This window comes from Phasianus colchicus, chromosome Z (genome assembly GCF_987193195.1).
Source record: "Phasianus colchicus chromosome Z, bPhaCol1.hap1.1, whole genome shotgun sequence".
Lineage (NCBI taxonomy): Eukaryota > Metazoa > Chordata > Aves > Galliformes > Phasianidae > Phasianus > Phasianus colchicus.
The window spans coordinates 81,851,232-81,923,320 of NC_143476.1; the positions used below are offsets into that span (position 1 = coordinate 81,851,232).

The 72,089-nt window shown below is 40.6% G+C and overlaps 1 protein-coding gene across 2 annotated transcripts; it reads left to right on the forward strand.

Moving 5' to 3' along the window:
• The first annotated feature begins 2,782 nt into the window (after window positions 1-2,782).
• Window positions 2,783-49,516, forward strand: NPR3 (natriuretic peptide receptor 3). Of its 2 annotated transcripts, none has more exons than XM_031608416.2 (8): window positions 2,783-3,726; window positions 9,416-9,538; window positions 14,498-14,664; window positions 29,058-29,193; window positions 33,495-33,589; window positions 37,430-37,565; window positions 39,304-39,391; window positions 41,932-49,516. In XM_031608416.2, the coding sequence occupies exons 1-8, from the start codon at window positions 3,012-3,014 to the stop codon at window positions 42,041-42,043; spliced, it is 1,572 nt and encodes a 523-aa protein (XP_031464276.1). In that variant the 5' UTR covers window positions 2,783-3,011; the 3' UTR covers window positions 42,044-49,516. The 2 variants fall into 2 exon arrangements, with proteins under 2 accessions (XP_031464276.1, XP_031464277.1); XM_031608417.2 differs by having other exon boundaries at window positions 39,307-39,391.
• Window positions 49,517-72,089: the final 22,573 nt, after the last annotated feature.

A 72,089-nucleotide genomic window follows, 5' to 3' on the forward strand; every position in this document is an offset into this window, starting at 1 on the left:
TTTCCATGCTACAACATTTTTTACCTAAAGGTATAACCATGCAAAAGTGAGACAGTAAAATGCAAGAAGAGACACCCAGATTCAACACATACCAATAAGAAATCTCTTATGGGTGTTCCAGATTCCTTGAAATAGTGAGGATAGATTTCTAGCGGAAAGAAAAGAAAAAAATAAAGAATCTGAAAGTCTGAAGCACGATGTACTTGCAGTGTGGCTTATTCTAAAATATTTCATCCTTTTAGCCTCTAGGGGGGACTATGTTTTCAGCGAATCTGTCTGTGAAGAATTTTCTTAATCTCTAGCAGGCAGTTCGGACTGTTGCTAATGCTAGCTGCAGTGAGTCAAGTGATTCTTGATTTGTGTATGAGTTATTTCTGTGGGTAAAATAGCCTATGTCTGTAATGACCTTAGTCCTAAAGGGCCGGTCTGAGGCATTTGCTCTTGCTGCAGTCCATGGGCGTTCTGCCTGCTACTGATTCACAACTTCAGGATTTGTTCCTATTAAAAAAGCATTTATGTAGCTGAAAAAAATGTCGGTGGAGAAATGCTGGATTTATAGCTATGGAAAATACTGGAGGTGAACGAATGGCGAGGTGGATTAAGTGACATTTTGAATTGGGATTAACAAGTAAATTCTCATACATAACTGTCTGGCTCAGAAAAATAAATAAATCACCAGGATTTACCTTTATAAATTGCTTAAGGTGAAGGGAAACCACTGAAACGTTTGTGACACACTGGGCCTGCAGAAATACTGTGAGTAAGGCTGAATGCAATTGCTCATGCAAGGACCACAAACTGTGGGCCACATTTTTTCCAAAAGCATCAAAACCAATTTACAATGCTGCTAAATAGCACTGGTTCAATGCCTTTCTCCCCCCACCCCCCAGACTGGCTGTGCTTCTCCCTCTTCTCTTATTCATTCCCAGCAGTGCTTTAGCTCTCAAGGAGTAGCTGGAGTGAAGGACAGCAACCCTGTGATTTATGGGCTTAGTATCTCTTCCATCGTGTTTACACAGCTTACACTCAAAGAGGACAGCAAGGAGAGTATGGAGCTCACACGTAAAATGAAGAAGATATTCTGCTGGGGAAGGGGGAATCAAAAGAGATCCTTCCAGATTTTGGTGCTGTAAACACATCTGTAGGTTCAGCATAAAGCAGTGACTACAAAGGTCAGCATTTCAAAATGTGTCTTAAGAAAATGTTTTTGCAGGCTTTGTGGTGTAGATGGCTGGCATGTTGTACACTGTAACATTCAGCTTAATCTCCAGTGTGTCATATAGAGTCATTTACAACAGAAAATGCCTGACATAACTTACAGTACAGGAAGACACAAAACAAGCTTCACCATGGTGGGTGTTTATGTAAATTTCAAGAACACTCTGATGTCCAATTCAGTAATCAAATAAAACTACATTAGAGGCACATTTCTCAGAAAAGCTACACACATCTTTGCATTCTTGAGACTTTTCATTTCACCACAGATAAAAGGTCCTAAATAAATAAATAAATAAACAAACAAACATTTTTGGATGGTTATTTCTGCATGTTACATTACCTGTTTTTTCACTGCACTTCCCAGCTGCGGTTGCACAAACACTTGCAGCTTTCTTTTCTTTGTTATCAAGGAACCTTCAAGGTGAGGTGGTGGTGACCCCCAGGGCCCCACCTTCCCATTCATGGACTGCACAGTGAAGGCAGTAACAACTCTGAGTTCACACACTTCCCTGAAAACAATCTCCGTGATAAACTAAACAAATCCTTCCTGTAAAGTGAGGAGCACTTCACTCACCTTTGTAATAAACCTGGTGCTGAGTAATCACAAAACATCAAACCGCGCAGCCCTGCTCTGGGTTTGAGGATGCATACATAGAAAAATCCACAGCAAGCATCCTGCAGGATTTTGTTGTTGAAAAGCATCAGGTGTCCAAAAGCCTCTGTCACAAAACATTCTGCATGTCTCACACTGACACCATTCCTTCTTCCAAAACCGTAGTGCCCGTTTTAAATGGATTGTAACAAAGCATTAAGCATCACAGCTTTATGAGCAGCAAAGAGAGGTGCACAGGGCTGCATTTAACACGCTCTGATCGGGCAGTGCTCGTAAGAGAATTTAAAAAATAGGTTTTCTTTTTTTTTTCCCCCTAAGAAAATAATCTCAGAGCAACACTTGTCTCTTCTTCATTGGGGAAATCTCAACTCCTTGCGGCATGAAATCGTGCCTCAGAGCCACAGTGGATGGGAAGGGACAAAAAACCACGCCTGGGCACCCCAGGGGTCCCAGAAGGACTCCAGCAGAGTACAGGGTAGCAGCCTGCGGGGCTTTGCTGACACGGGCATCTCTCGGGCGAGGAGATGCGAGCCCTGCGCAGTCCACCTCGCTTTGGTGTGCTGTCTTCACCCCCAGTGCCGGCGCTGCCCTCCTCCCCTCTCCGCACATCCCCCAGCACCGAGCCCTGCCCCACTCCAGCCTGCGGGGTGCTCAAACCCCCGCACAACCGAAAAGAATTAAAGCGCAGCGGAATCCTTTACTTCCAGCCCCGGCTGCCAGAGCAGACACCTTGGCCATCGCCCGGGCGCTCGGCGCTCAACCCCGCGCTGCAGCTCCGCGCGGCCCGGCCCGTGGGCGAGGTGTGGGGCGCGGGGGGGCCGCCGGAGGGCGGGGGCGGGCGGGAACGGCGGGGCCGGCTCCTCCCTGCGCACAAACCCGGCGGCGCGGCGCCGGGCGTGCGGAGAAGCCGCTGCCGCTCCCGCGTTACTTAAGCGGGGAGGGAGCGTGCCGGCAGCCCCGCGGGGGGGGCGGGTGGGGGGAACCGAGGGAGAAAGGCAAACCCAAAGCATTCCGAGCTAAGCCGAGATGCGCCGTCCGTAACCCGCAGGCTAGGGCAGGTTGTTCGTTTGGCCAAACACCTGAGCAATAAAGCACGACCGAACAATTGAGAGCGGGAGGGCGGGCAGACGGGGCAGCGCAAACTTCGCCGGAGTTGGGGTCTGCCGGGGGGGCGGGCGCGATGCCGCCCTGGCTGCTCGGCAGCCTCTGCTGCGTGCTGGCGGCGCGGGCGGCGCTGGGCGGCGGCCCCGCGGGCGCGGAGGCGGCGGCGGCCGAGGAGGAGGAGAAGCTGATCCGGGTGCTGGTGCTGTTGCCGCAGGACGACGCCTACCTCTTCTCGCTGGGGCGGGTGCGGCCGGCCATCGAGTACGCGGTGCGGAGCCTGCGGGAGAGCGGCGCCGGCCTGCCGCCCGGCTACGCCTTCCAGCTCACCTACGAGGACTCGGCGTGCGGCAACCGCGCCCTCTTCAGCCTGGTGGACATGGTGGCCCTGCAGCGCCGCCGGCCCGACCTGCTGCTGGGGCCCGTCTGCGAGTACGCGGCGGCGCCGGTGGCGCGGCTGGCGGCGCACTGGGACGTGCCCATGCTGTCGGCGGGGGCGCTGGCCGCCGGCTTCGGGGCCAAGGGCGGCGAGTACTCTCACCTCACCCGCGTGGCCCCCGCCTACGCCAAGATGGGCGAGATGCTGCTGGCCCTGTTCCGCCACCACCAGTGGAGCCGCGCCACGCTGCTCTACAGCGACAGCAACCCCGAGCGCAGCTGCTACTTCGCCATGGAAGGCGTCCATGTGGTCTTCCAGGATGAGGCCTTCCACATGGCTGTGCACAGCTTCGACGAGACCAGCCGCCACCTCGACATCGACGATGTCGTTCGCGCCCTTCAGACTGGCGAGAGGGGTGAGTGGGGCCGTGCGGGGCGGGACGCGGTGTAGAGGCGTGCTGGTGATGGGTTGGCGGTTGGACTGGATGACCTAAGGGGCCTTGGGCTGGATGATCTAAGTGGGTCCGTGATGGCACAGTGGGGCTGCCCAGTGCCTCACTGGCCCATTTAGTGGGGACTGGGGCTGGAGGTGTGATGCTTGGAGCAGAAAGTTGGGTAGGGATGTCCTCTGGGATAGGTGGGAAAAGGACTGCATGAGTATCCCTGGGCCAGGTGTGCAGCAGCTCCCAGCTGACTGGGACTGCCCTGGGCAAAGTTTTGCCTGCTAGAGTTCCTTAGAGCTTCACCTGCTGCATCAGGACTGCCATTGGGACTGCGTTGGGATGGTGTTGTGGCACAGGAAGAAATTGGCTTTCTGCTGGTGGTATGTGCTCATCCACAGCTGAAATTGCTCCCTTCTGCTCATACGTGCAGAGCAGTGCATCTGTTGCTTGTTCTATGAGACTTTTTTTAACCATCTCTGTTCAAGTTGAAAGGCTGAGCAAAGGTAGCTCTTTCTTCACCCTGCTGTGTCCTGCCACGGGGATCCTTTTCCTTCTCCTTCTGTTAGAAACCCTGTGGAGTAGTTCATAAACAAAAAATACATTTGGTGTTAGTGGTCATTTCGAGGCACGTTTGAATGCACAACCCATGAGCTGTTACAAAAACACATGCAGATAAATCATGGAATCATAGAATGGATTAGGTTGAAAAGGACCACAGAGATCATCTAGTTTCAGCCCCCCTGCTATGTGCAGGGTCGTCAACCACCAGACCAGGTCTTGAATGCCTCCATGGATGGGGCATCCACAGACTCCTTGGGCAACCTGTTCCAGTGCCTCACCACCCTCTGTGTGGAAGAACTTCCTCCTAATATCTCACCTAAACCTCCCCTGTCTTAGTTTAAAACCATTCCCCCTTGTCCTATCACTATCCATCCTTATAAACAGTTGTTTTCCCTCCTGTTTATAAGTGGCTTGTAAAGCATGCTGGAAAGTCACCCATGAGCTGGCTGAGCTGGCTTGGCATCATGAAGTAGTAAAAGTGTGTCTGAATGTGCATGGAAGCATGACTGATGGCTAAGGGCAAACCCACTGAACCATACTTACACTCAACGAAAAGAGGCTTAGTTTCAGCTCAGACTTAAATGCTTTGTTGAACTGAGACTTGTGATCCAGCCTTATTCTATTATGTGCAAGAGACATGAATAAATGCAACCCTCTGTGCTTTTTCTCTACACCTCTGTGCTGTGCTGGAGGAGAGGGGTTTCTCCCTCCATCTCAGCTCGTAACTCGTTTTCTGGTCCGTGCTGCTACTGAGAGATGCAACACATGAGGCCATTCTGCCTCTGCTTGTCCATTCCTGTCTTTAGGTACTGACTGCACAGCTTGCCTTGCATGTTCCTCTGGGTCTGAGGGGTGGTCTTGTTGCTTACCACATTTTCCAGACTGTCATGGCACTTTAAAAGTTCTGTATCTTGTGATGGATACACCATGTGCCTTTGCTTACTGAGTTAGGTCTTCATTTTTTCTTGGGACTTCTAGGAGGTCACCCCGTAGGGCAGTGGGACTGGTGGATGATGTGGCACTGTTCAAAGCATGTAATTTTTGTTTAGGTTTTAAGGGCTCCACTATCACATCTATTGTGATACTATCCTGTGCACTTACCCAGCATTCTCTACCTTCTTGGAGAACACTGCTGGTGGTGGTTGTAACTTGAGTGATGGGGCTTTTCTGAACAGTTTTTAAGCAGTACAGGATATGTGCTCCTAGACCCTCCCAGGGTTGAAAAAGAAGTCATCCCACCAGGTGCCCCTTGGGGACCCAGGCCTTTCTCCTTACCTGTAGGGCAAAGGCTGGCCCCATGGGTTGGGTTGCAGCTGTCTGGGGACTGGTGTTGGATTCTTGGGGGCCCACAGGCACACTTGGCCACCAACTTGGTCAAGCCATGCTCTGGAGCCACTTGAAAAGATCTGGAGATGCAAGAAGATCATGATAAAAATACAATTATAAAAGTTAACTACATGTCTTTATTGCATTAACAGTTAAAGCTGTCTCCTAAGCTCAGTTCACTGAGCTGATATTGTAGGCTCAAGTTAGCCACAATAGTCAAGAACTCAGTACTGTGCATAGGCATGTTCTAGGTAAGGCCATAGTCTGAGGTAAGTGCTTGGCAAAGAGAGCGCTCCTTTAACTGGAATTAAGTTAAGTATTTGCAGGATTAGGCAATAAACACAGAATACTAGTATTAGAATTACCATCTTCTGTGTGTATTGTCCTGAAGGGAGAACACTGTGCCTGTGTGCACGTGCATAGTTTTGTGTATATAATTATAAGGTACAGATGTAGATCAAATAGGCGTAATTTACATTTTTGGAAGATTGTGAGACTTGCCTGTAGCTTATTTGCCTCAAAATCTTGAAATACGTACTCTTTGCTCTCCTGCTGGGTTAAAAATTACATCCAAATTGTTAATATCACTTCCTTTACATTCCTTTAGAGGTTTACAAAATATGACTTAACATATTTTAAAGTGGTCTTTTTTTTTGCTCTGCTCTTTTTTTTTTATTTTTCCACTTGCTCAAAATCTTTCACTGATGATATGGTGATATGGAAATCTCTTTGATTCCATTTGCAGCTTACAGTTCTGTGATAGACGTGAATTACATGGGCAAAGTCAAAGGAGAGTTGGGTGAGCAGCAAGGAAACATTACAAAAGGAAATCTCTCACCTATCCTGAAATTAGGAACAGTGAGACAAATTTGTTCCTGATGTTCATCTGGAAAAGATTTGGTCCAAATTTCATTGCAAGAAATTCTTCTTTTAGTTTGTGCTAATACTGCTCACAGTACTCGTGAAATATGCCTTGCTCTGCTGCTCTGGAAATTGTTACGTTACTCGGCTGTGATGATCAGTAGGACAGAACTTTGCATGGTATTGCTTTCCTGATATGTGGGGATATACCAAACGTGTTTCACCCCAGTGGTGCTTCTGAAACTTTATGCCTGTGAAGGCATCCAACCAGAGAAGTGATGTACGAAGATTAATTGGCTAAGTAAAAAGGCCAAATAGGCCAAATCTTTCTTAAAATAGCAAACGCTTATAACCAGAAAAGTTGAATATCATTCTGATTCATATTTATCATGGGAGTGAAAATATTTGCATTTATTATTGCAATTTTTGAGCCCTGCCATGCCTGACAGAATTCTTGGAAACATGCATGTAGTCATCCCAACATCTTACAACCTTAATATAGGATGTAGCCACAAAGCATGCAATGACAAAACATTTTGCAGCAGTCTCTTGTCACTAGCTTCATACTGATAGTCCCATAAATGCGTATAAAAGTTTATGTGTAATGTGCTCCATGCAAAAGATGTTTTTTTCCCTGTTGCTGAATTCCTGCTCTCTGTTTGCACGGGCATGGGGTGGCAAGGAGCATAGTTTCCCCTATGATTGGGAAAGTGACTTTTCAGTCATCATAGTTATTCTAAAGAGGAAAACACATTAGACATATAGAATCATAGAATTATTAGAGTTGGAAGGGACCTTTAAAGGCCATTGAGTCCAACTCCCCTGCAGTGAACAGGAACATGCACGTCAGGTTGCTCAGGGCCTTATCCAGCCACACCTGGAATGTCTCCAGGGACAGGGCATCATTTGCATCTCTTGGCAATCCAGTGCCTCACCACCTTCGCTCTAAAAGACTTTTCCTTATATCCAACCTAAATCTGCCCTATTTAAGTTGAGGCCTTTTTCCTTTGTTCTATCACCACCAACCCTGCTAAAGAGGGTCACCTTTTTTCCTGTAACTCCCCTTTAGATGCTGAAAAGCTGCTATCAGATCTCCTTGGAGCCTTCTCTTTTCCAGGCTGAACAGCCCCAGCTATTTAAGTCTGTCCTTGTAGTAGAGGTGTACCATTCCATAGATCATTTTTGTGGCCCTCCTCTGGATGCACTCCAACAGATCTGTGTCTCTCCTGTACTGAGGACTCCACAACTGGATGCAGTACTCCAGGTGAGTACTCACCAGTGCAGGTGAGGCCTCACCAGTGCAGAGTAGAGGAGCAGGACCTCCCTCACCCTGTTTGCCATGCTTCTTTTGATGCAGCCCGGAATACTTTTGGCTTTCTAGGATGCAAGAGCACATTGCTGGCTCGTGTCTAGCCTTCTATCCATCGCTACTTCCAAGTCTTCTTTGGCAGAGGAGCACTACTGCAAAATCTTTCAGGGTGAGACGCTGTAGATTTTGCTTGCACACTCAGGTTCTAGGCAGGGTTGCCTGAAGGTGATCAGAGGGCTGGAGCACCTCTCCTATGAAGAAAGGTTGACGGAACAGGGCGTGTTTAGTTTAGAGAAGAGAAGGCTCCGGGAAGACCTCATTGTGGCCTTCCAGTACTTGAAGGGAGCATATGAACAGGAGAGGGAATGGCTGTTTACAAGTGTGAGTAATGATAGGACAAGGGCGAATGGTTTTAAACTGAGACAAGGGAGGTTTAGGTTAGGTATTAGGAGGAAGTTCTTCTCACAGAGGGTGGTGAGGCGCTGGAACAGGTTGCCCAAGGAGTCTGTGGATGCCCCATCCCTGCAGGCATTCAAAGCCAGGCTGGATGTGACTCTGGGCAACCTGGTCTGGTGATTGGTGACCCTACACATAGCAGGGGGGTTGAAAGTAGATGATCATTGTGGTCCTTTTAAACCCAGGCCATTCTATGATTCTACAAGGTCTTTTTTATTGCTGAAGATCAATGGTGACTGAATATTCAAAAACTCCATGTGCTGCCTCCATTCCTGGCCCCTGCAGGAAGAAAGAAAGCTGGGTTGCAGGGCTGAGGGCTGATGGTCAAGTCCCAGAGGGTTGTCTTTCATCCCACTGGGTTGTCATAGCACCTGTATGGAGCACAGCTTTTGGGACTTGTAGGCACAAAGCCCCTGTTTAGCTTCTAGTCCATCATAAATGAGGCTCTGTTGCATTTAATTTCTTATCCACATTTAGTCTTCCAAGCCTAAAAATGGCACTCATTTAACATGAACACTGTCCCATCAAAGGTGGCTGACTATAATTATCATGTAGTTGTTGAAGATAAAATCATATCTTGATCAGATTTGTACCCAGAATCCCTAGAATCTGTCAAGGGATGGAGTGAAACAGCTGCAGAAGTGTTGCCTCTCTACTACCATCATAGAGCAATAAATTCTAGACTAGGTACCTAAATGTTAGATAACATGAGAGTAGGTAAAAATCTACGCCAAACAACTCAATAGAATTGAAATGGTAGTGTCACTGTATCTTACTACTTCAGATTGTCTTATGCACACTTTGAAATAATAACCAAGGCTTATGGTTGCAATCAATTCTACAAATAGATATAATTGAAGAAATTTGAAGGCAGAACTTATCATATGCTGCAGGAGTAAGAAAAGAGGATAATGTAGGGCTCTACTTAATTATTTTCAGAGAAGATGCAAGTAAAATGTCAATCTGCATTTGATGCCTGTCTTCTGTCAGCAGTTTGGGTAATAAACTTTGTTCTTTACGTTGTCATGTTTGTTGCAACACTGGGAGGACAGCTCAGGTCACTGTCTCTGGCAGCATTCATGCTAAAGAATCTGTTCCATAAAGTTCTTGAACTCTTTCTTATCTGTGTTTTCTGTTTTCTTCCACCAGTTGTAATCATGTGTGCCAGCGGTGACACAATCAGGAACATCATGTTGGCTGCTCATCGGCAAGGAATGACCAATGGGGACTATGCTTTCTTCAATATTGAACTCTTCAACAGCTCATCATATGGTAATGTTTTTCCTGCCCGAGTATCTTGCAAAGCCTTTTGTAAGCCTGGTAATATTTTTATATTTGTTATTCTCAAAACGTGCTGTATTGAATGCACCACCATTTCTCCCTGTATTCTACTTAGGTTATGACACTGCAGAAATTGCAGCTGAATGGATTACAGGATACTGATGAATGGTTTTTAACTAAAAGAAAGTAGATTTAGATGAGATGTGAGGAAGAAATTCTTTACCCAGAAGGCCCTGGCACAGGCTGCCAGAGAAGCTATAAATGCCCCATCCTTGGAGATGTGAACATGGCTGGGTTGGATAAGGCTTTGGGTAGCCTAGTGTAGTGAAAGGTGTCCTTGCCTTCAAGAGGGATTCAGAACTAAAAGGTCATTAAGGTCTTTTCAGAACCCAAGCCTTTCTACGATTCTAAGGAATACACTATGGGTATTATTTATTTGGTTACTTTTAGGGGAGACAGCACCAAAAAGACGCATTGAGCAGCCAAATGTTGGCACCCCACACTGCAGTGTGCTATTTCAGCACAGGGCTGCTTGTGCCATCCCCAGCCTTGTGACTGCCAGATGTCAGAGCAGGGGCTCTCCTGGCACTCTGGTGTGCCCTGGTCCATGTGGCCAGTTGAGAGGAGGCATGAGGGCTGGCAGTGGGAATGTATGGCTGCAGGTCCAACGTCTCCAGAAGTCACTTCTATGCTAGGAGTTCCATACATCCTGTTTACTTTTGATCACAAACTGTATGTGCAGAACTACCCAGCTCTGTTGTGTTGAACAGAAAGCACTGGCAAGCAAAAGCACAGACTGTCCAAATGTGCTAGGTTCTCTTAGATAAGAGCAAATTACTTCATTCCAAATAAATATGACAAGATGTGTCAAGTTAAATTATCTGAAAAATTAAATACTTTTCTTTTTGAAATACATCCTTGTTCAGTTACATCTGTTGTTATGGTAGTACATAATAGAGACTAAACCTGTTCTCAGCTGCCTCAGTTAAGTGGAAGGCAATACTGAAACAACGTGTTTACTGACAACTTTAAAAAATGTCATATGGCTGAAGCTGAAGGAAGTTTCTGTCTAGAAAAGTTTCTGTCTAGAATTAGATTTTGTTGAAGTGTCAAAGTGGCTTTTGAACAGAGCAGCTTCTTTTGCAGGTGCAGAGAAAATATTTTTCCCCCTGCAGCCTGCCTCAGCTAATCCATTACAATAACAGATTCATTTTGAACTGAGAACCAGGAGGAGTCATGAAAGAAGGAAAACTTGTTTTCTTTCAATCCTTGAAAAGCTAATAAACAGGGGAAAAAAAGAAAAAAACATTCACAAAAAGATGATGTATTTTGTTTAATGAATCAATTAATTGCAAGTTAAATTCTCTTACGTAAACTTCATTATCCATCTACCACCTCTGAGATCATTTAAAAAAAAAAAAAAAAAACAGTGCTGCTTGTTGAAAAGCTCTATAATGAACATGTGTAACTGTTTAAATTCAGAGTTGTAGATATGTAAAGGAGCAAAGATAACACTACATGTGCCTTCTAAGTTAGCTAAGGAAGTGCCAAGTTCTACCAGCCAATAAGGAAATTACTTCTGTAACTAAAAGATAAATTTGCAGAGCAAGATCAAAGCCAATGATTCAAGTCAAGGTGGTCTGTTAGCTGACTGAATTTCAGAGTGACTTCATCCCTTGTGTCATAAGTGAACCATTTGTCATTGCAGCTTCAATCAGGACCAGTCTAAAAAGGTAAAGGTTTACTCGTATCAATAGTCAAAAAGCTCTGAAGTTTCAAGCCTTCAGTAGACTATGGGAGCTTTGCAGACTTGATTTTACTTGTGCCTAGAAACCACTGATCGTATAACCCCTTTGCTGCTGCTAGTGCTTCTTTCTGCTATGCTACTGCTCTATTTCATCTCAGAGAGAAAAATTTCATTAGAAGCAATTCATCTGGCCCCAAGTACAAGCCTGTGTGTGAGCTGGGCTCCTTTTGGAGTCACAGGAGAAACTTAGGCACCCCTGGATGGTGATTCACCTCATTCTGAAGTGTCTGAAATGGCCTAGATGAATTGTGCCTTAAAACTGGTGATTTTGTTACCTTGGATGAAGTGAGCAGAGTGACTGGCTGGGTTGTAGAGGTCCTCATGGAGCAGGAGTTGCTCATGTAAGAGCAGCAGCTGCAGGAGACATGCTGCTGTGTTTTGTAATGTGTTTTGCATTTCAGGGTGGTATTTACTAGAAGGCAGTGTTGCAAAAGCCCCCAACAGGGATGTGCCCATTTGTGTTGGAGGTCTCAGCATCCTCTTCATTTTGCATTAGTTAGTTCAGTCTACTTGTGGCTTTTCCAAGGGATAAATTACAAATATCTACCTCCTGTTTGTGTTGTCAGAAATTCCTTGATGCTTCTATGGAATAATTCTTTTAATCATTTTTTCTGTTTCTTTGTGAGTTTTTCCAATGAGGAGCAAAATATGTGTTGGAAACTGACTTGAGGTGGTCATTGCATGCAGGAAGCAAATGTGGTAGGGAAATGTAGGGACATTTTCTGTGAATTCCTTGTTCCCAGTGGCAGGAGGTGCTGGAATTTTCAGAGGCACATGATTTAAGAGTGGATGTGACAGACGATTGGCATTTTCCCTTTAGGCTCAGATGACTGTATTGCAGTTTGTTGTTGCCCTTTGTTCTGAATATTTTTAATTTTTCATAAGAGCAGATGCATTTAATGCCAAGACAGCAATAATTGCAGATAAGTACTGTGGCAAGATTACATCCCACAAAACAATCCATGAAGGAATTTAAATATGGAAATTATTTTAGGAACTCTGTTATGCAAGTGCAACTTTTTATTCCCAGTGTCAGTATTTTTAAAAATGAATATGTACAATGTCCAAGACAGAAATTTTTTCACATTCCAACAGCACTATCATTTTTTTAATGTGAACCCACTCTTCTTAGTAGTCTGCCTTTGTAAGTGCAAAGCCGTAGGAAGCCCCTCCACGTTACAGTCTCTGTCATACTTTTTAAGTGCAGCACTTCCAAAATGCAGGTACCCAACTGGGACAGAGGTTTTTCAAGCTTTAAGGCTCCAGCAAGGTTTGTTCGCCTTTTTGCATCTTCCTATGTATTTCTTTTTTGAAAGCAGTGAAAAGGACTGGGTACTGGCAAGGAAGGAAGCAGTGCTGCCTCTCAGGGCAAAATTGTTCTGCAGGATGATAGCTGCTGTCCAATGTTTCCACCCAGTCTGACAAATGGAGTCCTGATGTACATAATTTTGACCCTAAACAAGTCAAGTTTCTTGAGTTTCTTTGTAAGAGAATGAAAGAGCTGGAAAAAATAGCTGGTGGGAAAAAAAATAATTACTGCTCATGACCAATTTTTGCTGATGCTGAGCTGTGATAAGAAAGGCTTTTCCTGGTGTGAAAGAGAGGCAAAAGAGTTTCCATTTAATGAGAGTGTTTTTCAGGGCTTGGTCCCCTTGCCGTGTGCTCTGTAACAGAAGCTGCCTTTGATCCAAAATCACCATGAGGAAAGAGTTTTTATCCTGAGAGATGCAAGTCCTTTATTGCTTTTTCCACACTCTTTGAGGAAGCAGAGCAATTTTTCCAATGCCTTTATTGCTTGTTGGTTTTTTTGTTTGTTCATTTTTGTTCAATAAAACAAAATCCCAGCAGCAGTATCTGGGATACTGGAGGAAGAGCACAACTCAGTATTCACCTGCTTTAGGGGAGGCTTGATAGGTCTTATATATGAATTTGCTGTCCCACAGACTCTACTTGCAGGCTGCAGTGCCATGTAAACATCAGTGAGGGTTTGACACCTGCACTCTGTTGACACTATGCTATTAGCATCTTCCTTAAAAAAAAAAAAGAAGAAAAAAAAAGTTGTTTATTTATTTTTAAGCACAAAGTTCCACAAGCATTCACTTATTTTGGTTCAGACAGCATCATGGTCCTCTAACCAAGCACATCCACTCTTATCTCAAGGTCACGTGTGTTCTTTGATCACCTTTGGGAACTTAGTCTTCATCATTGCTCATTTAGCCATGACAGGGAGTTTCTCACAGTTGTTCCAAAAATAAAAAGATTGTCTAGCTTTTAGTTATTTCTTTTAAGTATTTAAAGGCACACTGCTTAGGGCTATTACTATTCTCTCTTTTATTTATTTTTTATGCAAAAATAGTACAGAATCTGACCTAGGGCAACCTTTTCACTGACACCGTGAAGCTTTAGATCGGGGTTCCAGGACTTCTTAGCATCAGTGCTCATTAGACAGAAGAATTTTTCTGTTATGTAGCAGCTAGTCAACTGACCTGCTTTTAAAATTATGGTTAATTTACTGGTATTCTGAGTTAAATTATTTCCTTTCTGTGACTAAAAACAGACTAAAAAGCAGCACAGAGACAGAATCCTAATTATTTGTAAGTATTTTTTTCCATTAAGAAAAATGATGCACTGGCAGCTGCTGCATACGTGGTTTCCTCCTTGACCGCAGTAGGAGAGCTGTCAGAGAAATAGATACAGCATCTACCTCCCATTGAGGGTGTTGATCATACTATTGACTTTATTGGAGCCTTTCTGGCTGCTCAGGACTGAATAGTGTTGCCAGTGAGGTGACATGAAATAAGAACTTTGTAGTCAAATCCACCCTCACTTGTAACTTAGATCTCTGTTCAAAATCTGGCTTGTTCTTTGCTTTGAGATGTATTCTCATCATATTTAGACTTCAGCCCACCCTTTAAAAATAAGCAAGCACAGCATGGGAGTAAAGCTGTCTTTCCATTTGCACGTTTACTTCCCATCAGCCATTCCTCACTGCCTGATTTCCAGCTCTTGGAGGAGGTTCAGTTTTCCCTTGTACTCTGCCATCCGCCGAAAGTATGGGAAAGGGGACATTTGGATGGAAAAAGGAAGGTGGTCCTGTAGTGGAACCTACTTTGAAGCTGAAAATGTGCCTGTTTTTCTCTTAGGAAATGGCTCTTGGAGGAGAGGAGATAAGCATGACCTTGAAGCAAAGAAGGCATACTCATACCTCCAAACAATCACTCTGCTGAGGACCGTAAAGCCTGAGTTTGAGAAATTTTCCCTAGAAGTGAAAAGTTCTGTTCAGAAGCAAGGTCTGCATGAGGATGACTATGTAAGTACTTGGTGACACACTTCAGGTGTTAGCATCTCTTTCAAGTAACTTAAAGCTCTCTTAAAGCAAAAGTAGCAGTAAGCCTCCTCAGAACAGAACAGCTGTGTTCAGTTCTAAAAAACCTGTTGTTGCCTATACAATGTTTTTTTCTCTTTCTTCCCTGAGGATAAAGCAAGTGGCAGCTAGAATAGATGTGTTTAGGTCTGCACACCATTGTCTATGGCCACTTCTGTGCACATCCTAAACATTTATGTTAAGAAAGAATTGATGCTTGAAGAGAGTTTGATCAGTCTTCATTTGTAGTAAGGGAGGGCTGTAATACAAACAGCTCACTAGGAATAATGGCTGTTGGGGAAAAAGCTTGAATATCCTGCAGTTAAGAGTGTGAAACAAAGCTTTTCTTGCTATTATACATGCCTACAAAGAGAGTAATAATGAACCTATGAAGTCAGGTGAAATTTTGACTTCATAAACTAAAGCAGTATATTATGCTGTTTTTCAAGCAAATTCAAATGTTGCTGGGAAGTAGACTATGAAATTAATATTCTGCAGAAAGGCTGAATTTGCTTGAAAGCTGTCATCTTGGCTTAAAGAGAGAGACATCCAGAGTGTTCCTAAAGGAAGACTTGAGGGAATTTATGCTCTAAATTCAAGAAAGTAACACAAAACTCCCATTCACTAGCTTCCGCGTAGATACCTACCTCAGCTCTTTAAGAATTGTGTCTCTCTCCCCTGTGGTTCAGAGCAAAAGTGTGGATTTACTTTATTGAAACATATTAATTTAAATGTTATGTTGAGTCACGTCAGTGGCTTGTATTGTAAAAATGGAGCTTTCACAGTGTAGGAAAATAATCTTTTGTTAGCATTCTTTGCCTCACATTACTAGAGAAATCCCAGCTGGCAAGTTCAAGGTGCTACTTACTGAAGAACCTACTAAATGTGTTTTGAACAATGCATGGAACTAATCTGTGCTGTTCCTCCCTTTTCCCTCTACATGCCTTTTTGCAGATGTCACTTAGCAAGACATGTATCTTGAAAAATTGCCATTTGTTCTTGGTTGTGGTTGGTGAGAAATGCAAATTCGAATATTAAAGATCCAGTCACCCTTGAAGAGTCTCAGTCATAATGTTTTCTGGCATTTCTAATGCAAGCAGTGTGACGTTTTCCCAGATGAAAGAAAGCTTAAAATGCTGTGAGCTCAGGATGCTGTCTGCCCAGCTTGTGGATGACAGGCTCTGTTAGGGAAAACAATTTGGATCAGGAAGCTTTGCTGTTCTGTAGGATGGGAGCCCACTGCAAACCTCAAGCCAGTTCAGCATAGGTGCTGAGTTAAGGCCACTGGACAGATAAAAGCTGTGATATGGTCGAGCAGAATTGCATCCACTGTACCCTCCAGTGCCAGAGATTTTGCAAGCTGGCTGTTGGGCAGACTCCTTCAACTTTTTGTACTTGCTGCTGGAAGTCTTTTTTTCTCAGGCTGTGGTTGCTTATATAATCAGATTTCTATGTTGGCCATACTCCTGGCAGTCTCAGGGCAGCTGCAGGGATGCCTGGCTTCCCACTGCTTCAGCATCAACCTTTTGCCTAGCTCAGAGGGCTGCTGCTTCTTATATACTCTTCCTACCTGGGATTCAGAGCCTTTCACCTTGTTCTACCGCTTCTGTGCCCAGAAAAATCAGCCTTTGCCAAGCAGTGGCATGGGGCTCCCACTGCTGATATTTCTACTTGTCTGCCCACTCTTTCTTTGCCACTTGGCTTTATGAACACTTCCCAGAGGGGAAGGGAGAACAGAGAGAGCACTCATGATTTATCTACACGTACTGCAGTTTCCTTGACTTGCGGGAAACACCTAGTGGAGGCTGTAGGGATTTTGGGCTCCCATCTAGGAGCTACCAATCTTGGCTATGGGGAAAAGAAGTTAGGAAAAAACAAGGCAAAATGTCCAATATTGGATGCTAAATGTGTATACAACAAACTCTCCCACACCTGCTTTTTCACAGCTTTCTAGCAAAGTGGGGAAGTACAACTTAAGAGCACTGGGCTTGGGTTGAACATAACAAAAACACTGGATGTGTTACATTTTTATAAAATTTGTGGTGCAAAACCATTTATGATGGATTTTGCCTTTTTCCAGTTTTTACAGTGAGAAAGAGATGGCTCATATTCCCTTAACTGGTTGTCATGCTGTCATGTTGAGAGGGAAAACATTTCAAGGAGAAATAAGAAGCTAAATTGAGAGCCAGTTCCTTCCTCTTTGAAGGATATGAGTGTAGTGGATAGGCACCTCATTAACAGTACTTCTTTTGGCAACATAGGAGGAAAGTGGCAATGTTAGCCTTAAAGCAGGCTGTTTTCTCCAAGGGAAGCTGCCTGGGGAGAGGTCATTCAGATGAGAGGGCTAGGATGTGACAAAGACAGATTTTCTCTGCTGGATTCTGCTCCTCAAAACAAAACCTGTGGGGTAAGACGATCTTTGGTACAGTCTATCTCAAGTCCTATCAGCGGGTGTTGAAATATAATCCTCATCCTTTTCTGCAAGCTGTGTCCCAAGAGGACAAATTCAGAGAAATTTGGATTAGAAGCATTTAGTGTTTCTGCTTCTCTGTGTGGATTTCTGCAGTGTTATTGGAAAAGTGGGCCCTGGATCTATGGCCTAAATTATCTCATAGTGACTCTAACTCAAACAAAAGTAGTTAGTACTGCCATTTTGTCCTGGCCTCTTGCCAACACTAATCCTAAAGGCATTATTATTTAGTAAAAAACAATATAATAAAAATGGAAAATAACCAGATGACAGAAGAAAAGATAAGGGAGACAGAAGGGGCAAAGTTCTAAAACACCAGCTGTCAAACTGCTGGACTGGAGAACACATGTGGCCCTTAGAGGACTGTCGGGTCAAAGAGTATTGGTCATCGTCATATCCAGCTGTGAAATCACACAGCAATAAGTGGAAAAAAAAACAGGAAATGTGTTCTGGATGCATCTTTTCCATGTCAGAAATTGCTGTTGTTTTTACAGGAGTGTTGCAGTGTGATGGTGGGAAAAGTAAAAGAGTCCACATCTTTTGAGTGAACAGGAAGGTGTGAAAAAGGCAATTTCTGTCAGGGAATCTCTGTTGTGTAGAAAGAAGTTTCCTTAAACATTTTTTAACAAAACAGCAGTGAAATTTAAGGGATACGAAGTGGTTCTGAGAAATTATCTTATAATTATCTGGATAGTCAGTAATTGTAGAGGATAGTGTTCCCTGCCTGCACAATCCTGTTGCATGACTTCAAGAAGCACCACGTTTTTGGTAGAACGCCTGACCATTTTATTTACTGCTTACTTAGAGGCTGCTTTCTATAAAAATATACCCAAAGTGGGATTCTTTCCAAAAATCTGTTCAGATACAGAGTTCAGGCATAGATACAATAGAATTGCTTTAATGTTGTTACACTTAGAGCATTTTAATCAGCTTCTAATGTTGATTTATTACCAAGATATTAACAGCAACATGTCCTGGGCTTTCTGGAGCAATTGAGACCCTTGATTTAACAGCAAAATATGGGAATACCTCTGCTTGCAGACCTTTTGCCTAGGTTAGGCAGCAATGGGAATTGCGTGCTTTTACTTGTCAGAAAAAATTGAAACTGTCTTTGAACTGGTATGTACATAATTCCCAACAGATATTCTAGTTAAAAATGTTTATGAATAAATAGTGTTCCAGTTAAAGTATATGCATAAACCATTTTTATTAAATAATGATGAACACATAATGAGTTGGCAGTACGGTGCAGTTTGGAAGTTCTTAATGCATCTTCTGTTTTTGACTCAGGCCTAGGATTCAATAAACACTTTTTTAAAATCTAACCTGTATTCTGAGCTGGGATGATTTTACAGCCTGGGATATTTGCTCATCTGAGGTTACAGACCACCCATGGCTTGTTTTTTCTTCTCATTTAAAAGCTGAAAGCGCAACTAATTAAATATTTCTGCCATGTTAACTGCATGACAGTATTGTTTGGTGGGTGAATGCGTGGGGTTTATCCTACCCACAGGGGTAGGATAGCAATGCTGAAAGTGAGCTGCAGGAGGAGGGAACTGCTGCCCAATTTGCGTGTAAATCTTACTGAAAGAATGAGCACAGAGTCAGAGCTACATAGATTAATTAGATCAGCGAGATGCTACTACCTTTTAGAAAGGGCAAGTCTGTTATTTTTTGGTTTTAGCTCTCTGAAATGAGAAATGATCAGCATCAGAACTGTTCAAGCTCCAACAGTTAACTATAAAAGCTACGTGGGAGGTAGCTGTGCTCATAAAGTTTATCATCCTATCTACAACATCCGTGCCAGACTCTTCCCTGTGTGTATTCCTTACGTCAGCCTTTTAATTAGGATTGTATACCAGCTAAGATAAGCCTTGGGAGAAGCAAGCAATTCAGTCATGTCACTGAGAGAGATGGTAAAAATGTAACGTATTCAGCAGTGTATGTCCCACTTGTGTTTTTCAGACATAGCCAGGCAAGATTAACGACAGGGCAGGCTTTTGTGTCTCTTCTGACTGCACCAGAATGGGAGAGAGTTTGGGGGAGATTTTTTAAAACTCTGCCAGGGAATAATTTGTTCAAGTGAATAGGTCTATTCAGCTGTTGGAGTGCTTTGCTAATTGTGTTGAAAAGAATAAAAGCAAACCACAAGCTGCTTTCAGCAGCCGGAAAGAAATGGGTTCACATGCCAGCTTATTAACAAGATGATTTCTATTTGTAAAACATATTCAGGATTTTTGAGACCAGCTTTTCACCCTGTGAAATTAATGAGACTTTTTTCAATTTCCATAGGAACAGGGTTGATCTCTGAACAGCTAATTTTTGTGAACGTAGCAGACGCTTTTTTTTTTTCTGAAGCTAATTGTTTCTCAATAATATGAAAGATCACTGTTTTCCACACTGGAGTCTTAGGGAAAACTACAGTGTAATAGTATGTTATTTGCAGTTAACAGATGTCATAAAAGACAGGAAAAGGAAGAAATTATTATGCTCTTCCAGTAGATTTCTGTTTAGACTTTCTAGTCTGCCTCAGAATATTTTTGAAGCTGTTCAAACTACGAATAAGATAAAATAAAACTGTAGGTATACCTGAAAATAGTAACCTCTGAACTCTTTGGGAATGTAGAAGTTTAGAACTGATCTTCGTATACATGTTGTATATCTTCCATAGCCCTGTGTTTTCACGTTGGTTTCACAGACATTCATATTCCACTTTACTAAACAGACACACAGACATTTACGGGCAAGGAACTATTCCTTGGAAGAACCTGCTAGAAATGCACCTTATTTTCCACTAATAAAGTGTGAAAAATATGTCTCCTAGCAAAGTTAATAAACTGTTTTTGTTTATAACGTGTCTGCATGCTAGTTGCATTGCTAACGATCCAAAAGCTAGTATGTCCCATTAAGGTCTAATTTTTATTTAAATTTATGGGAATTTTGCTACTGATATTAGGTAATCCACAAGTTTGTCTCTGTACTGTTTGAATGAATGCAGGAAAAAAAAACTATGTCTTTTGCTTCTATGTGCAAAATGACACTTGGACAATGAAAGACCGTTGCAAAGTGGGTTTTTTTTGTTTTTTTTTTTTGCAGGTAGTAGATTTTACCTGCCTCTTTCTCTAAGTAAATTGTGGAAGTAACACTGGGTTGAAAGCTTCTTTTTGAAGTGTAAAAAATAAAAATAAAAAAATACCAGAACCAGCAGCAAATTCACATAAACTATGCATAAAGTGTGTCCTGTGTTGGGATGTTCCTTGTAGCAAGATGCAGTATCAAAGCAGTGTCCTGAGTGGGAAGCTGCCTGCTTTGTTCTAGCGGAGACACCTGCATGGCTCACCTCAAACTACAGAAAAATATACAGGGCAAAGGTTGCAGTATTTTGTTTTCTTTAGGGACGTTAAGAAAGGGGCAATTCTTGAACACCCAAATCGTGTATTCCTGTTTTAAGGGCTGCGGGGCAAAAGAGCTGCTGCCTCCCCAGAGCCAGATCCTACGCAGAGTTTGTTCAGCCAAGCTTTCCTGTACTCATTTGGGCTACTGATACTGCAAAATCCATCCGTAAGAATAGAAGGGGACCCTGTGATATTCAAGTGACAGTCTTCCAGGAAATTTCACAAAGGTGGAAATCAGTAATGCCACACGTGCCACACGTCTGTGAGCTCTTGCTACACTGGCGTGCTCACTGCCAAGTGCTAGAAGCTTACACTGCCTGAAAGTAGCACTAAGACAGACCCTATCCTCCAAGGTCACACATCTTTTAACTGTAGAGGGGGACATAGCAGCCCCCGTGCCTGAATGCTGTCCCCACATGCAGAGAAGGATTAAGGAGTCAACTGAACGCGTTTTGTCAGGTATTCAGAATCCGAAGGAAAATAATAAAAATAAGTCATCTATTTTTAAAGCATTTGGAATGAAAACAATTAATAGCTGCCTGGGGGTTTGCATTAGTTCTGTGCCATTGAGATTTACAAGTCAGTATGCCCCGTTACCTTGGTATTTAGTGGTAAATGATTTACTTCTCTCCCAGCACCTGAGTTTTGGTCCAGGGCACGCGTGCCCCAGGGTGCCCGGCAGACGGGTAGCTGGTGCCAGGCAGGGGAAGGCCAGAATTCAGGCTCCCGCCAAGGAAGGATGCAATCGTGGATTACTTTCATGCCAGCAAAGCTGTTACAGCCCTGGGGCTTTTAGATGAAAAGAAGAAAAGATGAAAGAACTGTCTGTCTGTATTTTTTTTCTAAAAACTACTATCTGTATGCTGCAAGGGGTTTGTTTGTTTGGATGAAAACAATGGGGTCATGTCTGTCTGTCCTCCACCTTCTCGAGGAGATGGAATTCAAGGGTGAGCCACTGTGCCAAAGCTTATGAATCCTATTTTTGTGTACCTATTCCTTGCCCTGTACTGAATAAGGAGCTTAAAAGTCTAATCCTAGCTCTGAGGGTACTAGATGGTCCATGTTTATCCAGACCTTACAATAGATTTTAAAGCAAATGCCATGTTGGATAGCTTTTGCTAACTTGCTGCAAACCAGAAAAAACATTTTCCTTCCATAGTTCAGTGAGTAAATGTGATAAACTTATGTGGCTTTTTCCTATCTAATTTTTACCAGCCCACACTCATAGTATTTATTCACAAGCTAACATACCACAGGTAAATTCAGTTTGAGCCTGAGTTTCCACAACAGTGATTTAGCAGTTTTTGCCTGAGTTTTGCATGAGAACTGATGTGATCTTGAGAGTTCCTAGTATAGGAAATAAAATACTTCTGTGATTTTTGTGGTTTGGTGATAAAGTTGAAGTCCAAAACTCCAAACAATTGCACAAAGATAAACAGTTAACAAAAAATGTCCTTCCTGTTTGTCCTAGCTCTGCATTTATTTAAACTAGTTAGCTTATTTTAGCAAGTGGAACTGATTTTTTCAGTTGAGTGACTTTGTTGTCCTGAAAACTGAAACATATTCCTGCTTGAAAAGCTAACTCATTGGCATTTAAAACTTAATACCTAATGAAAGTACCGGTGTGGTTTTTTGGCTACGAGATGTTTATCTGCAATTAAAATGTCCTATCTGTTGCATAAAATGCTAACTTAAAATGTAAGCATTCATTCCAACTGTAGAACAGGTTATCATCGAAGTACCAATGGGGTCCTTAAAACAGTCTCTCTATGACAAGCATGTTTTAATTTCTGTGTGTTTCTTCTGTGCTGAGAAGAATAGCCTGTTTAATATCTCTTGTGGTTTGCCACTGTGAGTAGAAGTACAGCTTCTGAATGTAGTTCTGTAACTCATCACATGAAGGACTGTTTGTTAGAAGGCAGGAAATCCTATAAATGGCAAATTTTTAAAATGACAGTTATACCTTTTATAGTTAACGTCCTTTCAGCATTCAATCAGTGGTTATATAATTCTGTGTGCTAAAGATCCTTTGTGTTGATTATTTACATTTAGAAATTTCTTGTGAATATGGTGAAATGTATTCCACCTTAGTTGTTGGAATCCATTAATACATGCTCTGATTCTGCCCAATAGGGAGCTCAGAGTCCTTGGAGAAAAGTTAAATACATGAATATTGTGTATGTAAAGTATTCATAAAGGAAAAATTCCCCTAAATGTTTATTTTGGAGGTATTTTGGGGTTCTGGTACAAAGCAGTGCTGCGTAACAGCTCTAGCAGTTGTACTCCTGTGGGAACAGCATTAAAACACAATGTAGAATCCAAACTACAGATGGGTAAAGTGGCTGAAATCAGCTTGCTGAAGAAGTCAGTGTGCATGTTTGGCAAAGCCAGGAATAAAGCCCCTAGAGGATTGCAGGGGGGAAGTCTGTCTCCAGAAGTGTTCCCAGTCCCCAGACTGAGGCAGTTCACACTCGCCATCCCTGTGCTCTGGCTGTGCTCCTGGAGATCTGCAGAGAGTCCTGGGCTGGGTGATGTCAGACCACAGGGTCTGGTCCAAAGTTCATGCAAAGCAGTGACAGTGAGAGTGCCTTACGTGCGCTGACTACGGGTAAGGCTCTATCTAATCTGCTGAGCTGGAGATTCCCGTGCCTGTATTTAATGGAAAGAGCAGGTTTGGGTTACATCTGGAAAGCTCTCTGCGCGGCCTGTTGGCAGCAGTCACTAGATGTTTAAAGCTATTTCCTAGATGATGATGCAAGAGGGTTTCAAGCAATAAATAAGCAAACAATAGGCAACTCTCAGAAACAGCATGGTAGTGGGGCTCCTCCATTGTGCACTTGCACATTGGCTGCCCTGCGTTGTGCAACACCAAAGTTTTACAGTGAGGCTCCCCTGCAGTCTAGCACTGAATAGGTCTCTGCTTCAATTCATTGCTGAAACAAAAGAGCAGCTTGTGGCTGTTCTGGCTGAATGACAGTAAGTAAATCTCCCAGTTTTTCAAGAATGGGGTATTAAGCAAAACAAGGCAGAGAACATAAAGAATGAGGAGGAGATAGAAGAGCAGAAAGATGGCTCTGTGATTAGTTTTCTTCCCCTACCAAGAAAATAAACTTAACTAACAAAATCCCTTACCTATCTGAAATTAGAGGCTTTTTCTTCTTTTAAGTAAATCCCAGACACTAGCTGTTAATTAATGAAAAGAAAATAAAAATACGTTTCTTTTATTTCAGCAGACTTTTCTGTTGAACAAAGGACCAGCTTCTGGTTTGCATCAGGCTTTGAAGTGGCTGGCAGTTTTTCACTGTGTTGCAGGTGATAAGTCAAGGGAAGCATTCCCTTGTCTGGTGGAAGAAGGGTTTGGCACAGCAAGCCAGCCCTACCTAGTGATCTGGGCAGGAAGAAAACTTAGAAGTTTGTTCCCCTTTCTCCTGCAACTGAGAATAGATGCAATTGCAAGAATCAGTAGAAGCTGGGATCTGTTTAAATATTCTGTCTCTAAAATGATGCTTTCAGGCTCTTTCATGCTGGCAGTCAGCAGCAGGTTTGCTATATTACACTGCTCAGTCTCAGGGGTAATCACATTCCTATTTCATCCACCTGTGCTTTCTCTCTTACACTTCAATTGAAAACTCTTGTGTCGTGCATTAGAGAGATCGCATCTCTGTCTCCAGTGCAGTCAGCATCACCACTGTACCAATACCAGGAGATGTAGAAGAGCAGGCTTTTTTCTTGGAAAAAGCTTTTGTAAGGCTAAAGGAAAGTGATGTTTTGTTCAACTGCAATGCTAATAATTTGCCAAGGTTGATATTTTAACTTGTAATTTTAAAGCAGAGTGTGACCTTAACTTTGCAGAATTCTCTAACAGGATAGCGTGCACCTCTGTATAAAAAGGCTCATTTGGATTTCTACATGCACATCACCTTCCTGTAAAAGACTGAATTCATGATCCACTGAGAAATGCAACAGTGTTTGAATAAAATAAGCAGGATGATTTATTGCTACATGACATCTCCTCACACTTGGGAATGCTCATCATCTTCTTCTAAGATATGATGTAGAATCCAGCCCCAAATTATAAATGAGGCTTTGGAAAATTATTTGTCATTTCGAAAACCAAGTCCTAAGCTCTGGTATAATGAGTTCTTGAGCAGCTTATGTATTTACACAGCGTTGGTATCAGCGACTACACTGAGAGTTTGTCCGTGGTTACATCTGTGTTGCCCAGAATTTGGCATAACGCCATGTATGCTTTTCCAGTTGTGAATTAATATTGAGGAAATAGCATTGTCTGGAGAAGGCAGGTTTCTGTAATTATAGCTGTGACAGCACCTGTGGCAATAGCACAGTATCAGCAAATAGAATCACAGAATCACAGAAGTTCCAGTCTGAAGAGTGTGTTGCTGGACCGTGAGTCATTTGGCAGATGACCAGAGTCAGACATCCAGAAATGGATGTAGAAAAGTTAACAACATGAGGGTTTCTTGGAAAAACTCATAAAATAAGCATAGCAGTTAGAATTGACTTTCTGAAGAAGGATTAAAAAGTCTGGGTATGCCCCGTGCAGTTCCTGCAGAGCCTTCGTTGGTTCTGGCTGGGGCAGTAATCCAACGACTGGAAAATCCCTGTGAATGTACTGGGAGGTAGATTCGGACATCTGCTTTGGGGAACGCTAGGTATTTGTTTTTGCACTAGAGAGATGATGATAATGATCCTCCCACCTTGCTCTGAAGTGGTATAAATTACTCTAATTGCTGGGATTCAGAGCTCAGCAGTTTCAGATGAAAGAGAATGACCTTACTTTACAGTCAAGAGAGCAGGATATGGAAAATTATAGGTCCTGCATAGTTGCAGCTTGGCTGTCTTCCATGTCGGTAGTATTTTGCATTGCTGTGTATGTTGTTAACACCTTGGTATATATGGATTGTGTGGTCACACTATAGCTGCTTGGGGAACTATATAACTTTGAACTGTGTAAAATTTATTTATGTGATTTTTTTTTTAATTCTTTTCTGACAGAATATGGTTAATTAGAGTAGAAAGGATCTGCTCATTAGTTAGATTTTACCCTGAATCAAGTGTGAAAGTAACAGGGAATATATCTTGGCAGAGGCCATCCACTGCAGCCTCCAGAGAAGTTCAGTGCTGCTTGATGACAGGCACAGTTGGGTGGCTTTGCTATGCAGCAGATTGGAGCCAACACTATTTTAATAGAACTGATGTTCAAATTACAGTCACAACATTTGAAGCTCAGCTTTAATTAAAAATAACAACAACAACAACAAAATTAAAAGCATAAACCAAAATGGAAAATCGCATCAAAAATATTTTTATTAGAGCTTTAGTTACCTATAAGATTAGTGTATATATTAATATGCCTATTAATATATTAATATTAATGCCTTTTTTTAATCTGTGTAGTTTCATCCCGAGGCCTGCCTAATGTTGAATTACACATTATTAGTTACTGTGGAAACCTTGAAGCAACCTGTACTGACATCTCCACAGTGATTTTACTTCACAGTTTTACACGAAATGCAGAATTCCTCTAGCTCTTTTTAGTCCTTTTTCTCATGGTTGTGTATTTCTTGCACTGAAGGAAGGAAGGTTTTGAGCTGATTATTGGGGTTTGTTTTTTATAAGTATTTGTTCTTACTGCCAGATATTCTGGAATCCCAGTAAATTCAGGCCAAAAAGTATAAAAACTGTTGAGAGAAAATAGTCTGTTCAGTCATTTCTAATAGCCAAAATTCAGATTAAATGTAAAACAAAACTCATGTTAAAAAAAGAAAATGGAGAATAATAAAGAAAAGCCTTCATATCATACATACATACATGAGGTACGGTAACATTCAGAGTTACTATTGTCCAAAAAGGAACTCCTGGAACTATCTGGCTTGGGACTCTGCTCTAGTAAATCAAAAGTGGTATCATGCACAGTCTGGCACAGTCTTTGCGCTGTTTTTATTCTGAGGGGTCTGTTGTAAACAATCTTAGTCAAAAGTGAACAGGAGTGCAAAATGGACCTGAATGAGCTCCGGACAGACAGAAAAGGGAACAAATGAACAACAAGCCCTTAAAAACTCTCAGTGTTACTATCTTTGTAAGATTCTTCCTCTTTCAAGTATCCTGTCCACTGTAGGTTAGAGTACTCCTGCACATCCTGCAACCCTGTCTCTATGTAGGAGCATGGCAACTTTAATGATAGAGTAAGGTCAAAGGGAAAAAAACTATATGCCCTTCATGGTGTTTCCTTTCAAGAACTGGTGCTTGAAAATGAATATGAGTATGAATAATATGAAAGTATATGGAATAATATGAAAGTAGTGAGCATGCCCAGCATACTGCTTTAATTGGAAGTGCTTTTGAGCTATAATTATTAAATAGTATTGTTTTAGGGAAACATGTGAAATGATATAGGTTACCAGTTTTACCTTGCTTTATAATGAAAGGTAAAATGATGGGGTTTGTGCAGGAGAAGCTTTGAGATGGAACAGATGATCTTCTGATGATTTTTCAGTGTGATTTTTCCCCTGTAATATGAGGGTTTTTGAGCAAGAGGCAAAGCAGGTGTCTGCTGCAATAGCTCTCCAAGTGAGATTTGCCAGCGCACATCTGGCAAGTCTACAGTGTCTACAGGAGGATTTTCAGGCCAGTTGCAAGGGGAGATCGAGCAAGTTAGCTGACAAAATGGATTTTGAAGGTTGCTGTGTTACACTGAGGTCTTTGCCATGGACAAAGGAAGTGACAAAATAACTTTCCTTGAAATTGATGCCAGCCACAAGCTGTAAATCACCCAACAGGGAGGTAAAGCAGCTAGATGGACTCATTTCTCTCCCTAAGAGAATGAGTGTCACATCAATGAAGCCCATGTTTGATTGTCCACTGGCCACTTGGGCTCTCAGGCTGGCATATAAAGCAGTTGTTGAGCTCCGTGGGTTCTTTTGTTTTGTTTTGTTTTTTAATCCTGAAATATTATCCCCCCTCACTGGCAAAGCTTGTCCTTGTTTGCACTCTGTCCATCAGCTTTTGTTATTCCACCAAAAGCCTGACTTTCACCTTTTCTTTCATCCTTTCTCTTCAGGTCAGAGTAGCTGCAGCTGCCAATTAGTCTTTGGCTCTCAGATTGAGCTAAATTGTTCTGTGCCTTGAGTAGCACTGTTGGTTTTTCCCCTGTAGTCGTGGTGCATTTTCTTAATGAAACATAGGCCAGACATATCTAAAAGTCAAATTTTAAATGTCAGAGAAATATAAACTTTTGTATTATCAGTAAATAATTCTGAAATTCTCCTTACTGTTGGCAACTGGTTTAAGAGTGAAGGAATGTCTTGCATGTAATTACATTACCAGGAGTTGGTTAGTTCAGCTCAGCCAATCAGCTATGTAATGCTTTTTATCTGTGGGGCAGTTATTTACTTAACTGTCTACATGTTTTTTATCTTTTAACTTTTTCAGTCCTAACTAAAACTGTGGGAGTTTGAGTATTTAGCAACTTTATTTAGCAATATTTTTCATTCTGTTAATATGCTGCAGTGGAGGATAAGCTTAGTCTTTCCTTCCAGATTATTTACAGAAATGTGTTGTTCCCTGGTAATGGCAATAAGAGACCCCGTTATGTGATGTAATCTGTACTTAGGCCTGTGCTAGTTTTAGTACATCAGGAACTTTTCCATTGCAGAGAAACTGTGAGTGAATGAGAACATTATTCTTCCAGCTGAAAAGATAAATCTTTCTAAATTATTTTACACAAGCCAGCAGAATGCATTGATTGAGATGTGAATTGCTGCCTACAGAACAGAAATACCTGGGCTGCTCAAGCCACGTGTGTCTGGTTATAGTAATTCATTGCTTCATCTCTGAAGCAGACCAGATTCTTGCATACAAACCTGTAATGTTTCTGCAGCATTCTGCTTTTAACTTGTTGTTTCTCACCATGATGCAGACCAAAAACTACGGGATTGCTAATGTTGACATGTGGGAGACAGAGCTGGTTTGGCACACTGATATTTTATGCGAGTTAGAAAGCAACATTTCGTTCTGTTAATGTCACTTAGTGGAAAAAAAAATAAAAGGAAACTTCTATTGGCAGTTTCAGAGAATGCATTACTATAGAGGATAAACAGTTTCCTACATTGTTCATTTGCTAGTGGAGAAATGCTCAACTGAAGAGGGGCCAGAAATGGAAGTGGTAATCATTAAACAAGTGAATCCACTAGTTGCATGCTCCAAAAAATTCATGGTAGAACATACTTCTCAATGCAGAGAACTCTGCATTGGACTCTGTGCAGCGGGACGAGGTCATACTCAGTCTGTGGGGTGAAGGCACTCAGCACCTTAGAGAAATTCACATGGTCAACCACAGAATTTGTTGTTTTAGTTAATTTGGAGATTCTCTGCAGATAATCGGTTTCATTGGGAACACATGCTTTTTCATTTGTCAATTGCCATTGCTTTTTTTTTTCTTCTTTTTTTTTTAGGTGAACATGTTTGTGGAAGGATTCCACGATGCTATTCTTCTTTATGCTCTGGCTTTACAGGAAGTCCTGAAGTTTGGTTTCAGTAAGAAAGACGGGGAAAAAATTGTTCAGCAAACACGTAATAGAACGTATGAAGGTAAGAATACATGTAGAAAGCCAGCTTTCACAGTCAAAAAAAAAAAAAAAAAATCAGGTCTTTGTTGTGTGCAGAATAAGGACCAGTGCCTGTTCCATTCTTGAGAAAGAGGAAGATATCTGTGTGAAACTATAAAGATCTTTAAGACTAGCTCACATTTTTTACCAGTCTGAACTTTTTTTGCACTGACCCTAGAGGTCTTATTCAGCTTAAAAACTCCTAACAATTTAATGACCGTCACAGATGTTGTAAAGAAATACCAATAATTTTCTCAGGCTCTTTCTTTGTTTTTGAAAAGATTACAACTGCTCACTTTACTCTTGTGTATCTATTAGCTCTGAGATTGCCTCATTTTTTCCATTTGACCTTTTTTTTTTAATCTCAAAGCCTGGGAATGGATCAGGGCAAGGAGGTGCCAGGTTTTTTGTTGTTGTTATTTCTTGCCAGGGCTCTTTTGGGCCCTGGAAGGATTTTCCTCCTTTCAGGAGCTGTGCATGTTATCTTGGAGGCAGCAGCACTACTAATCCTGTAGGCTGAGATTCTGTGGTGCAACTGGCAAATGAATGTCATCCCATTAATGCAAAGCTCTGCGAGAGCTTTTGCCAAGTGAGGATCATAATAAATTGAAGGTTGAGTGTGATGTCGTTGGATTCATCCATCATGTAATATTCTCATTCATCTCATAATATTCCAATATCACAAAATAGTCTTTTGGTTTATAATTGGCAAGATTTCCTATGGAAATCCCTAAGAGAGAGAAACATTTCCCCTAGATAAGAAGTGAATGATTAAACATGTAAGAAAAACTTGGTAGCCAGATACTCCTAGAATGCACTTGGCATTGTGAAGGAAGGCCAGAAGAACAGCAGCTCCAAAACTCATTTCTGTTCTGAAACTGTGATCTAACCAAAAGGGAGAATGGCCCCCAGCGTGGATTAAGGTAACATAGGATCTGCTTTAAATTACAGTGGTTGTAGTCATCCCATAAAGAGCCCTGCATAAGCTGGAGATTTTGCTGAATGTGCCACTACCTCCCTTAGTACTTATGACTTCCCAAACCACACAATTTTAACAGATGGATTCTGATGTCTAAGGACACAGTTCATGGTTACGCTATACTGTGCTCGCGGTTTGGCTGTACTGCGTGTGAACAGATACTCCAGCTCAGGCTTGTTTTCTTGCCCACTTTTTTGCTCCAGGAAGCCACCAGCTGTTGTGCCCATACCATTATTTTATAGTACTATGTGCTCCATGCAGGTTATGTGTCTGATTCTCACACCTGACTTGTAAAATCTGACAGGGGCACATATTCTCTTCCCCTACTTCTAAAAACCAATTTGTTGTTTCTGGGTGACTTGTCAGAGGTATTCTGAAAATGTAGCTGTCCAGGTGAGCTGGGAGGATTTGGTTGAAAAGTTCAAAATGCCATGTCACATTGCCATTTCTTCTCTGGCAGTATTTTACTGGGTATAATTTACAAAAAGAAACCTGCTTCTGAAAGAGATCTTCAACTTGTCTTGCAAGCCATCCTTTGTTCTAAGCTCCTTTCTGAGGTGAATTGCAGAGTGTTGTCCATCCGCATGTATGTGGTGCAGCGCTAAAGGAGATTTGGTTGTGTCAGTTTGATGGTTGGACTTGATCTTAAGGATCTTTCCCAATCTAAATGATTCTATAATTCTGTATTCTCACCAGAGTCCACTGCAGGACTGGAAGTTTGTAATTTGCTTTTGTAGGCCTTGACAATCAGAATTCTGATTGCATTAAGGATACTCATTTAACCGATGGCATCTAGATGTCTATTGCCTGGGCACCATATTTTACAGTTTGCTCTGAATTAGGTGACCTTCCCCCAGAAATCCAGCAGGATGAGGATGCCTTTTCCTGCAGCATATACTTCTGCCAACCACATCTGCACAGGTGACAGTGTATGCTTAGAAAAGTGTATGGCTGAGGTGATCAAATGATTTCTTAGAGCTTAATTGTCAGAGACACCACAATATGACTGCAGGAAACATTTTGTGGAGAATATTTTCTTTTTCTTGTAATATCCTCTGAAAAAGAACAAAATTGTCTATATGTAAGTATCTAACGTAATGAAATAAAGAGAGCCCAGATAAAATTCTCCTCCCTAGATTGAAACACAGTTCTTCATTAATTAAAAATTACTAAAAACACTTCTTAAGGAAGAACGTTGCAGGAAATGTTAAAATTTCATATTTTTTGATTCAGATGGAAAAGTAACGTGCAAGTGTTTCCCATTAAAAATCCCATAGGAATTCTAAGTTTCTGCAAGTTCTGGTACCTATTTCTAATAATCCAGTCTTGTCTTTCTTAGGCCAGGATGATGTCTGGCCCAGTTAATGTCTTCTGTCAAATCTAGAAACTAGACAGCTGTGTAGGCAAGGATGTTGCAGCTTTTTGTGGTGGCCACTTTTAGTTATTCAGTAGATGAGCAATTATACCCATTCCTGCAGTAATCAGATTTGCAGTTGTCCAGTTGCTTTATTGTTATACTCAAAAAATACATGCTTGACAGTAACTCTTTTGGTGAATGCTGCATATTCTGAAAATCACAGTAGGTTGAAACACTCCTGGCATTTCAATGGGGAAAAGATAAATAGAAGTGTGTTAATCTGTACCATATCTAATATTTTTAGGTATGTTGAAGGGAATTTATACTCTGGCTGTGTACCTGATCTCTCTCTTCTGACCAACAGTCTCTGAGAAGCTGATTCTCTACTGCCTGGCTCAGTCATGTAATTGGTGTAGCATGGCTGTAAACTGATGCCTGTTTAACTTGCACTGCTGTACACGGCTGTATTTGGTGTCAGGCAGTGATGGATCACATTTTAAAATATCTAGGGTGACAAAGCATAACAGCGAAGTCTCAAGTGTCTTCATTATAGTTAGGCTGGAGCTTCATCAGAGTGAACAGGTATTTTTTGATGAGTTTCAAGGACCTGTTTGATTTACACAGAATCCTAGAGTGATTGAAGTCAGCTCACCTCTGGATCCAGCTCAAGCAGAGACACCCAGAGCAGGTTCCCAGGGCCATGCCCAGGTGGCTTTGGGAGTAGGTTCCACAACCTCTCTGGGCAACAAGTATCAGCACTCAGTCACCCCACACAACAAAGAAAGTGGAGCTGTGTTCATCATAGGCAAGAGCACACAGCAAAACAAGAGGATCAGACTGAATGTATTTTCATTGTGACAGTTAAACATTCAACAGGTTGCCCCAGAGATGTTGTACCGTCTCCATCCATGGAAGTTCTCAAAACCAGGTGGAGCCTAGCCACGAGCAGCCCATTCTGAATTGCTGACTGACTTTGCTCTGAACTGAATGTTGCACAAGAAGCCTCCTGAAGTTCTTTCAAACCCTAGTTATCCTATGAGTCTGTGATTCCAAGTTTCCTAGAGTTTCCTGGAATATGAATAATAGTTGAAGGCAGAGATGGTGCTTTAAGACTAGAAAAATTCATAATGAAAGTATAATTTATTCCTCATAATCAAAAGCAAATACTGAAATCATCAGGATTCAGACATGATTTCACGTGCGGAATTTTGAATGGCTTCGTCCTTTGAAGGGCTGCTTGGGACAGTGCCATAATCTGTCAGAGTAGCTTTAATAGGCTGTATGCTGTTGAAGTCTGTAGAGCAAGACTGGCAGCTGGCCTGAGGGAATATAAGATCTTTCCCTCAGGCTTGTAAAGGAAGGAAACGAACTGGGGGTCTAAGCTGTAAGACACAAACATATTGTGCAGGCAATCCTGTGTATACAAATGCAAGATTTAATGTATACGTAACACACATAGTGCCTCCTATCCTCACTCCTTCAGTATCCCATCGGGTGAAAACAACTCTGAACTGGCTCTATGCGTGTAGCAACTCTGTAAGTCTGTAGAACATAGGGCTATGCCTCTGAGTATTCTGCCACACATGAGCTGGCCTCTCCTTATTGAGGCATCGATAGATGTTTCAGGGCTAGAATCTCTGTAAATAATCCACATTAAATGTATTTGTATTCTTGCATGCCAGCTTTCTGGATTAGGTTTTTCTCACATATTCCCCAAACAGGCTCACACATTTGATATTTAAAAGGGAGAAATGTTAAGAATTCAGGAATGCAGACACCGAGATGAAATTACAATTTCTTTTGGAATGCCAACAAAAATGCTGGGAGACTGATGAGATTTCCTGTCATATCAGTCTGTAAAAACCTGTCCACTGTTTTCTTGTTTTCCTTGGAAAGGCTCAGTATTTTAACTAATTAATTTTCTAATTCCTCACATGCCATTCTTTAGGCATTGCAGGGCAGGTGTCCATTGATGCCAATGGGGACAGATATGGGGATTTCTCAGTGATTGCGATGACAGACCCAGAGGCCGGCACACAGGAGGTAAGAAAACAGCCTGTCATCTGTTTAGTTAGAAAGCATCTGTCTGTTAAATATACACATTAAAATGATATTGCTTAACCATGTCAACCTGCAGCCCATGTAATTTCTTTAAAAAAAGAATTCTTGAAGTAATTATCCTAAACAATTTCTAAATTTAAAAATTCTTTGATAGTTTCACATGTATTTCTTCACCTTATGCTGGTTTTTAAAATTTAAAAGATGAAACCTGACCATGCTAGCAAAGCCTGATAAATTGTGAATATAAGAAATTATTGTTTAAAATACGTAAGTCCTTTTACTCAGTGGTAAGAAGGACTATTGGGCACAACATATGCCACTTGGGTTATTCCACTGGATACAGAAGGAGCAAAAACAGAAGTGAAAAACAGACTATACAAAATAGCACCAGTTGCACACAGCATGGCTGGGTTGTTTATTAATGCATGGCCCTAACTCAAGCTGTAGTAAACAGCTTCAGTTAGTTGTGCTGTTAGCTGCAAAGAAAACACTGACATAAGTTTTGCTGGTCATCTTTTCCTCTTCATCTTCATGAAGAGCCCAGAAAGCTCAAAAGTGAAGCAGCAGTCAGACTGAGCTGGACTTTCTCTGAGTGGAGTCTGGTGAAATTATTATTTTTGTCAGTGCAGCAGCAAAAACAAATTCAAGAAGCCTTTTTGCATGAGTAAGGATGTTTCATGCATTTTCTTGTGTAAAAATGATTGAAAAACTCCAGCAGTAAACCACAGGCACTACCAGAGGTAGAACTAATCATAGAATTGTAGAATTGCTCAGGTTGGAAAAGACCTTAAAGATCATCAAGTCCAACCACAACCTAACTATACTACCCTAACTAACAACCCTCTGATAAATCATGTTCCTGAGTACCACATCCAAATGGTTTTTAAAAACATTCAGGAATGGTGACTCAACCGCCTCCCTGGGGAGCCTATTCCAGTGCTTAGCAACCCTTCTAGTAAAGAAGTCTTTCCTGACATCCAACCTAAACCTCCCCTGGCACAACTTGAGGCCATTTCCCCTTGTCCTGTCACCTGTCACCAGTGAGAAGTGACCAGCCCAGCTCTTGCTATAAGCACCCTTCAGATACTGGAAGAGAACAATAAGGTCTCCCCTCAGTCTCCTCTTCCCCAGACTAAACAGCCCCAGTTCCTTCAGTCTTTCCTCATAGAGCATATTCTCCAAGCCCTTCACAAGCCTTGTTGCCCTTCTTTGGACCTGCTCCAGAACCTCAGTGTCCTTCCTGTACAGTACTCAATGTACTTTCTGGGGCAGGATGACTTCCCTAGTCCTGCTCACCACTCCATTCCTGATACAAGCCAGGATGCCACTGGCCTTCTTGGCCACCTGGGCACACTGCTGGCTCATATTCAGCTGACTGTCCAGCAGGACACCAAGATCCCTTTCCATCAGGCAGCTTTCCAGCCACTCCTCCTCAAGCCTGTAGGGTTGCCCGGGTTTGTTGTGACCAAAATGCAGGACCCAACACTTGGCCCTATTGACACTCATTTGGTTTACCTTGGCCCATCGATCCAGCCTGTCTAGGTCCCTCTGTAGTGCCTTTTTCCCCTCAGGCAGATCAGCACTCCCTCCCAATTTGGTGTTGTCTGCAAACTTACTGTGGATGCATTCAATCTCCTCATCAAGATCATTTATAAAGATGTTAATTAGAAGCAGCCTGAGTATCGAGCCCTGGGGGCCACCAATAAATCATTTATCATCATTAATTGAAGGAGTACAAATTAGTTGGGATAAGGCTGGTGTGAACAACTTTTATCTTTTCTGTTTGTTTGGCCCATTAATTCTTTATCCTCTTTATCAGTTTAATCTCCTTTTCTTAGCCTTCCTTCTGTTGTTCTTTCCCTTGCAGTTTTAATCTTCTACTTCTTTCATGTTACCTTTGACTTTTTAGCACGTTGCTCATTTTAATTTCTCCTCTACTTTTTGATGCATATACATAAAATTAGCATGCTTTACATGTGATTACTTATTATTTGTATTTGCTACATTTATTTCTGTCCCTGTGCCTCTCTCTAGAAATATTGTTTCACTGATTCCTTGCTTTATTAATTTTGCCAGTTTCTCCTATGTCAGTACATGAACTTTTATTTCTCAGCTGAGCTGAGCCAGATGATTCCATCTGGGCAGAGCTGTTCTCCAGGATCATTCAGAATTTAAATCCGAAAGGTCCTGGTAAAACAACAGAATACCTGTTCCAACAGGAGCTTCGCTGCAGGTGTGCAGGTTGTTAACCCTTGCATAGAGCCCTGCAGTTTCCACATGGCTAGTGCTCACACTGCAGCAGGCACTCATTTTTCATCTGGATGCAATGAAGAGCTGCCTCCCAAACTCCCTTAATGCATGTTTCAGTGTTTAGCCGCTTTTACTTCTTGAAAATCTGTATCCTATTTCTGATTTGAATCTGTTTAGTTTCTCTTCATAACTATTTATTGTTCTTAAGCCTTTCTGCATGCTTTCACATTTTCTAAGTCCTGATGATAGGGGAGGACTCCCCCACTCCAATTTGACAAATTAAACAATCTCCCAATTAAATCTGTTGCCTGCAAATGCAGCAGATTTCTTACAAGTTTTTAACTCCAGATGAAATACTGGAAGATAAGTTAACTCCTTTATAACTAGGGCAAATGTTATCTGTCATTTAACTCCTCCTCTTCAAAAAAGAGTTTAAGTAAAACTCTGGAGCAGTGTATCAGTGTCTTTAATTCAAAAACTATAATTCTAAAACCTAGTTCTATCTTTATAGATATTCATAGATACTTATAGACAAATACTGTTGATGTGTTTCTGCTGTCACTGCTATTTCACTGTTATCATATTTGGACTTTTTCCTTTACAACTGTGAAAATAATTTTTGGAATTATTTTCAGATGAGTTACCTTCTACTAGCACAGTTTAATCCTGCAACTTTGCAGTAGATTCAAAGCATGCTACTTTGAATTAAAGCCTGAATTTACTCTTGGGGATGGGACTGAAATTGTGAATCATCTTGATGAACTGGTCTGAAATAATAGACCACGCTACCAGGATGATAAGCATAAAATGCCCTTCTTGAGTAAATACAGACGACAGCAGAAATAGAAGGTACAGAATGATTGGCTCTGCAGTAGTTCTGCAGGAGATCTAAAGATATAAGTGAAATTGATTGTGTATCTCCTAGACCTTACAAAATAGAGAAGTCTAACATAAAAATACTTTAAATGCTTTTTCCCGGTTTCATGACAGTCCTGAGCGTTCATTCTGCTGTGGAGGAATTGAAGAAAGCTCAAGGAGAGCTTTCAAAGAGGAATATTCAAAGAGTTTAAAAAACAAAACCAAACAAATAAAAAAGAACAACACCTTGTGTGAGCTGGGTTTATACAGAAAAAAAAAAAAAAAGACAGGGTAGAACAGGTAAGAGTCTGAGAATATGCAGAAGGATATTTCAGAAAAAGTCTGTGTTGACTGGCAATTGGATAAGTAGTGATGGCTAGTCGCAATAGAGGAGATTATGCTTATATGCTAGGGAAAGTCACTGACAGGAAAGATAACTAAGTTCCGGAATGATTGCCTGCGAAAAATGTCAAATCTCCAACTTCATTGGCATTTAAGAGCAGGTTGGATAAACATCTTTCAGGAATGCTCTTGTTCAGCTGATTCTGCCTTGGGGCAGAGCATGGACTGCATAACCTCCCAAAGACCCCTTCAGCCACGTCCTTTGTGATTCAGCATTCAGACACAGGAGTCCAAGCAATTGGTGCAGCATTCCTTTTTGTTTTACTTCTCTAACATGATAGGAAAATCTTTCATTCCTTTCTTTTTGCATAGGTGATCGGAGACTACTATGGAAAGCAGGGGCGTTTTGAAATTCGATCAAATGTGAAATATCCTTGGAATCATGGCAGGCTGAGAATAGATGAAAGCCGAGTTTCGGAGCACACAAACAATACACCGTGTAAATCATGTAAGTTTAGAGACTTAATGCTTCTGTGCAGCCGTCAGAGGGATGAATCCTTGTAGTGAAGCAGCATAACAGGCATTATTAAACTGCTTTGCACAGTTGTCTTAAGTCGGACATCGTGAGTGTGTCTCTGCTGATTCTTTGTGAAGCCAAGGTCTTGCAGCCTCAGGTAGTATGTGTTCTGAATCACTTTCCTGAATTTAAATGTGATAGTTATTGTAATGCTTGCATGAGGCAAAGCCCAAGACCCTGAGGCTTTGTGACCTTCCAGGGGATAAAAGGTAAAATCTGTTTTAGCTATGAGGAAGGATAGAACTGAGAGCCTGAATAGGGAATAATTATATCAACAGTTAGCAGGTGTGGAGCTCAGTTGCTCAGTTCTTCCAGTGCTTGCTTACCCAGCACAGCATGATTTTCAATGCTATCAGAAGGCATTGTGAGGGGACAGCTAGGCTGGGAAGAGATGAAGTAGATTGAACCGAAACTGTGAATTTGGAAGGCTGGGGTTTCCATGCACAGATAAGGTATTTTCAGATGACCTTAAGCACACATCCTGATGACAAACTCCTCAAATGCCGAGGGATAACATAAAAGGAAGAAGCAGTTTAATTTACTTAATATTTCTCTGACTCAGGGGGCTGGGGCACTTTTCCTTTGAAGATAGACTGAAGGAGCTGGGCTTGTTCTATCTGGAGAAGAGAAAGCTACAGGGACACCTCATTACAGACTTCTAGTATTTAAAGAGAAATTACAAACAAGAGGGAAATCAACTTTTTACACAGCTAGATAGGGCTAGGGCAAGGGGAAATAGCTTTAAAGTGGAAGAAGGTAGATTTAGACAAGATATTAGAAAGAAATTCTTTACTGTGAAGGTGGTGAGGCACTGGAACAGGTTGCCCAGTGAGGCTGTGGATGCCCCCTCCCTGGAATCACCAAAGGCCAGGCTGGACGGGGGCTGTGAACAACCTGATCTAGGGAAAGGTGTCCCTGTCTATAGCAGGGGGTTGGAACTCAGTGATCTTAAAGGTCCCTTCCAACCCAAACCATTCTATGTTTCTATGATTGAGCACTTGGCAACCTGATGATCTTTGAGGTCCCTTCCAATCCAACCCATTCTGTGGTTCTGTTTTCCAAAAATTCAGGTATGCGCGATAAAAGGGAGCAGGCTGTATCCACATAAAAATGATGTTCTTTGCAGAAGACTAGTCCCTATTTGGGCTTTCCTGTACCCACTGTGTCTATGGAACAAGAAGAAGCTTCTGTGGCTTTGACTTGAAAAGGCATAGATTCTTGATACTGTTGAGTAATCAGTCATTTTAATAAACTGGCTGATGACAGGTTATGATCCTAAACCAGATGAAATAGAATTGTTCCTCTTATAATGGCTCAAGGCATATCCAGAGCTGATTCCTATTGTGCACAATGCTGCAGTCTTGGTTTGTGTTATGATTCAGATCAAGCTCTCCAGACCAGTTTCTTAACAGCATGTGTATCTTTATTTTTGACTTTTTTTACTTCATTTGATACTGATTGGGTTACTTATTCAACTGCAAGGAAAGCAGGGACAAAAAATAAACAGTCAGGAACTAGAATGGAAGAGATTCCCATGGAGTCTTGAACTCTGAAGACTTTACTTATTATCTGGTATTGGTCATTCATTTCCTAGTCATGTGTATTTTCTAATGTGAATGCAAATAGTGCTCATTGTGAACTCTGATTGTTGATTTTTCCCTTTTTCAAGCAGGTGGTCTAGGAGAATCAGCAGTTACAGGAATAGTCGTGGGTGCCTTACTTGGAGCAGGATTGCTAATGGCTTTTTACTTTTTCAGGTTAGTCCAATTCACTGAATGTTCCTTCAGCTCTTTGCTCATCACCCACACCTTTTAGCTCCTAGAAGCATATCTCTGATGGGAGACACCATTATCATCTGTGGTAACATTCCCACCATAGACAGTAAATATGCTTTGCTTGTACTTTTGTGTGAATCAAAATAATTGACTCAGGACCTCATCCTGTAGCTGTTTACATCTGAGTAACTTTACTTGTGGAACCAGTTCCAGTGAATTCTGTTCATTCACATATAACCTAATAAATTACTTTGGCCTTGAAAGCCTTATTTGATTGGTATTGCTTGGCAGAACAATTGTGCAGTTTGTGATCAGATGTAAGAAATTTATGTCATTTGCCTGGTACCATGCTTTGTTTTTGAGCATTGAGTGGAATTGTAGTGGAAGCTAGAAAGAGATGTCTGATTTGGTTTAAAAGAGCATTTGGAGTTCAAAGCTGTGCATTTAACTTAATAAGCTGAGGTCAGTGGAGGGTGATTGGTGTTTTATTCCTGTTTAGTTAAAATAATTCTTACATTGCTGGCCAGTGAACATAAAGTCTTGAGTCTTGATTCTACATTGTCAGACCAAATTATTCTTATATCAGTTCAGCATCTTATATATAATATGATTTATCCTTTTATTATATGAAGAGCAAAAGCAAATAGGAGGATAGAATTAACCTCTACAAATAAGAATCAACTCTTTTTTATCAATGAAAATACATCTCTATTAAAAAAAAAAAACAAACATGTTAACAAAATGAACAGGCAAAACCTTAGTCAGTTTACTATCACATTAATGGAGTTTTAAAAGATCTTAAGAACCGGAACTATTAATCGAATACTTAACAATATTTGGTGCTTATATCATATGTTGTTTGGGTCTGAAACAAGACAACTGAAAAACTAAAAAAACTGAAAAACAAAAAGAAAAAGAAAAACCTAAAAAAACAAAAAAGGAAAAAGAAAATACAACTGTATCTTCATATTCTAGTTCATCAGAAACTCTTGCATCTTTTTATACATTCCCAATCTGAGCTGGTAATTTTGCTTTTTTGTTTGTTTGTTTGTTTTTTTAAGTGTTGCTGATACTGGGAGGAATTAGTAGTTGAGTACAAGAAATGGGGCAGAAACATACCTGAGCAGACACAAAAACATACGAAGATCACTGTAGGAACAGGTCTTAGACTCTGAGTCATCTGACACTAAAATCTGAGTTGGAAATCCATGTGAATAAAGATGGGTCGGCAGTATTTATGGTCAGAGAGGAGAAATGAGCACTTTTTTGGGTGCTTTTAGGCTGCATACATACCTTCCGATTACACTGTTTTTATCATCTGGATCTGTAATCCATACAGATGAGCACGGAAACTCGGTTTTGAGTGAGCATGCAATCTCCATTGAAAGATCTGGATTTGAAAGGATTTAAATTCAAGGAGCTGCATGTCTGAAACAATGGCATGTCTGTGTAGATGAGCTACTGCTGAGCATGCACTGTCTCACCTGTGGAAGACTAGCATAAATTAAGTAAAAAACATACATTTTTTCTAATTGCTTCTGAGCCTATGGATACAGACGTAGTTGTCTAGGGAACCTGTAGGTAAACAATTTCTGTTGAGTCATATTATCCAAATTAAAACCTTGGTGTTTTGAAAATCTTTCTTCCACCACCACATACCTAGCTTATACTAATGCTACACATGCAAGTGGAACAGAAGATGGAAGATGGCATGCAGAGAGTTTGTCATGCATCTACACAAAAAGTACTGTGTGCAGGTGGGGTGAACTAATGCCCTTCTGAAGCATTGGTCTTGAAATTCAGTGGAAGCATAAACATACGAAAAGTAAACATGGTAGTCTGATGGTTTTTGGGGAAGGTTTGGATACTAAAGGGGAAACTGAAAGGCAGTCAGAGGCAGAGTGGTGTATAAATTAGTGTAACAGGATCGTCAAAAGGCCCTGGAGGAAGACATGCAAGAAAAAGTATGTCTTCGGAATGAGCAGTTGTATTTACATCATATCTACATGCTACACCCCTTTTCTTGATTCATCTTCTGATATTATAAACATAGCAGCTTTCTCAGTGGGAGATGGGACAATTAGTTAGCTAGCATACAGTTTCAGTGAGAAATGCAACTGAATAAAGAGTCAAATCAATAGTTTGAACTCTGCAGAAAGTGCCCTCTGTACACAGGAAAGAAATTTGGCTTTGATCAATATAAAGCAGTGATGTGACACAGTGGCACAGTTCACATGACATTTCACAAAAACTTCCTAATCACTTAAATCAGAATTTTTCAAAGAAGCAAATGTCTGTCTGTGTCGTGGTGCTTTGAGACTGCTTTGTGACAGTCATTCTTGAGCCTGGGTAAAATATTTCAATGCAAACTACTTTAATCTTTGACCAGGGTTTCACATTCTGTCACATTTCATTTTTCAACTGGAACACAGCTGTCCCCTACAGGCATTCTTTATAAGGAAGGTCCTGTTATCCTATAGCTAGAGAAGGATTTCTCACTCTGTTCCTCTTCTTTCATGCAGAAAGAAGTACAGAATAACTATTGAGAGACGAACTCAACAGGAGGACTGTAACATGGGGAAACATCGGCAGTTACGCGAAGACTCCATTAGATCGCATTTTTCTGCTGCATAAAGAAGAAAAATAATCCCATTCTTCCTGGGGAAAAAAAAAAAAGAATTAGGAGAATGGGCACAACCAAAGATATCAGTGTAAGAAGAGGTTCTTGAGGAACTCAGTCTCTTAAGCAGTAATTTTGTCTTAATTTTTTTCAGAAGCTCAGGAATGATTTACTAATCACATTATGCCGCATGGCCTTTCATCTCATGAACAAAAATGATGCAGTTTGATGTTACAGGATGTACTTAATATGTAAAGACAATATTTCTTAAGACGTGTATTAAGAACAGCAGATATGTTTTATGGATGAGGATGCTGCATTCTGTTTCTCGTTTTTTAGCTGCTTCTGCCACCTTCCTTAGTTGCATCTCACTTAGGGTATCAAATACAGATTCACAGACACAAATGCTGGTTTGCTGTTAAAATGAAAAAGTTGGCTAATTTGGGGTATGATCCTGCGTCATTGATTTGTTGTGCCTGACTGCAGGGAATGCAGGATGGCACATATGGAGTTCAGTCCTGAGAGGGAGCTAGTACTTTGGATGTAATGAACTCTGTTGACAATCAGGGAGGTGGAAACACACATGAATCATTCTTCCCTTGTTTGTGTAGTATTAAGAAAAGTACTGATTCTCCCTCTTATGTACTGGGAATTTAGAAAAACTCCAGTGAAGGATATGGAGTTTCACTGGCATGAAATAGTGAAAGAGAAGAGGTCTCCAGAGCAGATGGGCTAATTCTGCAATCTTATTTGTGTTTTTATTGTGCTCTTTTCTCTCTACTGCCATGACCTTTCAGAGAGGCACAGTCCATGTGGGACCTGTTCCTGTTTCCCCAAAGAAGTCAGTGGCAAAATCCCATTAATTTCAGTGAGCACAGGATTGCATCCAAAATGTGTAAATACAAAGGAGTTTGTATAGCTGAGACAGTTCAAAAGAGGGTCTTTTTTTCTGTGTAAAAATGACATTAATGCTACCATTTTAGTTTTAGGATATTTTTTATCTTGTATTTTTCTATTGAAATATCTATTTTTGCTTTGGTAGGATTAAAACTTACGGGGGATAATGTTTTGAGGACATATTTTTTATGATAGGAGTAACATGCAGGGAAAGTCAGCAACAGTAAATGCATTTTAGAACCAATATTTAGGGGAGAAGAAGTGACTTTATGGATAACAACAAACTTTTTAACCCCTTTCTTCTCCAGGCACGTGTGTCCTGTGTACAGTTATTTAAACAATATAAATGCAGTTAACAGATTGCTTTTACAATGGTAACGCTGATCCTGAAGATAATGAACTGTGTATGTTAAATAGTTGCACATTGCTCAGTGAGACTAACTTCACCTTTGTACGATTAAACACACAAACAACTATCTTCAGGAATCGGGATGGTAAAACACTACTCTAGGACTGACTTTAATCTCACTGCCATTAGTATGCCTGGGAACTTTGCCATTGACTTTACCAAGAGCAAAACTGAATCTGTGATGAATTAGCTACTGACAGGTTATTTCATTAGACAGATGAGAGGTCTTTCTGGTCAAGAAACGGAAATGAACAGCATGTAATATAAACGATGAAGACGACCTGTAAAAATACTGTCTGTGAGAAAACCCAGCTATGACTATGATTGTAATGCATGAAATCTTCTGGCTTATCTTATTCTGATTTCATAAGCAGAACTTTTCTAGTCTCAGGAGTCACAGTCAGACTTTACTCAATAGTTATTCTGAAAACTGGCTCCAAAGCCTGTGTTCTACAAAACTTTTGTACTCTGAGAAAATTCAGAGAAACCATTTTGAGGTGGCTGGAAGTGAATGAAGGGCAAAAGCTGGCTTTGTTTTCTTTCTGCTCTCTTTTGTTGGTGGAGAAATACTCCATGGAATAATTCATTGGACTATTTTTGCTATTTCTTTCATTGCACTATCTCTTAGTATATGCAGTGGTCATCACCTGCTTGCTGATGGTTAGGAGAGCAGCAGGATCAATGATGGCTATAAACTGGGTAGACTTTAGGATTTTAGGCATCCTTGGGATTTTCTGTAATAGCCATTATTCACGTGGTAAATTGTATCATCCCATTTTCCAGTCAAGACCTGTATGACTTTTTCAAAGGAACGGTATCCAAAGTAGCACTGAGACTAATGGACAGTTTTCAGAAGTGTACTCTTTGTCTCATGGGCATCAGAGATGGGGGTAGGCTAGAACAGCATTCATACTGTCGTAGAGTTGGAGACTTCCTGATTAGTTTCTGGAAATTTTTAAAAATAATTGAGTTTATCTAGTCAATGGACATGGTTTTGTTTGTTTGTTTGTAGTTCTTGGTTGGTTGGTTGAGTTTAAAAAAAAAAAAGCTAATTTCAGAAATAACTTTGATCTACTTTTGTTTTGCAGTTAAGCCTTTCATTATTTTTACTTTCTTTTATCCTTTAGCCTACTTTGCAGTAGCAAAACTGCAGGAAAATTTTTAAGCATGTCGAGAAAAAGGATATGATTTGAAGGATAAAATTTTTAGAAATGTTAATGGATATGAGTTGTCCTGCCAGTCTGAAATGCTACTGACCTAGCCATTAGTTGGGGAGCAAAGCAGTGTTGGCCTGCCTCCAGGTCAGAGCAGATCAGAGCAATGAGATCTGTCTGGGACAACAAGTTTTTAGGACAACTTTTTTGTTTTGTGACGTCTTATTATAACTAAGCATTTTTTCAAAAGTAGAATGAAAGGTCACTTCTCAGTTAAAATGACAGTTACTCTTACCAGGTCCGTATAGGATTTTTAATCATGGCTTCAGGAAGTTTTTTCCTTAAATGTCTGTTGGTGGCACGCTGATGGTGGCCTTTACAACTTTACATCCCAAGGCCCCTCGCCTTCTAAAGGTGAACCTTTTCATGTATTAGAGTATTTTAGATTAATGGGTGAAATCTTTCTAAGTTGGTATACAGCTGTGAATTTTTCCCACAGAAGAGTGGAGATCGTGTAAGGTGTTTCACATAAGTACATTCCTCTACAGCATAAACAAACTTACCCTTCATAGCTGCCCTCCACAGGCCTCATGCTAATCTTCACAGGTCTTCCAAGAACCACAGATGAGAAACTGCCTTGAGTTTACATTATTCATCAGAGGTTCTTTACTATCTAATATGTTTTTCCTTTTTAATTCATATGCATTAACTCAATGCCATAACTCTTAGGCTTTAAATTCGGTAAGGAAATGTTTAATCAAGTTAATAATAATTGATTCTCCAAAGAGTTTTCAAAACCCACATTTTTTTGCTTCAATTAATTAATTACCTGTGTTACAAGTACACATTACTGAGCAGCACAAGGAGGGCCTTGATTCAGCCTACACTTCAGAACACATGAAACATGCTTGACTTCAGCTTTTAAGTGCTTTACTCACTTGGGACCAAAGGGTATCATAACTGGCCACAGCCAAATCCAAGTGAATCTTGCCCTGTGCTTGAACTGGAGCAAGGGTGGCCCCAGACTCCATATCTTTATTTTGAAATCTCATAGCTGTGCCTGTAACTGCTGAAATTGAACTGGTGGCTTTGTGTTTTGGTCAGTGGCAAATTCTGATAATTTAGTTTTTCATTAAATTCCCAAATATCAGTCAGCTTAATAGCTGATACAGCTCAAAATTCTTTTCCAGAGAACAAGATGGGCAAATCATTTTACTTTACTCCCTTACTTGAAGCATGTATACTTCCACTGCAAGTTGGCTGTTGCAGCATACTCTACAACAGATAAAGATGAAGCAAAACTTTCAATAGGATCTATGATTTAGTATGCTGAGACCCACAGCTTTAGTCAGATGCCTAATGCTTTAATGTGGACCTTAGGTACTTTGAGAAGTTCTGTTTATGGACAGTTTATGTGCCTGGGGCTGTCTGTGACTCTTCATAATCAGTTAATTACCAGTTCCGTCAGCAATGTGCTTCACTGAGAACATTCAATCAGTGCTAAAAACTGCAGTAGGAATGTTGTGTATTTTGCAGGATTGTGGCCAGAATTCAGCTTATTAAAGAGCTGCATTCATTCATTTTTAAAAATAAATTTTATTGATCTGTATTTTGTTTGTTTTTAAAGAAATGCTTAATTGCATTATTGAAAGTATTTCATAGGGTTTTAATGGAGAGTTATTAAGGTGTAGTTAATGTTTTGAAAGCAGCGGGGAGGATAGGAGCTAGACAAAATAAGAACATGCTCCATGACAGCATGTTCTAGTGGGAGGTTAAGCCCTCTTTCATTTTTTGGCTTGGAGATCCAATCACTTTCCCCTTAAGCAAAACAAAGAAAACCTCTCATTGATTCAAGGGAAGCAAACTTAGGCTGTCACTGGAGTATCTTCAGTCTTTAAGCTCAGCGTCTTGAAGCAGTTCAGAGTTAATTTCTCAGCTTTGCAGTAGAACAGGCTGCATCAGCCTTAGCTGACCTTGGCTCTAGAGTGATTTTCACCTCATGAATGCCATAATGCTCCTGGAAAGCTAAGAATAGACATCAAAGACAGGAAGCTAATAGTCCTGGTCGTAAATTTCTTTGGCAATTCAGTCCACCTTTTCCGGAGCTCAAGACAGTTCCACATCCTTCACCACCCTCCTCTGTGCTTCAGAGAAGCCATGTAGCCGTTCTGCTTCTTTAAATAAAGCAGTTGAGGTTTTTTGCTCATTTTCTCCCAGAGTGGAATGAACACTGTCGAATTCCCTATTTTTTTAATGCTCTTTTCTCCAGCTTCAGAAGTTCTCTGAAAAGAGACAGCTACTTTCCATCACGTAGTCAGATCTGCTCCCAGTTCCCTGGGAGGTGGCTTTTCTGTAATTTTGGCTCATGCTTCTTGTTGTCTTGCTGTTCAGCAGCCTGCACACCTTGCATTGGCCATGCCAGCCAGTTGCTTATCAAGAGATTTGGAGCCAGATTTGCCTGATGTTGCCTGTCAAGTAAACAGAGCTGAAAAATTGGATTAGCTAAAAACTTTATGGAGTTTAAGTGGAATTTTGAGGCTGGCATCCTTTTAAGAACATCCAAGGCTGGCACTGCAAATTGAAGTCTGATTCCTAGGCACCCCTGTGCTGCAGGGCTGAGCTCACAGGAAGCGCAATGCGCCAGACACGAGCAGATGATGTCAGGTGTTGTGAGCAACAGTTTTTACCCTAGTATTTTTTGTAAAAAATGACACCAAATGTATTAACCTGCCTGTGGGGCAAATGGAAGTAGATACATTTCCAGTGGTACATTGCTTTTTCTGGGGTCAGGAACACATCCTAGTAACGTCTTTGCAGCAGTGAAGGATGAAGGGACACGTCCTATGGCACATCTTTTTCAGGAGGCAGCATTGGCCCTTTTTAGAAACAAAGGAAAACAAAAGTTACTTTTTGGAATATATTTTGAAAACATGCTGGAAAAAGCTTTGCCTTCAGATGTGCTGTGTGTACTCTCCCTGCCCTTCTTTCTTGCTGTTGAAAGCACAAAAAGATTTGTGTGTGTGTGAAACCTTTCAGGTGGAAGGATGGAAGTGTGTGCACTGTGGCCATCTCTGGTTGGAGGCAGAAATGAATTCCATGGGCTTCAGACCTATATTTTTTCCATTCTCATATACCTTTTAACGTTCTGACTCTGAGACGGATGAAAAATGATTGATGAAATTAAGACAAGTAGCTGTGAGAGATCTCAATCCTGGCTGTCTACAGGGGTCAGCAGGCTGTGCAGCAGGCTTTGTTCGTGTCTTTTCTCTTCTGGAGGGTGACAGGAAGCCTAAGAACTTCAGCTTACCCCAGTAAAGCCTTAAGTCTGACATGAGTGCATCTCTCCCTTTATCTCACTTATAAAAGAAAGGATAAAGGTTAATATTGGAGTTTTTGAAAGGTCAGGGCTGGTTTTGATTGAGACAATAATGCTGCCATGGCTTTGAGGCTCTTTTGGGCTCATGTTTAGTTATGTCCAGTGTATTATTACATAGACTGTTTTATTATGCTATTACTTCTTCCAGAATTTACCTTTCAGAATGCCTCTTAACAGACATACATCAAATTTATAGCATACAGAACTAGCTTTCAGAAGGACAGGCTTAGAGTTCATTCAAGATCTCTCACTAACCACTAACTTAATATTCTGCATCAAAGGCAAAATATTCTCAATAATATGACACTGTTAAAATGTGTATGTTAAGCTATAGTACTTCATTAAATCTTATGTGGACTCGTTAGGTGTTACATTTTGGAAAGGTTAAAATCCACTCAGTGTGAACCGTTGCTTGGTGTTACTGTCATGTGAATGTTTCTAGAGGACACTTAAGCACACAGAGAAATGTACCAAAAAGAGTATTTTAAAATGATCTTGTTTTAATGGTTTATTTTGTAATCTCAACTGGTATGCACAAGGAACATACAATTATCTCCCCTCAAACTATGATCAGGTGTTTTGCTATTGATATGTGAAACCTTCAACAAACATAAACAGTACAGCTGTGCTGATTCATGGTTATTGATGATCTGGACTTCTCTTCCTCTGCAAAATTCATATGCAGCGTGACAGAGAAAGAAGCCATGATAAAAAGTCAGTATCGTGGTTCCTAATTCATGGCCAGTTATCCTGGTGCCACATGAAGAGATAAACGTGTCCTCTTTTATTGGGTATATTCCTCATGTAGTTTTGTGGCAGATGATGCAATGAATTCTGTAGTATAGGATGCAAAAGTTGAAAATGTCTGTTGTGGATATAGGGAAGATACTCAGGAATTGATTATTCTCCCCTGATGATACTATTGACTGTACTGAGAATGGGATCAAGCCCTGGCTGCCTTTATTGTTCAGTAATTAATTTTTAGGGGCTCAGCAGGAAGCATATTTGCATTTTAAATCCTACATAGCTCCGTTACTTAACATTTAAATGTGATTTAAGGGATACATAGGACCTGGCCAAGTTGTATCATGCCCACAGGCAGATACATGAAAGTAAAAATATCTTCCTTGCTGTGCAGGTCTGAAAGTGCTGAAAAGACACAGATAGAAAGGCAGGATGAAAGCAGTGGGTAGAATTGCTGTGTTTCTTGTGCATACGGTGTAATTATCACAGAACAAAGAGGACTCAAGATAGACACTGTGGACGTTAACTTTGTCCCCTATTTTGGGTGATACTGTTCATTAATTATGTAAAAATACTGGACAACAGAGAAACCTATTGTCAGTCTAGTAGAAAAAAAAAATGGAAAGCTGCACAGTATATTGTACTGATGTAAGTAGAACTATCTGCATATAATGTGATTTTATTTATTGTTGTTTTTGTGTAGAGAAGAGTGAGTATTCATGACTGTGGATATAACCTTTTGTTTATTTGTGTAATGTATTTTATTTCTTTTACAACTCGGTCATTTAAAATATCTACATTCATTGGTGTTCTTTGACTTTCTATTATGTGCATTTTCTTTTACACACTTTAAAAATGCAAGAATATCACATACCTAAGTTGTAACAAAATGTTTCCATTAAAGAAATAGGAATATGATATCATCTGTTTCCCTGGTGTCTTTTGTCACGTGCTCACTACATTTTTTGGTCTGTTTCACTGGAACCTTATTGAGTGAGCAGTTATTTCTGTATCACGTAGAAAAAGCAAAACTTACACATTTTACCAACCTACAAGCTCATTTCTTTGCAGCAATCTTATCAAATTGGGGCTGTTAGTTCCTTACTGTGCTTTTAGATACATTCTTTAAATTACCCTCTTTTGTCTAGCCGCCTGCTTTTTGTAAGCATGTCTGTTGTAGCAGTGTTGCCAGAGCTAAGATTCATGTTTGAGACTGTGCCAGTCCTTCATAATCTAAACTAGCTGGGAAATGAGTATGAGGAAGAAATATCTGATCACACTCATATCAAAACTGCAAGTACCAACAACTCCCTGGGGAGCTGATAAAGAGGAGGAAATATCCTCTGAGTTAACTGTGGGCTTAAAATCTTTCTGCAGTCCAGGAAAGCAGCGAAAGTGAAAACACAGTCTTGGAGAGACCCATTCAATCAGTAAAGAATTTAACTACTTTCATAGCTCATAGGCCGTAAGGATTGAATCTTCCCACCAATATCTTTTTGGATACTGGTGGTAAGTACATTTGCTTGCCATTTGTGTGGCAGATGGCAGCAGAGGTGCAGTCTGTCAGAATAGCATCTGACAGGGAAGTGCAACTGAAGTAAAGGTGTGCCACTGAATTCCTCCATGAGGAAGAATTTATCCCCATTAGCATTCACTGACTCTTGCAGAATGCAAAGGGAGACTAAAGGTGGATGTGAGCACAGCGAGGCTGTGAGTTGTACATTTCAGCACTGACTACAGTGACAGTATGTCACCCCTGCTTGTGCAGATTTTTTATGTGTGGCATGCAGGTGTTTGTTCTTGGCTGGTGAAATTGTATGACTAATGATAGTGATTGTGTTGAGGAACAATGTTTTGTAGCTGAGACTTTGCTCTATCAAAATGTTACTGTGCTCTTTGTTGTAGTTTCCATGGAAATAAACACGAGGTATTACTTCTGGAGCAGCCTACACAGAATCCCACGGCCATAGAATGGCTTGGTTGTTTTTAAACTCCTTTTTAAGTACTGAAAGGCCACGATGCATCTCACCAGAGTCTTCTCCAAGCTGAATAAGCCCAGCACCCTCAGCCTTTCTCTGTAGGAGAGGTGCTCCAGCTCTCTGCACACCCTTGTGGCCCTCCTCTGGACCCACTCCAACAGCTCCACATCCTTCCTGTGATGGAGGCCCCAGGCCTGGGTGCAGTACTGCAGTGCAGCTTCATGAGGGCTGAGAAAAGGGGAACAATTACCTTCTTCTCACTGCTGGCCACCCCTCTTCTGATGCAGCCCAGTTGGTCTTCTGGGCTGTAAGCATACATTATTGTCTCTCAAACTTTCCATTCACCAGAATTCCTAAAACCTTCTCAGCAGGACTGCTCTCAATGGGTTCGTCATGACTCACCTCTAATGTCTATTAGAAATTTAAGATTCTAGTCAGGACACATTGAAGATTATTCTTCTAGTTACAAAGATTATTTTACTGATGTTTACTTCTAAGTTGTCTAGAACAGAGATCAATAATGTTATGTGCTTCGCTGCTGTTATATTCTAGGGATATGTCATCAGGGAACACAGCAGGATAAATTTTCAACATCTTGCCTTCACTGGTGGCAACATAAAGAAATCTCATCAGCTTCTATAACATAAAGTTTTGACTCAGTCTTGAGAATATGTCATAAGTTTACTGACTGAATTTATGTTCAGTAAGTTCTCAGGCTATTACTGGTGTGTTGTTACCTCCACAATAGTCAGACTTTCTTTTACTGTCACTGAGATTTTTTTTTCTTTCTTTCTTCCTTCCTTTTTTTATAGCTTCAAAATGAGTGCTTGATATGTGTGATTAATTGTGCATATGTATAAATAAATCAATATTTATGAAACAGATCATGTAATGTGCTAATTATCTTTTTGTCAGTGTTAACAAACCTGACAGGTAGAAGTTTAATTCGGTGAGATTACTTGTGGCAACTGATCTTCAGTGGTAGCAACTTTTGGAACTTTTGGATAGCATTCTCGATATCTTGTAACCTGGTTGGATGCATTGCTGAGGCTTTCTTGGGAGACTGTTTCTTGAAGAATATTTATCACATTTCTGAAAAAGTGTGATGGCAGTTGACCCTAACCTTGGTCTTGAAATTCAGCCAATGTTTTCTTGACTTGAAAGAGCACTACAGATAAAAAGTAGTTGTACAACTGTCAGAACCTCCTTTGTTGCCTCTTAGGAATAACCTTAGGAATAATTTACAGTCTATGATGCCAGGAAGGTCTCCCTGTGTACATATGCTACCATTCATAAATTTTTCTGAGTCATCTTAGCACTGGTTTGATGTCTTTAATCATCTGCCTCAGGAAATGAATATTCTCATTTACCACATTCTAAGTAATTACCTGTCCACTACAATGATTTGTTCTAGCTATACACTGGTTTATTATCACAGGCTGTTGCTTCTTGACAGTGTCATTCAACATACACAATAAACTCTTGCTTTCAAATTTTAGGTACATATATATATAGTTTAGGTACTAGCTGATGTTGAAAATTGTCACTGAACTTACATTTGCTCAGGACATAAAGGGACAAAGGAAGACCAGATCCTTGGAAGCCTTGTTCATCTTACACCCATATCTGCAGTACTGAAGCAGTTTCCCCATTCTGATCTAGTTTAAGTTCTTGCTGTGTCAACAACCTCTGAATGACAACTACTGCTGTGCTGCCTCACAGATAGCTTTTTTTCCTGCCTCCCTTTTGGGGTCTAGCAGGCTAACAGCATGCTTACTTAAACCACAGAAAACATACAGCAGAAGCTGTCCCTGTGCCTTCTCCCTACCTCTTGCCTAGTGTTAGAATAGTAGAGGCATGTGTGGGAAAAGCCAAGGTCCTGGATTTGGATCAGGGGTATAATTGATTTTTTTCTAAGAGAGCAATGATATTAATGAACCAATGAACTTGCTGAACTTTGTTGTTGTATGAAAACTGAAAATACCTCAGTAAAGGCATTGAAAATAATATTCACTATAATATAAATGTCTCCCTAGACAACCAGGCTGCAGCAAGGACTTCTCAATTATCTCTCTTGCAACAGCAGAACAATTATTTTATTGTCATTTATCCTTAAAAGGGATAGATCAAGAAGACATAACATCTACTATGGCTTAGAGGTCATTCTGTCAGGAATGTGGATTACTGGATTTAAACACCTCTTCAAACCAAACAGAAGAAAGATCTAATCAGAGTTGTGTCACAGGCATTGTAAGTATTACTAACAGTGTGACTTACGTGTTCTGGTAAGTTTAGATGCTTGAAATAAAGGCTGCACTAACGACACTGAAATCTGAGTTAGGAGAAAACTGCTCTCATACTGAAGTGTTTCAGATAGTCCTGACAGTGCTGTCTCTGAACTTGCATGCTTAAGGTGCACCTGCTGAAGAGTGTTATCAGTAATGACTGAACTACTGCTTGGGCAGCCTTCAAGCGTGGATTATGCTGAGATGCCACTACTGTGCCTATCTCCACATGAAAACAACAGTTCTAAAGGAAGAATGATTCACAGCCCCTGAGTGATTAAATTTTTTCATACAAAATCCTTTCGTAACAAAAGAAAGGATCCCACTTGCTCCCATTTGATTACTGAGAGTTAAATAAGATATCAGATTACAAATAAGCAGGAAGAGGTGGAAGTCATAGTACAATTAGAAAACTATGACCTAATTACTATCACAGAAACATGGGACAATTGCACAAATGAAATACTATGATCAAAGGCTAGAAGCCTTTTAGAAGAGACAGGCAGAGCAGGAGGGATGGAGGAATTGCCCTCCATGTTAAGAAGTGGATAGACTGTGAGGAGCTGCCTCTAAAACAGACAGCCATTATCAGGTTGAGAACTTGTGGATTATAATTAGGGACCAGATTAATAAAGGGAATCTGTTTGTTGGGGCTTACTACAGCTAACTGATCAATGAGAGCCTGTTGTTGAAGCCTCCTTGCTTCAAATACAAGAAGTGTTGGACTCACAGTCTCTCATCTTGATGGGGGATTTCGACCACCTGAATATCTGCTGGGAAAGAAACAAGTGCTGCAAGCAATCCAGGAGACTCTTGGAGTTCATTAAGGATAACTTCCTTGTCCAAGTATTGGGCAGACCAACCAGAGGTAAAGTGTTAGTGGACCATTAAAAATGCTGAGAAGATCATTAAAGGGTTAAGATTGGAAGCAGCTTGGGCTGTAGGAACAATGCCCTGACTGAGATTGTGATCTTGAGGAATATTAGCCTGCAAAGTCAGGACCATGAACTTTATAAGCGCCTACTTCACACTGTTTAAGGGATTGTTAAAGAAGATCCCCTGGGAAACCGTCCCTAGGGACATGGGAATGGAAAAAACATGGCAGTTCTTTAATGTCCCTTGCAACCCAATGCATTCTTAGATTCTATGATTCCATATTATTACCTGGAATAACAGCTGTATATTGGTTATGCATCACAAGAACAGGTTCAATGAAAAGTTATTAATAAACAAACCCAACCTGTTCAGAGAGAACAAAAAGCATAGCAAGAGCTTGATAAGTAGAGGAAATTAAGTTGGAAGGAATTATATTTACAGGTATTAATGAGGAAAAGGTATATAACAGAGAGGAATCAGAGATTCAGGACTTTATTGTCTGTTCTCAGAAGAGATTAACCAGAGCAGAGCACTGGCCAAAATCCAACCTTCTATACTCATAGGATAGAGAGAAATGAGGTTTTCTACAGGGCCATGGGCGGTATTAGAGAAGAAATAATGGACCTTGTCAGGAAGGCACCAAAAGGTTTAAAGAATGTGGACTAGACTCTGCCCTTCTGCATGCCTTCTTGAACAGAAATAAACCTCAGAACCACCTGGGATTCACCCAGCACTTATTATAAATAGGAATAACAGAGTAAAGACTTCAAACAAAGGAAAATGCAGGCTATGTATCAGGAAAAATTGCATAATAGTGTGATCTATTAGCCCTCAGGCACCCCTCCCAAAGGGAGTGGAGCTGGAATTTCTGTTGCTCAAAGCATCGAAACCCAAAGTCCCTGGGAGTGTGCTGCAGGAACAATCCCGCACTGAGTGGAGGCAGGATGAGGTGATTTAGCTGGTGGTCATTTCCACCTCCAAATCCCTTTCATGTACATGACAGGATGCTTTTAGTGACAAGCTACAGTTCAACGCCAGAGCTGAAAGAAGCCTGTGCACCACTCCAGAGAGTGATTCAGAAGAAGTAGACAGGAAAGGAGGTATAGAAAGAGGGGTGGGGTGGGGGGTGGGGGTTAATTTAACTGAGACAAGCCAAAGTCTATAAAAATTTTTCCAGTTCAGTTTGGGATGGGAACTGAGGTTGAAACAAAGAAGGAGTGCTTAAGTGATCCCATCAGCTCTTGAATATTTATAGAATGCATGTCCCATGGCAGCAGCAAGTATGTTAAAGCCTCATTAACACTGCATTCCTTAGTCCAAGGACTGACAAATTAAGACAGATATTAAGGGCTACTGCCTCCAACACTGACACCTCTGCTCTGTAAGCTCTCACCTGGATCTGACCAGTCTGAAATTCTTCCTCTGCCTGAGCTGCAGCTGAAACAAATGTTTCCATCAGTGCTAACACCAAACAATTTCCTCCTCCCTACAGCTCCCTGTTCTCTGCCAAGGAAATAAAAATGATGGAGAAATAACTTCTCCTAATCATGAACGTCTGTCTAAGAAACATGTTTTATTTCACCTCTTTACATTGTCAGTCCATTCTGTAGCCCCTCCTTTCATCACTTGTTTTCCCTTTATCATTTCTTTCCTTTATTTCCTCCTTTTTCCTCCTCTACTCCTGTACTCCATGCCTAACCTCCTTTTCATCCCACTGCTTCCAATTTCCTAAGTGTGCTATCTCTTTCTTTAAAGATATTATTAAAATTGTTGTTGTCTTGTTTTAAACAGTTCACCAAGTTTGTCCATGCCTGGAGAAGAGTCTTCAGCTGTGTGTGCAACCTGAGGCTGTGAATCTCTGGACCAGGAGCCTTTCTTTGGGTCCACCAGGCAGTGGAGTTGTACATTTTGCTCCTTTGGTCACTGTTACCTCTTTCTCTCATTTTACCTGTGTACTGCTGCAAGGACTACTGTTGGGGAGAAAGTACCTTCCTTTAATACTGTATGGCTCTGATTTTATTTCTAGCTCACTGTAGAAATGTAAATAATCACAACCAACTGTGTTCCTTCAGAGGACATTGCTTATGCCTCCCGTCCATAAGTGAAAGGTACACAACCTTTTTCATAAATGGCAGCACAGCTTTCCTTGGGACAGTTTGAAGATATTTTTATATTTTTTAACCAGTTCATCTCTTATTTCTCAGAAAATAACCTACCAGACTGGAAGAATGATTGAAATCAAATTGCAATATTGCAGCCTTCAAATATATTTGGACCACCCGTTGAAAACGGAGTTTATTGTCTGCCAAACAGATAATACTGGAGGCAGTGTTGTGCTGGGATATGAGGCACCTAACTTGGCAGACTAATGTTAATAGAATAGTACTCCTGTAGGAGGAGGAGGCAAAGGCACACTTGTTTGCATTCCACCATTCCAGCACAGTTCCTCTTATTCCCTTAGGTCTGCAAAATTTGAAGCTGGTTGTATAATCTTTAATAAGAGTTACAGCCCTGTGTTCAGACAACCAAGAGATCTACATCACGGGAGAAAATCTTAGAACTGATGGTAACTACATCTTACCATTAAGATTTCACCAAGGTACAAAGCCCAACACAAATGTCAGGCAACACACACCCCATCACACAGCACCAACAATGAGTAGTGCTGAAGAGTGTTTTAATATTTGGAAGGCAAACCAGTTTTCCTAGCTGGGAAGGTTCTTTGACTGAGAATTGATGTGTTCCATGACAGAGCAGGCATCTGATACTGCTCTTGCATTTTTGTTGTTGATTTGGGAACAGTCTATGGTTGTATGACTTTCCCAGTGGCAAATTTTTGCTCTGAGAAAATCAGATCTAATTTACATTTGGTTAAGCAGTCCCACATATAAAGAATACATACAAAATCACTAGTCGTTTGGCAAATATAATTATTAAAATATCAGTCTTCAAGTCCTCTTCAGCAGTCCTTAAAATCTGCTTATTGTATCTTCTTTTTGATAACCAATTTCTTCTTACTAGTAAATATACAAATGCATGCATGTGAAATACACTGAAAACAGAAAAACAATTGTACAGAAAATTTGAAGACTGGAAAAAAAAAATCGGAGAAATGATTGCTAAACAAATTAAGTACTCATATAGAAAGACGTGCTGTTTTCATTAAAAAGTCAAGAATCATCCTAAATTCCTTTTTGCTATTGTGAATGAACACAATCACCTCCTTGAACTGCAGACGCCCCACTAAGCCTTTGGATATAACAAACCAGAAGCCATCATTTAACTTGTACTCCTATTCAAAATGCAATCTGAAGCTGGACTTTCAATCAAAACCTCACCTCTCAGGTCTGCTGCTACCGTAGGTTTCAGTGCACGTTTGCATCATGCTTACACTGCTCCAGAACTCTGTGTTTCATGTGTTGCTTAGGCTCCCTTGTGGATGCAGAGCTAACTGGCTCCCCAAGCTCCCCAAGAACGTTGGTGTCCTAGATGTGAGGCAGGAAAGTGGACTGTTTTGCAAACTAGTCATCTATTTTGCTAATAGAGCATATCATTTACAACTGCACTTCAGAAGAAGGGTGGCCAGCAGGGACATGGAGGTGATTGTCCCCCTCTACACTGCTCTTGTGAGGCCCCATCTGCAGTACTGTGTCCAGGTCCGGAGCCCCCAGTACAAGAAAGACAGGGAGCTGTTGGAGAGGGTCCAGAGGAGGGCCACAAAGATGATCAGGGGACTGGAGCACCTCCCCTGCAAAGACAGGCTGAGGGAGCTGGGCTTGTTCAGCCTGGAGAAAAGAAGGCTGCGGGGTGACCTCATTGCAGCTGTTCAGTACCTAAAGGAGACTACAGACAGGAGGGGAGTCAACTCTTTGAAAGGGTAGATAACTGCAGGACAAGGGGAAATGGTTTGAAGTTGAGGGAGGGGAGACTTAGGTTGGATGTCAGAGGGAAGTTCTTTACAGAGAGAGTGGTGAGGTGCTGGAACAGGCTGCCCAGAGAGGTTGTGGATGCCCCATCCCTGGAGGTGTTCAAGGCCAGGTTGGATGTGGCCCTGGGCAGCCTGGTCTAGTATTAAATGGGGAGGTTGGTGGCCCTGCATGTGGCAGGGGGTTGGAGAGTCGTGATCCTTGAGGTCCCTTCCAACTCTGGCCATTCTGTGATTCTGTGTACTTAACGTTTCAGAATGAAGGAGGTAATGTTATACTAGGTAGTAGTGCATTGCCAGCAACATAATGATCCTAATAATCCCAACCAATCTGTATCAATGCGTTTTTATGTGCAACACATTGTCTTCTATTAGATAATGTTGTATGTATATCAGATATACTACAATCATGCACTATCTATACATTGCAAACAGATCTAACTTGTGTATCTATGTGTTGTTGTCAAAGGATTAGGGCTAAATGCTTTCTAATGTCATAAGATACATGCCTCTTCTGTAGACTTAGAGATTTCCCTCCATTGTCTCAAGAGAAAAAACATGGCTAAGAAATAGAAGTTTTTAATGGAAATTATGGCTCTTTTTTCTTCACTCTTCCTTGGTCATGCCTATTTTCACAACTTTTCTCATGTACTGTCGCATTCAGAAATGGAAATATGGCTCTTAAAATAAAGGACGAGTTTCAGAATTATTCAAGATCTGCCTATATGAATGTAGTAGACTCAGTTCCACTGTTCCATCAGTGAAACTGGTCCAGTTGTACATTTGTACATAATACTATTGAAGCAAAATACATCTAAAAGTGAAAGACATCTTTTCAATATCTATTCCAAGTTATGAAACTTCCTGATGTTTTCTATTTGTTGCAATTCTTGCTCTCTCTTCGTTGGTACATATGAAAACCTTTGTATGTTTATCAGTGAAAAATGTTTATCAGTGTTACTTTTCCTTGGAAAATTATTGGCTAAGTTTTGTTTGAAACAAACAAATAAACAAACCTATTTTCTAATGAAAGCTATTATTTCAATTTGAGGTAGTCCCTACAGTTTTAGCTGGAGCTGTTCCAGTGTAATGATGCCACCTTACATGACTTTCTCCTCAGAATTAGCCTCACAGACCAGGCTTCTGTAGCTTGTACGGAATGCACATTGTCCTTTACAGTGGAGAAAGCAGAGTATTGTGAAAGAGGAAAGTCTGGTGAACCCTGCTCATAATACTTTTTCCTTCAAAACTCTTGTTACAGCTTCTTGAACTAAAAAATACTCTTTTCTGTCAATCTTTAGATAATAGGTGTTTTCCATGAGGAAAATAGCTCTCTATTTTGAACAGATCTATTTTCAAGCATACAATACAAAGGAATTACTCAAAGGCAAGATAACCGTGTTAAGTAATATTCATCATTTTTATAGAAAAACACAGACAGTTTCAGCTAGAGTTTTGTAGGAGGGTAGAACTTACAGGTACTGCTTCTGAAATTAAGGGCCTCATCATGCCCTCTCATGTTTGCCTGGTTTACTAAAGGAATGGGATCACTGTACTTCAGTAGTTGGTCCATCACATTTTGAATCAGCTGTCTAAATTCAAGTACATTTGACAGAGAGGGTCTGAAAGATACTTTGTATTAAGAATTTTTATACAAATGGACAACTAAATACAGGGAGAATATGAGAGCAAGGTGACAGAAGGAACCAAAGCTGGCTTCTTTGGATCTACCATCTCCATTAGGCTGTTGTTAGCCAATATAAACACATACACCAAGTGGGTGATCAAACATGCCATTCTGTGCCCATTTCATAATAACAATTTTGAATGGTAGTGTAACTTGGAGTCATTATTTTTCATGTGGCATTGAAATAAACAGAGGAAAAGGACAAGGAAAGGGAAGGATAAATATTTTTGCAAAACATATCTAAGATACTAATGAACATTAAATCATTTCTACAGGAGTTTGGATATCAAAGGAAACAAGGAAGAAACCCTCCTAAATTTGTTAAATAGAGAACAATTACACTTATTTTCATGTTTTTTTCCCTTCTATTATATGGAATTTTCATTCTTAACTTCATAATTACTAAATTAAATGAAATTCTGTGCTAAGTCCGATTTAACACATAAGACATACAGACAGAGAGGTCTGGTTTTCAGTATCAGAGGCATCTTTGTTGTGGAAAGTTGTCAGCTCACAAGTGTTGTCTATACCACACAGATCTGTGTACTTTGGTGGCTTTATAGCTCAGAATCCATCTCCCCAGAGACTTTCTGCAACTTGTAAACCCATAAGGAATTTTTCAAGCCAGTTCTATATCCTAATTCATTCACTTATGAGAACAGATCCGTTATAACACTTTCCAAAGGCATTTTCAAATACCTGCTTTTCTTCATCACTCTTGCATTAACAGTGACTTGAAACATTGACATGGATGCCAAATTACTTCCTCTAAATTTCTTGGTAGAACTCCTAAGTCTTTGGTTTTCTTAGCTGAGATACAGAAATATGGAATGGAAGGAAAATGTTTCAGAATTTGTCCCTGGCTTTTTCCTGGATTATTTCTAAATGCACTGTTTACCCTGTAGCTGCCTTTATCAGATATGCAGTAGGGCAAAATAATTCCAGATGAAAAGGGTAAAAAAAAAGTGAACCAAATAATCACCAAATAAAGATTTTGTTTTGTATGAACAAGTAGATTTCAGACAACTTGCAATATTTTGGAGTTTCATTTTGATCTTTTGTGGGAAGACAGTCCCCAATCTCTTAGTCTCTTTGCAGAAGTTTTCATCTTGTTTACTTAATCACCAATAAAGAAAAGGCATGAATAGGGCAGTATATTACAGTATTGTTTAATCCCATTCTTCCACTAAACATCTACAAATCTTTTCTACAGATTAGTTAAGAATTTCCAGTTCTATGAAAATAAAGATTTTTTTACAGTAGATTTTTGTACAATTTGTCCAGACTCTTTGGCTACCCAGAATCACTGGCTTGGATCATTTATCTTTTTTTTCTCATTAGTAGCTTCCACTCTCATGCTAATGCCCTCTTAATCTTTCCTGTTCACTTTCTCCTCTCTCCATTCTTCATGACCTTTTATTTATAACAGTAAAGGCGCAGGCACAAATTACATCTTGTGAGACACTCCAAAATTTGACTGGGTCCTAAAGGAAAAAGAATATTGCAATGCCTTCAGACATCATTTGATGAGGCCCTGAGAATGAGCGCATGCCTTTGCAGGGCATGAAGTGCAATTGTACAAAGAAGGTAGCCAAAGCATTGGTGTACTCTGACAGTCTGTGCCTCAGAAATGGCCCAGAGAAGACTTCTGCAATTAAAAACTGTTTTACTCCTTCAAGATCCTCCATCGTGCCTCCATTTCTCCCCAGCATCAGAGAATATCGTCTACCAGCTGATCCTTCATTTCCTCTCCAGCACACCTGCACAGAAGACTCACTGCGATCAGGAGGGACCAGTAGTAACTCTGAAATCAGTCTCTGAAGGGCCGACTAGTAATTGATTCTAACGACATTGTATAAATAGTATTTTTCTGATAAAGTATTTACAGTGTTTCATGGAACCCCTACTTCCTCCTATTCTGTTTGGGTTCGTTTACTCCTGTTCATGGCTATGGTATGCGAGAGCATTCAGAAAGGTTGCGATTACATCTGTTTTATCAATACATGCCATTCTGGGGAAATGGGACCAGCAATTAGAATTAAATTATGTGTTTTCCCCCTTTGAAATCACTGATGAAAAAAATAATTAAAAAATATTATCTTAACCTTTTCCAAATATCAGTGTGAAGCTTTGGTTTAAAGTTGTTTTATTGAACTGTTTAAAAGAGGAAGCGATAACAAACATTTCAAGTAACATTGTTCCCAAAGACATAGGAACTCTGTCTCCAAGAAAAATATTTCACTACTTCTTGTTTACATGAGGTATTTTTTTATGTCCTTTTCTGATCTGAAAAGGTCAAAAACTCATACAAAAAAATAGGAGAAGTATATTTTATGAACTCACAAATATAATCCTCCACTTGCAGCGTAGCTGATACAGAGGTGGAACATAAGTAGTGAAATGCAGCCAAAAATGAGTGGAGCATATTAGGACTCCATGGAGCACATTAGCATAAATTATCATAAATATATGATAACTAGCCACATTAAATTGCAGATAAATTAGGACGTTGTTAGTTAATTGAAAAATATTTCATTTAACCAATGTTTCTAATAGAGACTTTTGAAATAGAATTGGCAGAAACAAATAAACGGTGCAAAGTGCTTGGTCAAGGCACAACTAGGAACTTGCATGTTCGAGAGGTTTTGATCACCAGTCTTTAGTTACAGAAACAGTACTGCTGGAATCAGAGGAGAAACAAGTGCCTCATGGGCTTTCCTGGCTCATGGAGCTCACGCTAAAAGGACACAGCGCTTCTGGAAGGCATAGCGCTTATGAAACCGCTAAGTATTACCAGTTGAAACAATTTTGAGGATTTATGTTACTGGCATGGAGACCATAACCCGGCCTTCAATTTTCAATTGCTTCTTCAGTTTTCTGCAGCTGTCCTGGACAGTTTCTGGATCTGGTCTCTGATGGGAGTTGTCTGCTGAATGCTTACTGACAAGTGGACAGAAAGACCCTTGTTTAGTTGATTCCTACCATGCAGTAGGAATAAAATTCACTTCAACAGCTTGCTTGAGGAAATCTTCATCTTCATTAAAAAAAAAAAAAAAGAAAAAAGGAAAACTTTTAAATAAGGCAGGGCAGTTGAGGAAAACAAGCTTGCCAAACTGTCTGACCGCTGGTATTCAGTGTCAAAGACAAAGCGAAGGAACGTTAATTTGTCTGGAGCTTCACTTCTCTTGTACCAGGCAGTAAGTAATTACAGAAAAATAAAAACGGTCCCTCAATTGACTTGAAACAAGCTTTCATTTTCAAGCCTGACTGTGGGTTGTTGGTCAATATCAAAGGAGATCTACAGCTGTAACTAGGAAAAGAACCCTGTATTCTGCATTGATAAAATATTTTAAGGATAGCTGAGAAAAATCTCATCATGAGAAGCATTCCCAGAGGATAAATTTTTCCCTTTGTGTCCTGCAGCAACAGATTCATACAGAAACATAAATTGTAATGTCGATGATAATGTCAGATTCCTACCTGAATTCATGGAGTTACACGCCTGTGAAAAAAAAAAAAACATTTTCTATTATGAGTTTTCAGAATATTTCTGCTGGATATTGGGTACTTCTGAAAGGCAAACTGGAGCCTTTACATAATTTACATAATCAGATTGTGAAAAATGGGAAATGGCACAGTACAAAAATTTGACTGAACATTTTTCATACGTTACAACACCACAGTATATGTAGGTGAACGATGCTAACCTGAAGAACTGCAAAATGAAAACTGGAGTTTGCACATACTTTTTACAACTCTCACGAGAGTGTTACTTCAAAAGTATCACTTTAACACTATAAATCACAGTGGTGAACCTGGCAGTGATCACAATTGCTGCTGTCACAGCGCAGATCACTGTCAACTTCACAGAATTCTGGAATCATAGAATGGCTTGGGTTGGAAGGGACCTCAAAGATCATTTGGTTCCAACCTCCTGCCGTGGGTGAGGACTGGAACTTCCTACTGCCAACTCATTTCTGAATAACAGTTCTGAAGACTCATATGTGTGGACAGGAATACTCAGGGACCAGTGCTGATCAGAACTGCACAGCTGGAATACCTATATGAGCTGCAAAGTTTCCTTCAACTTCCTTTTCCTCATAATGCCTTATCTCAACGTGGGGATAAATCCTCCTGCTATTTCAGTAACAGAACCAAATTAGAATACAAACAGAGATGCAAAGCCTGACTGGTAAAGGATACTTTCTTGTTCAGATAAAAATGTTTGTTTTTAGGCCAGAATTAGAGCTTTCACAAGAATATGTGGATATGAAGCAATGCAATTTGACTTTGTCAGCACTTTGTATCATAAGAAATCTTTGTCTATCCACGCCAGGAGGAATTCTGAGGTGATTATTTCTCACATAATTTTGCAGTGAGAAAACACTTCTCACTTTCATGTGAATAGAAGGAAAATGATAGTCAGGATAGCAGGCCATGCAACAGCATGTTGACCCTAACTGTGTGTGCTTCTCTTACTCAAGCTGAAGCACTAACCATTTCTCATAGAAATTATTTCCTGTCTGCTGGATGTATTCCCACAGCACTAATAGAGAGCTGGTACATTGCTCTAATTGGGATAACTTAAGTTGTCTGGGGGCCTTACTTTGTATGCACTGCAACACAAAACATTTAATATGAATGAATACTAATCCAAACTAACATCCATGTTTCAGTTTTGCTGGTATTTTTGTTTGTTTGTTTGATTGTTTCATGAGCAGCTATAATAAAAGTTCTTTGCAGAATGAAGAAAGCTATGCTCCCTTTTTTCATACAATCATATAGTCATATAACATTAAGTTTGGAAACTCTACAACTGCCTAGTCCAATCATGAACTCATCCCCATCATGCCCAATAACCATCTCCCTTAGTGCCACATCTCCTTGGTTCTTGAACACCTCCAGGGACAGTGACTCCACCTTTCTTTCCTTTTGCTTGAAGGCAACCAGCAGATTTAGAAACTACTTGTAGTTTGTAGGATGGATTGTCAGGGAAAAATTATTCATGACTAAGAAATTGAGCTAAAAAATGGGGTCTGGAGAAACTGTGCATTTTACAGTTCTAATGTTAGAAATGTGATACACATATTGCCTGCAAAAAATAAGCACATACAACTGTTAAGGAAGGAAATGCTTGCTTTTGAATATTATTTTTGCATACAATTACCAGCATCAAAGTACTTGATTTAATATCTAGTAGTAGTGCATGTAAATCATCCAGGTACCACTTGCAGTGCATGGACTTCAGTGTATTATGATTTCTTAAATCCACTCTATGTTCACTAATGAGTATGTTCACTAATGAGTATTTGGAATGCATTCTGTGGCAATTATGCAGGCCTGTCTGTTTACATAAATAATAATCTAAATCAACCCAGAGCCAAGCCTAGGTCTATGAAGAAATTAATCCAGACCTTCCTCCTCAGGCAGATTTACTGAGTACTGATCAAAGGACCCACTTCTGCAAACAGAACCACTCCCTTATCCTCAGTACTGCCGATCTGACACGACAGTTTCATATTTGCAAACATCCTTTTTCTGCCAGTTAAAAAAAAAGGAATAAAGAAAAAGAAGAAGGAGAAAAACAAAGAAGTTAATCATAAATCATAATGTGACTTCTGCGAAGTGTGAGTCCTTGGGAATATGGTCAGCATACCACTTCTGGACATTCTTGAGGTTTCTGAGAATAGTGAAAAGATGGTTTGTTTCTTCCGTCTCATTCTGGTGCCTAATCACTCCTTTCTGAGAGCTGAATGCCTGTGATCCTTGAGTTTAGACACTGCAATTAGTATGAGAGACACAGACTCCCCAGTGTCTTAGCGTAACCCTTCACAGAGTTCCCTTCTGTGGGCAGTCTGACTTACAGTGCAGGTCTTCAGGGACTCACGATGGTGGAAACAGACAGACACAGACCTTGAAAAAGATCCAAATCAATTAATCTTTGCTTCTGGTAGAATAGATGATATCCAAATCCAGACAAGCAATAAGCCAACAGCATGTATCTGCCTGCTTCAGTTTCCTCATACTTATTCATTCTTTGAGGCTAAGTCACACTCCAGGGAGGTTCAGCATTTTCTTCTTCCTATTGCAATGTGACATTTCCTTTAGAACACAGACCAGTAACAAGCTCTTCTCTAAACTACTTTAAAATTTCAAAGAGAAAGATTGTTTCATAAGTTATTTTATCTTGACAAGCTGACTAAATTTCCTTCATTTTTTGGGGTGCATAGACATAAAAAAACTAGTTTGTTGTGAGCAGCAGTTTTCTGCTTAGCCAAAAGTAATGCCATTTGAATGCATGATCATCACAAAGTTTAACATATTTTCATTATCTCCCATTATTATCCCAGTGCAACAATTTTTTGTGACATTGGTGCTGGAGTTTAAATTACTGGGGAAACAAAAGATAAGAGTGAAAGCAACTGAGCTCCAAAGTCAAGTCAAAGTCATGCGCAGATGGATAGCTCATTACACATGGACATTTTCGGTGACCTTTTTTCCTACCCTATTGCAGAAATTCTATTCTGCAATAACTATGTCCACATGGCCAGCTGTTTCCTACTTCATTTCTACAACAATGGCATAGAAACAGGGGGCCTATTTCAACGTGAGCACATAGCATTCTCTGGGCAAGAATCCTGTGGTGTTTTTTCCAGATGGTGTGCTAGCTGTCCGTGTTCTGGATCTGCCTGTGTTGTGATTATACAGTGGAGCCAGCTGAAATCAGCCAGAAGTGCAGGACTTGTGGTCAAACTACACATTTCTACTAATTCATCTCATTCGACCCACCTGGTGGATGAGGGAAAGGCTGTTGATATAGTCTACCTAGACTTCAGCAAAACATTTAACACTGTCGCTTGCAGTACTCTCCTGGAGAAGTTGGCAGCCTGCAGCTTGGACAGATACATTCTTTGCTGGGCAACTGGCTGGATGGCCAGGCCCAGAGAGTGGTGACTAGTCACAAGTGGTGCTCCCCTGCAGTCAGTAGTTGGGTCTGTCTTGTTTACTATTTCTATGGATGATCTGGACAAGGGGATTGAGCACACCCTCAGTAAGTTTGCAGATGACACCAAGCTGGCAGGAAGTGTCAGTCCCCCTGGGGGTAAGAAGGCCCTACAGAGGGATCTGGACAGGCTGGATCACTGGGATGAAGCCAGAGGGATGAAGTTCAACCAGACCAAGAGTCAGGTCCTGCATTTTAGCCACAACTCCAAACAATGCTACAGACTTGGGGTAGAGGTTTTGGAAGATTAAATGGACAAAACAGAGCTGGGGGGTGTTAGTCAATGCTAGGCTGAACGTAAGTCAGCAGTGTGCTTCGGTGGCCAAGAAGACCAATGGCGTCCTGGCTTATATCAGAAATAGAGTTGCCAGCAGGAACAAGGAAGTGATCACCCCTCTGTACTGAGCTCTGGTGAGGCTGCATCTTGAGTCCCGTGTTAAGTTTTGGGTCCTTCAAGAAAGACATCAAAACCCTAGCACATGTCGAGAGAGGGACAGCAAAGCTGGTGAGGAGTTTGGAGCAAAAGTTTAATGAGAAGTGGCTGAGGGAACTGTGATTATTTTGTCTGGAAAAGAGGAGGCTCAAACAAGACCCTATCACTCTCTACAGCTTCCTGAAAGAAAGTTGTGGTGAGGTGGGGGTCGACTTCTTTTCCCACATCACCAGCAATAGGACTAGAGGGAAGACTTGAGTTGTGCCAGGGGAGATTCGGGTTGGATGACAGGTAAAATTCTTAGGAAGAGTGGTCAGGCACTGGAATGAGCTGTTTCACCATCCCTGGAGGCATTCAAGAAACATTTAGATGTTGTACTAAAGGACATGGTTTAGTGGGGAAATATGGATGTTTGGACTAGATGATCTGGGATATCTTTTCCAACCTTGGTGATTCTATGATTCTGTGATGTCCTTTTGGTGTACCAGTGTATTTTTAAGTTGCCATCAGCTAACAGAAAGGAAAATTTCTGTAGGCTGTGTCTCAACAACAAAGAGACTGAGATCTCCATACAGCATGGATTTAGTTACACAAAGCACAGACCAATTTGATAAGAATTTGGCTGCTCAAATGAAGCGATGGCACCAGGAAGGAGTGGAGAGTACGAAACAGGAAAGTTTTTTGAAATAATTTAATTTTCTGATCAGGGGAAAAAGATTGTGCCAGGAAATGACCATAGCACAGACCTGTCATGCTTAGTGGAGACTGCATGAATAAAAGTACTGTGAAGACCTCTGCTTTTAGTATCCCTGCCATTCCAATCTTAGGTCCATAAAGCACTGAAAGTAAGCACTTCCTCAGTGTTTTTACCTGCAAATTCCTACGTGATATCATTTTATTAGTGGGATCCATGCACTCATACTTTTCCTGCTACACTAAGATGAAATGTTCTTTGGGAATGCAGTTAAAGAGATGTTTATTTAGTCACTGATGATCTGGTTACTCAGCAAAGAAGTTTCTCTAATGCCAGTCACAAACTCATGCTTACATAGGAAAAACTGAGAAAATGCTCCAAATACACAAGACATGCTCATCATATTTAAATCATTGCTAATGTTTTGGAAGAAAAACAGGGTGCTCTGTAAGCTGTTAACTAGAGTTCTGCATGGCAAAAAAAATTAACTCATTCTGAAGAGATTGACAGTGGAGTGTGCAATTAATGGACCAAACGGATAAGAGTGTTCTGAAGTGGATGACTTTGGGCACTACCTACCTTCTAAGTGCCTGCTTCCTCGCTCTAGTTTCAATGAACTCTACATTATGACTACAGAGGAAAGTTCCTCTTATGTGGCAGAGAATTTGAGAAAGAGAGGTGCTCCTCCCCAGATGGCAACTGGCAAGAACAACAAATTCAGAGAGGATCTGTGTTCCCTCCTTGAAGGTAAAAATAAAAAGACTGTGCACCAAATCCTTTAAGCATACGAATCACACTTTTTTGAAAAAGAGAACTGTTTTTCATAAATAGCAAATCTTAAATATTTTTCATTGGCAAGAGAGATCACTGTATGCACTGTATTTTACTGAGGCTGATGTTTTCAGAAGCCATTTATTGTGTTCTCAATCTGGTGTACTTTGTCTGACAAGAATCCGATCGACTGTAAACAAAAACATTGTTATCAAGCAAAAAAAATCCCCTTATGTTCATCTGATGTTTAAGTTTTATATCTACTGAAAAGACAAAAGATCTGGAGAGAGTCTAGCTTTCCTCCTACGGGTCTCTCTTGTAGAGATGAGCAGTGTGCTCAGAACCTTATTTTGAAACAGAAAGTCAATTTCCACCACCAGTGGTTCTGTTGACATATAGAGGAAAGTGATGCAAGGGAAATTTCTCCTCTAACGACGCAGTTTTCTCAGTGATTCACACATACGACTGAATCACTGCACTGCCTGAGGCCATTGAGGTCTCTGAGGAATAATAATAACTATAATAATAACTTGAACTTGTACGAAATCATTTGTCTCTTCTTCAAACTCCAAGAACTGCCTCTGGCTACCACTGCTCTTTGAGAACTGTTGTGGAACTGGTAAATGTTCTTTTCATGTCAGTACAGTGCTGACTAGTGCAAAAACAAGTCTTTAACTAGTTGCTTAATTTTTTTTTTCTGTCTTCCCAAGCAAAATGTCAGCTGTTCTAACTTCATTTCTGGAAGTTGATATGAGATTTCTGGCCCCTTCTGTCATTTATTCTCATCCCTTCTTATGAGGGAGTTATTTCTCTTTGTGAAATTGTGATTCTTGTTGTAATGAACCACATAATGCTACAGTTTGTATAAAGTCTCACCTTGGTGCCTGGGAAGGTTATGGAACAGATAATCTTGGGAGCCATAATGGATCAGTTAAAGGTCAACCAGAGGATCAGGCCCAGTCAGCATGTGTTTCTGAATAGTAGATCCTGATTGACAAACCTGATTTCATTCTATAATAAGGTGACCCATTTAGTGGATGAATGTAAGGCTGTTGATGTGGTCTATCTGGACTTCAGTAAAGCCTTTGACACTGTCACTCACAACATTCTTGTGGAGAAGCCGGCTGCCCACGGTTTGGATGGGTGTACTCTCTGCTGATTGAAACACTGGCTGGATGGCTGGGTCCAAAGAGATCTGGTCAATGGAGTTAAATCCAGTTGGTGGCTGGTCATGAGTGGTGTCCCCCAGAGCTCAGTACTGGCATCTCTCCTATTTAGCATATTTATAAATGATCTTGATGAGGGGACTAAATGCATGTAAGTCCACAGACTACACCAAGTTGGGAGGGAGTGCTGATCTGCCTGAAGGGAAAAAGGCACTACAGAGGGACCTAGACAGACTGGATCGATGGGCCAAGGTTGAGTTTCAATAGGGCCAAGTGTTGGGTCCTGCATTTTGGTCACAACAAACCTGGGCAACCCTACAGGCTTGAGGAGGAGTAGCTGAAAAGCTGCCTGATGGAAAGGGACCTTGGTGTCCTGCTGGACAGTCAGCTGAATATGAGAAAGCAGTGTGCCCAGGTGGCCAACAAGGCCGGTGGCATCCTGGCTTGTATCAGGAATGGTGTGGTGAGCAGAACTAGGGAAGTCATCCTGCATCTGTACTCGGCAGAAAGTATATTGAGTCCTGTACAGAAAGGACATTGAGGTGCTGGAGCAGGTCCAAAGAAGGGCAACAGGTCTGGTGAAGGCTCAGAATTAGCCCAGATTGAAGAGACACACAAGACTGCTGATCTGGACAATGGACTCCAAATCTTGAATGGGAAATAAGTCCTTATTTATCTCATTGCTATACTGTTCTTCCATGCTGTCTGTGGTCTGCACTGAAACAATATTTTTTTGGTTGTTCAGAAGAATCAAGATTTATTAATCCTCCATAGATTTCTACACAGATGCCCTTAACTTTTGTGAGAATCACTATGAAAACAGATAACCCTGACTTTCAAGGAGTTGCCCCTTGTCAGTATCAAGGGCATACCTTACCAGTCTTTGATTTGTCCAGATATTGAAAAGAATCTTTGGGATGCATATACTTAAAAAGCAGAAAGACAACTGAGAATGGGAAAGCTTTGTAGGACTGCTGTGAAGTATAGATACATACACGCAAGTATTAGTCATCAAACACTAGTCAAAAAAAAAACAAACAAAAAACACCAGAAACTGGAACTTTTTCAGGGTATACTTGAAAAGCCGTATCATGTCCATAAAGAAAAATATATCAAGTAGCACAGAGTAAATGTGAAGAGTTTGACTCAGGCACACTCACAGATAATGAAACAAAGTTCCTAGTGTGAAAGATTCTCAAATCATGCAAAAAAATTCTCTTAGCATTAAGTAGGATATTATCTGTCTAATTTCTATGTACAATTCAAACTGGAGAATAAAACATTTTTATGCATTAGATGACAGCGACTCTCAGATATGATCTGTAAAACAGGTCCATATTACAATTTTTTTTTTTTTAGGAAAGGATTAGAATTAGCTTTAGATAAGTAAATTCATAGGCTTTCCAAAATGTGTGCAATTAAACTACTAATTAGGTTTGAAAAAATGGGTACTAGATATTTGCATATAGTCCTGTGTCTGTAATTGATTTTCCAGTTGGCTAGAGTGGTATTTCATTTGATACCAGGAGGGATGCCCCGTTACTGTAGAAATGAGAAGCATCTTAACCTTTTTATACCTCATAGATTCTTACAAAAAAAAAAAAAAAAAAAAACACAGAGTAGATCTGTGATAGACCTTGATACAGTCAGAATAAGTGGTGAGGCTTATGTGTTCCCTCCTTGAACACATGTCAAGATTTTATTTCTCTCTATTTTTAAATTTACTATTAAGTGTGGTTTTACTTTTGGAAAAATGTCGTGTCAGTGTCTCATGTCAATTATCTTTGAGGAGATAAGCAGATAAGTCATCACAAAGAAGTGTGATGATACATTAAAAACACTAATCCTTTTATTAAAACATGGCTCCACCCAAAGGCAAATGTAAGTGTACAGAGGTGCAAAAGAACATACTGTCTATCCTATGAACAAAATATTTTTATGCATAAGGTGACATCCACTCTCAGATGTGATCTGTAAAGCAGGTCTATATTACAATTTTTTTTTTTTTTTTTTTTTTTTGATGAAAAGAGTCAAATTAGCTTTAGATTAAGTAAATCTTGGTGTCATGGTACACATTTTCAAAAGAACATTTCTTGAAGTTTCAGTTTACATCTGTACAAACTAGAGTATTTCACAAAAAGGTTTTGCAATGAGACATGTAGGTAGATGATGTGGGTGGAAATCTTCAGCTTGCAATTTGCTTAGAAGACATCATGTTCAGCTGACCTTTGGAATATGCAGCAGGGGTATCCAGAACTCATGCAGAGTGCAAGATGGACGGATGAAAGTGTTTGCTAGTCTCTGCACTGTGCTTATGACCTCAATTGAACTGCCACACTATATGTACGGGATGAAACTCACATTTAAATCAAGCCTCTCTACTACCTACACATGTTCACTGAGATTATATCTCATGCACACTTGAATCACAATTACAACAAATACTAAGTTGAATTGATGTAGATTCATAGATGTTACAGACAGAAAGAATTGCTGCAAGCCTCGAAACTGACACCCTAAGTAGCACAGGATAGTCACTGTGATTATCAGACTCAAATTCACAACACCATTAATACAGAAGGATCACTGGAAGAACTTCTTTATAGTAAGGATGACAGAGCACTGGAAAAGGCTGCCAGAGAGGTTGTGGAGTCTCTTTCT

Bases quoted from the DNA above. Each gene is read 5' to 3' on its own strand.
- NPR3 (XM_031608416.2), top strand. From the start codon at position 3,012: ATGCCGCCCTGGCTGCTCGGCAGCCTCTGCTGCGTGCTGGCGGCGCGG. The intron at 14,665-29,057 runs GTAAGTACTTGG...TTTTTTTTTTAG, and splicing joins GTCTGCATGAGGATGACTAT to GTGAACATGTTTGTGGAAGG. The intron at 33,590-37,429 runs GTAAGAAAACAG...CTTTTTGCATAG, and splicing joins CAGAGGCCGGCACACAGGAG to GTGATCGGAGACTACTATGG.